The sequence below is a fragment of the Eutrigla gurnardus genome (assembly GCF_963514095.1).
Source record: "Eutrigla gurnardus genome assembly, chromosome: 14".
Lineage (NCBI taxonomy): Eukaryota > Metazoa > Chordata > Actinopteri > Perciformes > Triglidae > Eutrigla > Eutrigla gurnardus.
This window is the reverse complement of record NC_139937.1, coordinates 22,368,114-22,426,590: the sequence shown is the minus strand read 5'-3', so window position 1 is coordinate 22,426,590 and position 58,477 is coordinate 22,368,114. Positions and strand designations below refer to the sequence as shown.

The 58,477-nt window shown below is 43.0% G+C and overlaps 4 protein-coding genes across 6 annotated transcripts; 1 reads left to right on the top strand and 3 right to left on the bottom strand.

The window, feature by feature from the left end:
* Window positions 1–194: 194 nt before the first annotated feature.
* smarcc1a (SWI/SNF related BAF chromatin remodeling complex subunit C1a) lies at window positions 195–17,666 on the bottom strand. Of its 3 annotated transcripts, XM_084027536.1 has the most exons (29): window positions 17,431–17,666; window positions 15,068–15,187; window positions 14,858–14,943; window positions 14,608–14,689; window positions 14,317–14,409; window positions 14,121–14,190; window positions 13,730–13,799; window positions 13,493–13,568; window positions 13,211–13,336; window positions 11,885–12,003; window positions 10,833–10,963; window positions 10,280–10,339; window positions 10,102–10,139; window positions 9,559–9,680; window positions 9,361–9,432; window positions 9,153–9,266; window positions 8,816–8,969; window positions 8,529–8,636; window positions 8,286–8,345; window positions 7,803–8,061; window positions 7,240–7,401; window positions 5,267–5,322; window positions 3,941–4,094; window positions 3,225–3,403; window positions 2,710–2,844; window positions 1,332–1,656; window positions 885–1,010; window positions 348–456; window positions 195–299 (listed from the first exon to the last, which is right to left on the bottom strand). In XM_084027536.1, the coding sequence occupies exons 1-28, from the start codon at window positions 17,614–17,616 to the stop codon at window positions 368–370; spliced, it is 3,372 nt and encodes a 1,123-aa protein (XP_083883662.1). In that variant the 5' UTR covers window positions 17,617–17,666; the 3' UTR covers window positions 195–299; window positions 348–367. The 3 variants fall into 3 exon arrangements, with proteins under 3 accessions (XP_083883662.1, XP_083883661.1, XP_083883663.1); XM_084027535.1 differs by having other exon boundaries at window positions 195–456; XM_084027537.1 differs by having other exon boundaries at window positions 195–456; window positions 11,885–11,979.
* An 8,294-nt stretch (window positions 17,667–25,960) lies between these two features.
* Window positions 25,961–29,700, bottom strand: LOC311024804 (fucolectin-1). Its single transcript, XM_084027386.1, has 6 exons — window positions 29,643–29,700; window positions 29,493–29,560; window positions 28,696–28,981; window positions 27,784–27,938; window positions 27,367–27,649; window positions 25,961–26,816 (listed from the first exon to the last, which is right to left on the bottom strand). The coding sequence occupies exons 2-6, from the start codon at window positions 29,554–29,556 to the stop codon at window positions 26,666–26,668; spliced, it is 939 nt and encodes a 312-aa protein (XP_083883512.1). The 5' UTR covers window positions 29,557–29,560; window positions 29,643–29,700; the 3' UTR covers window positions 25,961–26,665.
* A 2,107-nt stretch (window positions 29,701–31,807) lies between these two features.
* On the top strand, window positions 31,808–35,771 carry LOC311024230 (uncharacterized protein). The gene is made up of 6 exons (XM_084026548.1): window positions 31,808–31,894; window positions 32,157–32,221; window positions 32,722–33,007; window positions 33,826–33,980; window positions 34,538–34,817; window positions 35,405–35,771. Exons 2-6 carry the CDS (start codon window positions 32,158–32,160, stop codon window positions 35,553–35,555), a joined length of 936 nt encoding a protein of 311 aa, XP_083882674.1. The 5' UTR covers window positions 31,808–31,894; window position 32,157; the 3' UTR covers window positions 35,556–35,771.
* A 1,526-nt stretch (window positions 35,772–37,297) lies between these two features.
* Window positions 37,298–58,080, bottom strand: dpy19l1l (dpy-19-like 1, like (H. sapiens)). Its single transcript, XM_084027970.1, has 22 exons — window positions 57,701–58,080; window positions 57,253–57,277; window positions 57,026–57,113; window positions 54,952–55,089; window positions 53,939–54,059; window positions 51,876–51,969; window positions 51,694–51,751; window positions 49,362–49,453; window positions 48,257–48,356; window positions 47,837–47,914; window positions 45,606–45,692; window positions 44,295–44,354; window positions 43,940–44,020; window positions 43,656–43,757; window positions 43,308–43,379; window positions 41,988–42,067; window positions 41,225–41,249; window positions 40,303–40,422; window positions 39,914–40,088; window positions 39,601–39,700; window positions 38,992–39,117; window positions 37,298–38,472 (listed from the first exon to the last, which is right to left on the bottom strand). Exons 1-22 carry the CDS (start codon window positions 57,918–57,920, stop codon window positions 38,301–38,303), a joined length of 2,214 nt encoding a protein of 737 aa, XP_083884096.1. The 5' UTR covers window positions 57,921–58,080; the 3' UTR covers window positions 37,298–38,300.
* Between the last annotated feature and the right edge of the window lie 397 nt (window positions 58,081–58,477).

The window sequence follows — 58,477 nt, the reverse complement described above, 5'->3', positions numbered from 1 at the left end:
AGAAATAACGGTGAGACAGACCGTTTCTAAATCTGTCTCTCTCCTCGTTTGGTTTTCTGTACAGAGTCATCGTCTCCATCCGGCCCAACACATCAGAAAACAGTGTTTATTACTAGACGACCCTCGCCGCTTCGCCCTGAGAGGAAGTCTGGATGTGTGTGTGTGTGTGTGTGTGTGTCCTGTGAAGAGTATGGTTGTTTTGAGAGTTGAGGGAACTATGGCGAGCCAGTAGCAAAGGCCTTCAAAGTGGGGGTTTCGGAGATAGAGTTAGGTTTTGTGTGTGTGTGTGTGTGTGTGTGTGTGTGTGTGTGTGTGTGTGTGTGTGTGTGTGTGTGTGTGTGTGTGTAAGAGAGAGAGAGAGTCGGTCTTAGTTGTCAGCCACTCGTCCACTGGCGGGCACCGCACCAACAGGAACTGGAGGTACCGATTCAGCCTGTGCAGCGGGAGGGCCGGGGTCTGCAAAGAGGAAAGATGACGTTTTTTTTTATAGAAGTGCTTTATGGAAAATACATTTTATTTTAGGTGCAAAACCCAACCGGCTTTCAGGAACCAACGTAAACTACAGACTTGTGTGTGATGTGACGTTAATAAGCAACAAACGTTTCGCTGCAGCTGACATTCACAGTTAATACCAGCTGTCAGCTCCAAAAATATTCAGCTTCCCAGAAACCTTTTTTAAATTGTTTCCCTGAAGTTGTTTGGGATGTAAATACAACGTCCTAAAAACACCCCCAGATTCAACAGAACCCTGGGTTTTTGGTGAATTAAATAAGTGTACACATCACTCCAATAAAAACCCTTCAAATCTGATGTACAACACGTCCAACTTTGGAAATAAGCACACACACTAATATTATGTGTGGCAGAGGGAGGTTTGTACTCACACATGCCGTTGGGAGCTCCAGGGTGGCGTGGAGGCATCATGGGAGCCATGCCGCCCGGAGGGGGGCCGCCAGAGGGCGGGCCGGTCATCATGCGTCCCTGCATCGGCTGACCCGATCCCATCGGTCCTGCAAAGACACAGCAGGGACGATTCAGACGCTCCATCATTCTTTAGAAGAATAAATAATATATCGCCACTTCCATCTTCACCTCCGTATTTCTTACATAACATGTTCTTATTTTTCCTCAGACATCTTTTCTCTATCTTTGGCGTAAGTGATGGAGGACCACAGTCTGTATATAAGAGGAGGGCGTCGTCACGGTGACGTCACCCGACGTCACCCGTCGCACCACCATTTTGCCCATCGTAACCAGTGAAGGAAGTGACCCTATTTGGACTGTGGAGGAGCGACGGGTGGATCTGATGAATACAAGCGGCTGCCTCTCACCTGTCTGTCCTGGGTGGTGAGGGCCCATGGGGTGGTGACCCATCGGGGGGTAACCGGAGTGCATGGCCGGCCCGGATGGAGGCCCTCCGTGGTGGGAACCGGGTCCTCCGTGGTGTGGTGGGGGCCCTCCAGGGTGCATGCCTGATGGAGGGGGCCCAGAGTGGGGTCCAGATCCAGGAGCTTGTCCCTGTGCCTGGGCGGCGGCGGCGGCCGCAGCGGCGGCTTGCTGCTCCATCTGCTGCCTCGCCTTCATCTCGGCGTATTTGAGCTGCTCCATGTGGAAGGCCTGGCGCTCGGTGAGCAGCTGCTGCCGCTGAAGCTCCAACTGCATGAAAGAGACCATGATGGTTGATTGATTGATGAAGACGATTAAAGCAGACATGAAATGTGCATATTTTGGCACCGATAGTAACCAAATATATTATAGTTAACTATGAACAGGCTTATGATTTACATATTTTGAGATTTTTGTTATTTATTCGTATTTGAAGGCCTTAAATGTTACAGTAGAGTAATTGTAAAATAGATGAAAAATAAATAATATTTTCCCTGCTGTGACCCCAATAATATTCTACCAGAGGACGAGAGCGCAGCACAAACCAGCCCGTTTGTTTTTTGGGTTTTTTTGCCCACGGCAACAGCAGGTTTGATTTCCCTCCAGTGTTCGGAAAGCTTATGTAAACCCCGAGTCCTTTTCATGCACTATTTACGGCCGAGATACTGGGCTACGATCCCGATGCCTCCACCGCGGAAACACAGCTTTACACTCTCCAGGGTCTCCGGGGATTGTCCAGCAGCAGGACACACACAGAAACACACACACACACACACAGAGAGCTGAGGGCTATTCTGTGGCACTGAGGCAGGTAACACTTGTCTATACAGCCACTTTACTCTGGAAAATGCTTTATGCTCAATTCAGCTCCTTCACAAAGAAGTGATTCTGTGTGTCCTCTTTGGTCTCTGGAAAATTTGGACCAAGCGGGAAGCAGCCTGTTCGGTCGCCAACACCGGCCAATGAACTCCAAATATTTACTGGCTACTTGTTTTCAATTTAGCAACCACAGAAGAAGGACAGAAGTAATGAACTCTTTGTTTTTAATGTAAAAATCACATTTTGCAAAGTCGCATCGTTCTGAATCAGAAGAGTCTTGCAGTCTTCCTTTTCAGAAATGTGTTGGGAAACCCCTTTAAAATATTAACGCCCTTCATTATTAATACCTGCAGCTGAGAGCCATTACTGAGTGTGTGGGATAAGTGAAAGGTTCATGCTGGAAGTAATGCAGTTGTGAAGGGTCAATGTCGGCAACTATCACCCACGTTTTAATCTTCAACACTCGAGCACGAAAGCTCCTTTTTATTTATTTTTTTGACTTACGGCCTCTTTCTCCCGGTCCATGATGGTCTCGAGCTCCTCGAAGTGCCTCAGCTTGATCTCCAGCTTCTTCATCTGGGTCTCCACCAGCAGAGCCACCAGGGACTTGATCTTCCTCTCCTCCACCGCCGCCAAGTGCTGAGGAGGATGAGGTCAGAGAGGATGAAGTCAGAGAGGAGGCAGACAAAGTGTCATAACAATTACGTTTAGCTCATTCGGTCATTTTAGGAACCAGAATTTACTCCGTTGTTGAACCCACTTCTACATTTTAAGAACGCCCTTCAACAATCCCCAGAAAATATTCAGCATTTCACTCACAGAAGTGCAGTTAAAAATAGAAGAGGACAGAACATTTAAAAAAAGCAGAATGAGAGGTTTCCAGTCAAGAAAAGGTCAAAGACAAAAACGTCTTCTCAATTCTCGTCTACTCGACACAACAGTCAAATAAAACTTCTCAGGATCAAAGCAGGAAAGTTTTAAAAATGACTACCAAGTCTGATCTCCCAAAGTGGTCTCACCTTGGCCTTGGTGGCAGCAGATGCCAGAGCGGCGGCGGCCGCCGTGGCGATGTTGCCCTCTCCGATGTCGTGCTCCAGCTTCTTCCTCTTTTCGTCTCCCTCCTCTGCAGCCATCTTCTCCTCCTTCTCCTTCTCCTGCTCCGAGGACGACGTCTCCATGGCCTCGTCCTTCTCTTTGTCTGTCGGGGACAGAAGTTTAACTCCCGCTTTAAACTCAGAAACTTTTCATTTCAGCCTCGACAGAACTAATAAAAGAACCGATAACTTCGGCAAAATAAAAGCTCACAATACATTTAACGTGGTGAGTTTTCATTATCAGAATAATCGAAAATATCTTCATGAGTGGCTTGAAAAAGCTGTCCAATAGAGCTTGGTTATAAAAATACGATATATAAAAGGTTTTTATCATGTATTTATGCAGGGAGACGTTGATTTATGATCATCTTATTGAAGATTTTCACTAAAAAAGGTTTTAGGCGTGTTTTTAGTGACATTTTATGGATGATCATCAATAATATCAGGAATCAGAATAATTTGGGAAGGATACCTCCCATGCCTAGTCGGAGATTATCAATACTTAATTTAGCACCAGTTTCCGTGTGATACTGGGTTTCAGTGCCCATCCCTCACTTTAATTAGGAGCTAACTGCTAATGAAATGAAAGCTATAACTCTTACTCAGATGGTCGTGTTTCATCATGAACGTCGGTTCGTTACCTGCTGGAGCCGTCTTGGCCTCGCCCGCCTCTTCGTTGTCCTCCTCACGCTCCGACGTCTCCGAGCCCTCCTTCTTCACTTTGTCTGTGGCCTCGGTCTTGTCGCTCTTCTCTGCAGACTCGCTGGGCTTCTCTGCCTCGTCCTTCAACTCCGCCTGAAGGATGAGGGTCGGACACACAACCATAAGTGATCTGCATCAGCAGCACAGGAAGTAAGGCCTTTGTTTAAAGTAGGGATGGGTCGTATGAGATTTTATCACGGATCAGGTTAAAAAAACACATACAATTGTTGATGTTGGGGAATTTCCATTATCGGGATAATCGTTGATATCGTTATGAGTGAATTGAAAAGCTGTCTAGGTTGTAAAAAGTAAAGTAAAAATGAAGGCCTAATTCTAATAAAGGAAGTATGTATTAAAAAACAAACAAACTCAATGTTGCCATTTTAAAAATATATTTATCATTTATTTATGCAGGGATATTTAATGTCATGTTTACTTTATTTTAAATTGTTTTATTATATACTTTTCACCAAAAAGTTCTCTCTATGATGCAATAAACAAATATTTGTTTCTTCATAAAATATGAGGTTAAGTGGTTCCAATATGTTTAATGGGCCACATTTTGATGATTATGGGGATAATATTGTGAATTACAATGATTCTGGTGAGGATAATCGTGACATCTCGTCCCCTGCCTAGTTTCAAGACTGATTTTAAGATCTGAACAAGCAGCATAACAGAAAAAAAACTAAACAGAAATGGGATAAATGCCAGGTAAACATGGCTGAAGCCATGGCTGGTAAATGCAGCGATGCTCAGGGAAAGTGTATAAATGGGCTCCAATGTGACCCGGTCCACTATTTGGGTGACAATCACGGTCATTTGGACACAAAGCATTGGTTAATGGATGCTAATGAGGAAGCTAACGAGCCCAGCAGAGCGGGGGCAAAGTGAACGGTAAAAATAAAGAGAAAAAAAAGAAAAGCCAATCCATTCAGCCAGCGGGCCTTTCCGAACTAAGGGACACAGAATGGAGATTTGTGGAAAATCACTTTAAAACACAAGTAGGAGAGAGGAAAGGAGTTAAAATAAGATAAGACATTGTTTTTATATTTGGGGCCAGTTTTTAAAGATTTATGTCGTCAGGCCGAGTGCAACAGACAGGGCAGGAAAGTGCTTAGAGACGGACTGATGCATTGTTGGTGTTGGTCTTCATGTGGGGTTGGTTGACAATAAGAGGTTCCTGTGATACAATTCATTCACAAATACACCACACATTTCTAAACACACAGATTTCCAGGATGCATGAAGAAACATGGTGTTACCTTATCAGCCTGCTGGGAGTCCGTGTCCGCCTCCATCTTCTCTCCCTCCTGGGTTTCTGCAAGAGGTAGTGAAGTGGAGAAATTATCATTAGGTCACAGATTTAAACTGAAACAAAGAAAAGTTGTTCACAGTGAATTTGCATCATCGTGATAATAATAAATATCGTCATGAGTGACTTTAAGTAGGAAAATATACAGGAAGTATCAATACATATTTTCTCCCCATTTAAAAACATTGAATTATTAATTAAATCAATTATGAATCCTTTACTTTTGATAATTTGTTTTTCACTGAAAAAAGATTGAAAATATAAATCTTGTTCAAAATGTGAGGTCATGGGATTCCAGTACGCTTTAGTGGCATTTTAGTTTGATGATGATTGGGATTATATCGTGATTGACAATTATTTTGGCGAGGAAAATCGTGACATGACATTCTCTCATTGTCCCATGATGCCTCAGTGCAACCGAGTATTCCCTGATGAACTGGTAATGCTGCCAAAAACACGAGCAAAACAGAGGAGGGTGAAATTGCGTTTCACACAAAGAAATTACAGAACAAAACGCCGCCACACTTATGCTGCAGCTGTCAGAGAACGAGGTGGTTTGCAATAAAGTGCATCCATAGATTGAGAGGCGAACGCCAAATATAAACTAGTGTTTGAGGGGGAGAAACTCAGGACAGGAAATTCAGGTCAAAGAGTTGTTTTTTTCTTCCAGTGAGCATTTGCACGCCGTCGCACATACGTGACCAGATGAACACATGTGTGATGGTGAGTGTTAAACCATGTCCGTGGTGCACTTGAGCGTGTGTTAAGTGTTTGAATATTGATTTATGTGTGTGTGTGTGTGTGTGTGTGTGTGTGTGTGTGTGTGTGTGTGTGTGTGTGTGTGTGTGTGTGTGTGTGTGTGTTGACTGCTTCAGGCCAGATGAGGCAGTGAACACATTTAAGCGTATTGATTGCAACTGTGGCCCAGTCAGGAGGGCATCAATTCAGGTAAAACAAATGATTGGTGACGTGTGTGTGTGTGGTGTGTGTGGTGTGTGTGTGTGTGTGTGTGTGTGTGGAGGAGAAAGGAAGAAGTGAGCAAAAGTGAAAACATTTCAAGAAATCACGAGCCAAATAAAGAGAAAGAGCACATGGTAGAGTGAGTGAGATGACCCAGTTTTCTCCTCGCCCTGCTCCCCCCTCCCCTGCCCCATCTGCCTCCCTGTGTTAATCCACTGGGTACCACTGTGCGCACACCACACACACCACCCCCTGCTGGTGAAAACGGGCATGTACGCCACCTTCAAATGTCAAAACCATCCGTCAGATATTCAAGCAAAAGACGGTCATTTTTATTCAAAGCTGGAGGAAAAAAATACACCGTCCACTCCTCTGTTCACATGAACATGTCCTCACACACACACACCAAAGATGCCCCTCCCTGCCCAATAGCTTGCAGATATAAAGCTACTGTCTGCCCCCTAGTGGCTAGTAGAGGTGTGGAAATCTCCCGACCAGGATGTGACGTGCCGTGGCCATGAACGATGCAGTGACACAGATCACAATCAGGAGCTTGGTTTTGTTTTACACCTCTGTGGGAGTCTTTACTGCCTTCTCTCCCCTTCTCTGATGATCTTTGTATCTCACCAAGGGGCAGAGCTTAAAAACAGTATGTGGGAGGAGCAGAGAGACAATCCGCTAACCAATGTTAGCTGCTCCGTTTGTCGTGAAATCAAGCGATTTAAACCAGGTGAGAGTAAAAGAGCAAATGTGTGAGGAAATATTTCATGCAGTTGTTATGATTGAGTTGTGTGTTGTGAGGTCACAGTGATCTTGATCTTAATATTGAAAGCTGAGGGTGCGATAGATTGAGATGCATCGAGATTGGTTGTGTATTTGAATACTTGACAGATGAATCATAATCAAATTGTGAGGCCGGTGAAGATTTAAATCAACGTCAGCCCGTCGTCACACTGAACTCACCGGTCTTTTCTGGTTCTTCGGGGGCGGTGCCAGCGATGCCGCTGCTCTCCAGGCCGAAGGCGGGGTCCACCTTTCCTGTGCTCCTGGCCGCCTCCTGCACCTTCTTCACGTGAGCCTCCACCAACTCAGCCGGCACCTCCTCGCGCACTCGGGAGAACTCCTCTGCAGACGGAGACAGGACATTTATTAATGTATAACTCAAAACCGACAAGTGTTGGCTTTGGGGCGTTACTGAAACCTTAAGTCTTACTTTCATGCTTTTGTAAGACCTCAACACTGTGTCTCTCTTTTTAAGAAGTTTAGTATTTATTACCAGTTCCACATATAGTTTTTATGTTACTTCAGTTTTCTCATTGCTTTGTTCCATCCATTATGAGTAAATCTATTAATCTGGGTGACAAGCTGTTGCATACATCCGTTAATTGAATTGTAGGATATTAACTTGTTTAGTTGCACAAAAAAGGAGAAGGAATTGAGCCTGTATTATTATTATTATTATTGTAAAACATGTTTTCATCAGTGAAACTTCTCAGCTCAAACTGATTTCTCGTCCCAGTTCTCACCTAAGGCTGCCCTGGCGGCAGCAGACGCCACCCTGGGGTCGACCACGGAGGCCAGGAAGGCCACGGTGCTCATGACAGGGTTTCCAGACTGGCTGAAGGGGATGGGCTGGTAGGCCAGAGGGCCCAGGGAGGCCTCGGTGCTCTCCATGTATGGATCTTCGATGGGCAGCCGCAAGAAGTGCAGGATGCACTCGTCCTGGGTGCGAGAACCGATGTGCTCGGACACTTTGTTCCAGTCGTCTTTGAACATCTCCAGAGCCTGGAAGAAGTGAAGGCAGTGAAGAAGTCAGTGATAATAGCTTGTCATAGTGGTACGCAAAAGCAACTGAAAAGTGGGGAAAGGGCTGTAAGGCGGGAGATGATGATGATGGGAGAGAGAAGGTGGATTGATGTACTAGCGACGGCAGGGAAATTCAAATGTAAAAAAGGTAAGAAGAGGAAGAATCAGTATGGCTGCATGAAAAACTGACATAAGAGACTCACCTCCAGCAGCAGTAGAGTCTCCTGCTCGGTCCAATCCCTGGTGGAGTTGACCGTTTTACCCTGATGGGAACCAAAACAACATGAAGATAGATGTTAGAAACATAAATTGGCAGAACAGCAAAACATTTTCCATCAAATGTAAGTAACTAAAAAAAAGTTTCCCTAAGAACCCTGACAAATCGCCAGCTCAAGAGAAATAAAATCACGATGTGGAAAACATTACGAAGCGAGTCGCGTGCCGACCTTGAGATTTTTCTTGTTGTAGAGGTCGGTGCGAAGGCCGAAGTTCTGCAGGTCGATCTTGTCTTTGTCTTTGCCGGCAAAGTTGGGCATCGGCTGTTGAGGAGGAATCTAGACAGAAACGAGCAACAATTTGATTAAGAGTAGAGGCACACAGTAGTTGAAGAAATAAACGGCAAAACAAGGCAAACAAATGATGATGCCATGCGAAATGTCAGTACAATGTTTACATAGTACTGCATTAGAGACGTCCCCATCCCTCACTCCGTCTTGTGTTGTTGCCTTCTTACCGGTGGGGGTCTGTGGTTCAGGGGCATGAGGCCAGATGGTGTGTCGGCCAGCACGGTGAAGTGGGGTGTTGGTGGGGGTCCCATGGGTAACGGGCGACTCTCAGAGTCCACCTGGTAGTTCACCAAACCCCACTGCTCCAGGAACGCATGAACCCTGGAGACAGACATTTAACATATTCAGATTATTTAATGGATAAAGTGAATGTTTTTAGTTTGCTGAAACTTCCTCTACGAGTCCTCAGTTGTCTTTGGAGAATCCACAGTGTCTTATAAGTCAAACTAATACAGACTTATTTAGTTGTTGCTGTATTCATGTTAAATGTAAACCCGTGGTCACCTCATGATGGCACAGACATCCCCGGTCAAGTTCCTGCGACAGGAGGTGGAGGTGAGGTACTCCTGAGGGTTTAGCCGATACGTGTCGATCATGAAGTTCCGGTAGGCCAGGTATCTGTGGAAGGATCGAGAGGAACCACAAAGATGTTTAAACACATCGTACAAGACTTACATACGTGGCGCATGTCTGTGTCTGTATATGAGCTCACATCTCTGGGGTTTTGGACTTGTTCTTTCCGTTAAAGAACTCGGGCAGCGCTCTTCTCTCAATCTCATGGATGCTAGCAGGGAAGGAAAACAAAAACGGTTTATAACAGAACATCTGGTGAATGTAACGAGTGCTCGTTACATTAAAAAATAAATTAAAAATCTGAATATCAAGTGACAGTTGTGTCGCAGTAACTGACCAGTTGTAGTCAAACCAGGCGCCGTAGCTGGGGATGATGATGTGGTGAGTCTGTTCAGTCACGTTGTCCTCGCTGGAGTCCATCAGTCGGTTGATTTCGGCCTTTCCCTGCTCCTCATCGTCCTGCAGAGAGACAAAGAGTCAGCTCAGATTGGTGAAGACGATGGGCTCGTCCGATTATGCTGCCTTTCTACTTTTCAAGAATATAATTTCATAATAAATAATTACTGTGAATGTTTTTGTGGTTCTTGTATTTTTATCTTGATCATGTATCGATCATCTCCAAAACAAATCCTAAAAGTTTCGTTTATTTGATGGTTTTCATTTCATTTGTAAGGTTCGTATATAAAATTCCTGCAGAGAGGGACAAAATGCTTAATGTGGGATGAGTCTGGGACCATTAGTCAGCGTCACTGAGCTCCAATAACATCTGGTGTTAACTCGTCATTTACGTGACATTTTTCAGTCTAAATAATTTGTCCAGTTCGTAGCTGCAGACCTCCTGAGAAACCAGACAGGAAGTCTGAGTCATTAATCGTCTTACCTTTCCACCAGACAGCACAGAGTCATCCTCCATGTCATCTGGAGAAAAACAACAGGTTTCGGTTGAGATAAATCACACTGGCCGGTGCTTTGAAAGTGATCTAAAAGGTTATTTTTCCCAATTGATTCATGAAACTTTCACACAACTGAAACCGATCGATTCAGTAATTGATACGCACCCAAGTCGGCCACGTTCCCTCCTTTCACCGGCGTATTCTCATTGTCTTTCTTTGAATTTGCTGTGTTGGGAAGAAAAGAGAGAAAGAAGATGAATGGTGAAGAGGGAAATTAAAGGGCACTAAAATAGATGGTGAGAAAGATGATCCGTGTTGGGTGAGGGGTATTTTTGTGAAAGTGGGACATCCCAGTCGGGATTTGGGTTAAAGAGAGCATTTCTAGTCAGGATTGTGCGTTTGGTTTTGAAGAGAATGTGTAAAGAGACGCTCCCTGGATCTTAACATCAGTAAGACCAAAGATCTGTGATGCAGGCGGCGCCGATCAGACCAGACATGCATTGATTGGCCGGGCCGGTTTCATATTTCATTTTTTGTTATTCACCATGAGTAAAGTGAGTAAATGTCCACATAAAGTTTTGAAAAATACTTTCGCATTATGTTCAACTTCTGATAGCAACTAACTCTGAATCAGATACACAAGAACAGCACAAGTCTGATTTTAACCAAATTGAGTTAAATTCATAAGGACGCGTCCAGCTCAGCCCCACCCTCATACCGTTCTTGGACACGCTTCCCTCCTCCATGCTGGCGCCGGCCGACGAGTCGTCCATGTCCTTGGTCAAGTCCTCCTCCATGTCCTCCTCCTCGCCTCTGTGGCCCCGTCGCTTCCAGTGAGGCCCCGAGTTCCTGACACCAAAGAGAAGGACACGAGTCAGTTAAATGTTACTGGAAAATCCTCATCAAAACTTTATGTGAGCTATTTAGAATAGCAGCTCAAACTCGCCAAATATCACAAAATCAAACCTGCAAAGGTGTTTCAGACAGATTCCTCAAACATCTTTAGCTGTACAGACCATAAAGCTGTCCGATCACATGACTATGGATGGGACGGTATAAGATTTTATCCTGGATTGGGATGAAAAAGCTGTCTAGTTTGCTATCATGGTAGAGAAGTGAAATATACAGGACGTACCATGTTATTAAACAACATACTTGCACCACGTTGACATTTTTTAAAGTGCATTTATCATGTATCCATGAAGGTAGACCGTATGATTTATGGTTATTTATGGTTTTAATATTTTTAATAAATAGACTGTTTGATAAAAATAAAGTGTCTTATATGTGCATTTCAAATTATTGGCATATAATTAGCAGTTATTTTGTCAGGATAATTAACATTTTCATACACCGGTAGTCCAATTGTCTACATATGACTCAAAGTCGGTGTGTTTTTGGACTTAACATTGTCAGCTCTCTGCTAGTGTTTTGTGTTGCATCATTTATTTCTGGTTCCAGTGCACAGGCGTCGTTGGTGACGTTTGAAAGGATACCTCTGGTGATATTCTACATTACAGAGCTGACCTGTTGAATATGGCAACTGTAGTTTATTTGGAGTCAGGTGTAAATACTCATTAGAACACAAATTGTGTCCTCATCCGCTGCTTAAAAGATTCTTCACCGTTTAGTCCAGTTTGAGTAACATTCACTAGCCCAGCTGTTAAGGGATATTACTGAGCCGTGCCATGTATTTAAGCTTTCTTTGCATTGACACCTTGAATGAATTGTTCCACCGTTGGACGTTATATGAGAAAATGGCCTCCTTACCCCTTCTTTCCTCCCTTCTTGCGGGACTCGGCGGGAGTGCTGGGCGGCGAGGGCGAGCGCCTCCTCTTCTTGCCGGCAGAGTTGGCCTTGCGCTCCTTGCGATCGGGTGTACGGGAAGACTGATCAGACAAACCCCGTGCAGCGCAGGGAGCGAGGGGATGGAGGATGAGAGAAAGAGCCGCAGAATGAGAGGATGGAACGGTTGCACACACAAGGAGGGGAAGCGGTGGGAGGACGACGGTAGGTGGGGGTGGTGGTGGAGGAGGAGACGACCAGGGTTCCTGTTTACTGTCCTCTATCGCAAAATCTCTTTGTGCATTATGGTGAAAGAGTTCCTCTGCTCTATCTGATCTTTAGCGGACATATCATCACACAGCTTTTTGTAACGCTCGACTGCATGTGATCCTATTGCAATCATGTGAAAGCTTTTGGCCTGTTGAAGCGGCTTGTGCATCTACGTAACAACAGTACACACCAGAAGTACATTTATCTGCTGCTTCCTGTAGAGCTAATCTCTTATCTCTTCGTGGTCTATGTCGGCCGTGAAGGCAGAACTGAGCTGTCTCCCAAATGACACTGTCAAATTGGCGTGAATACGTAATTTAAAAACACAATCACAAAATACAGTGGATGGATTTTGACCGTGTTGGAAGGGAATCAGGGGAACTGAAACTCCAGGAGGAGCGCAGGGAGACAGGAAATAAAAGTTAAAAGAGTGGGATGGATATATAATCAGAATGGCATCCCTTTTTGATTATATAATACATCATTTATATGGTTCGTAGTAGATTATTAGTGTATTTTCTTGCCACATCACTTGGAGAAAATAGGTAGGGCTGAACTACGTGTCCAGTGCAAACACGGGATTGGTTTACCAGCTTTTCTATTCATTTTTTTTTATATCCTGGATATTGTTCAAAATTATTTCTCCAAACATGGGACAGAAACCCTGAAATACATCAGCAGACAAAGAGTGAGGAAAGGTTTGGAAAGGATGGACCACAAACAGACAGAGGCCAGACAAAGACGAAGGAGAACGACGCACAACACACAGCTTCATGCAATAAAAAAAATAAAATAAAAATACACAAGCAGCCGCCACAGACTGGCATTCAGAATGTTCCATCACCAACTTTACATTCAGCACAGAATTCATGACCGGTATTTTGTTTTGTATTTTTCATGAACAGCCAAGTTGAAGGTTCAGTGTCGGTTGGTTGTGATAATGTGCGACACGGTAAGAAAAGCTGTTGTACTGATGATCGAGGGTGAGGAAACGTCCAGACCCAGGATTGAGACCGACAAACACGCAGCACAGAAACCTACCTCCTCCTCTTTGGGGAAGATCCTCTGGCGGGAGTTGATTGGCTTCTTGTTCTCGTCCACCTCGTAGTCTTCTTCATTCATCCACTCGTTGAAGGCATCGGTGTCTAAAACCCACTTGGCGTGGACCTGAATGGGAGAGTGTTTAATGCTTATCATTCATTAGAATCTAATCATCCCTTTACACTATTGCCATCCGACAACAAGACTACTATTACACTTTTTTTTAAAAAGGGGTTAAACTTGCTAAAAGTTGGTTCACTGCTTGTCCTCTCTACTGCTCACCTTCCACGGCCGGTCGCTGCTGGGCGGGTCCTCCACATCCCCGTCCACCTCACCGGCTGATACCCAGGTATCATAGCTAACAGGATAAAAAGACACAGCCATGGGTCACTGATAAGAACATCGATGAACTGACATGCTGTCTCCCAGACTACAACACAGACCTGAGAGAGATTTCAAAAATAAGAAGAAAGAGTATGAAGAGTGTGTGTGAGCCTCTTCGTCCTCATCTCTGCTCACCTGTCTGGGGAGAGACCCCAATGAACCAGCACCTGCTTGTCTTTCCTTATGACAGGACGAAGCCACTCTTCTGCAACACACACAAAAACTTGCTTACAATTTGCTGTTGTTAAGATCATAGGAAAGTATTCCACATTTTACTTTTAAATATATATTATAATTCCTATACCAATATGGCTCACTGCAGCTCATCGGCCATGGTTTTAATTTATGATAATAACCTTTGATTACAACTATTGTTTGCATTTCATGTTTAAATGATGTGATTAAATACTATAAATAGGTGACACGGTGTCCCATACTGATATCCCACAAAGGCAACGTCCATATCGTACATCCATCCACAATTCTAGTGGACTTAAAATGTGACGTTGAGACAATTCCAGCCTACCTTCTTCTTGTTGGGATGGAGAGGGGTAGATGTGGTGGGTGGCCTTTGACTTGTCATCAGTAATGGAGCCCTTGAGAGGAAAGGGGGAAAAAAATGATGAACCAAAGACACAAATTCAACAGAGTTCAGCATTAGAAAGAACCCATCTTCTATTTCATTCAATTAATTTAGTTTGATCCAGTAGGTCTGAGCTCACCTGGTGCCTTTTGATGATTTCTTTGAGCTTACTGGCTTGTTTCTGCTCGATGTCCGGTGACAGGTAGACGGTGGGTCGAGTCAAGCAGTTGTTCTAAAATCAAAGATTAAGTTAGAACGAGAAACAATATTTTCCATCCCCAAAGAGTATTCACTGCTCCATCTATCCATGCAGTTTGGCTTAACTCAAACAGTAAATGTCTGCATTTCATATCAACTAGTTTATGGTCTTTCTGAAAATGCTGGATGCTTGTAATAAATGTGCTTATGTGTGGAGAGTAGGTGTCGTTACCTGGACCAAGTTCTTCTCTACGTTTAAGAACATCTCCACGTTCCTGTCCATCCGCGAAGGATTCTGCAGGTCAAATCTACGCCTGGGAGATCAAACAGTAAGACGCACAATGAGATGTGGATGCAGCATTACAGCACAAACAAGGGCTTCAATGCAGACTTTTGTATGTTACTGGTTTACATGTCAGGAGGGCACGAGGGTTTAAGTTAGTGTCAGCCTTTTTATGGAAAGCTACAACAAGTCGACTCACCACCCCTGCTCGCTCTTAAATTTGTAGACCGACCCCAAGATGTGACAGAGAGCACCTCCTGCCTTGAAATCCAGGAAACACTTGGCCTGAAGATGGAAGAGGAAAGATGAGGGCATGCCGTCAGCACTCAGGATACAGTAGCAGCACAAATACCACGAAATGTATGTGGATATGCTGGAAAATACAAAATATGAAAGGTGTCGTGCTTACAGGTAGCTTGGTGAGAGCAGGGTTGTTGACCCTGCGTCCAAATGCGTCCTCCTGGAACTGCAGCAGCTGGACCACCAGGCCTGCCAAGGATTTACTGGAGGGGGAGTCGTTCTGGACATACTGAAACACATCGCATGAAAACATTCATTAACACGCACACATCTGCAAAACAGTTAAATTAACCACAATATTCAAAACGATGACATTATGACAAATGCCATCGACTTGTAACAAGAGCCCAAAAGGATGTCTGTAAACGGGTTGATTAAAAAAAAGGGAATTTACTACAAACACAAACAACCGATCCGTACGAATATTTGAGGGTGGATTTCCATTTAAAAATATCACACATTGTTGCCGTCATTCTAGCCAGTAAAGATGCACTGAATTTGAAAAGTCCACTGAAATGTGTAGGTTCAACTTGCTGCCCTCCATCAAGGAGGTCAAAGGTCACGGTCAAGAAGAACCAAGAGCTTGCAGAAAATGCAGAGTCCTTCTTTCATTAAGAACATTAAAGCATAGTGTTGCACAGTATCTTGCTGCTGTAACACCGTAAATTTCCCCACTGCGGGGCGAATAAAGGACTCTCTCTACCAACACTGGAAAAGTATTGCAATATCCAGCCATTAAAACCTCCAATTTATGAGTACTGATAGTATGACAGCGTTTAAGTGAGTTGTGTCGAGCTGGTGTATCTTCAGAACTCCAATCAAAAACGAAAACAAGGAAAATAACAAAGCGGCTCTTATTACCGACCAAATGTACTGAGAAAAAGAGACTTTGTATATTTTCAGAATCTGTCCAAGCATCTCCGGTAATACATTAAACACATTATCCGCCACAGAGCAGGTGTTGAAGTCTCGTTTTACGGTTTTTCTCCGTAACAAACACCGCTTCAACTCATCACAGAGCTTTCTACAGTTACTGTGGAATCTTCCTGGATTTAGCAGCTTCCCCTTGTCATCTTCTCTCGGACCTTCTTCAGAATTTCTTATAATTTAGTATCTCTCCAGTGCTGCAGTATTACTCTCGAATTGAACTTTTACTGATGTGCCGTCTGTTTTATAACAAAACATCTTATTAAAAACTGTAATTGAAGTAAGAAAGAAAGCACATACGTATCGGGGATACCTGATTACTGCATACAATGTACATTTTTACTACATTTAGACATTGCAATGAATAAAAAAATAAGTTCCATCGTATTAGATTTATGCTGGTTTTGTTTCAGTATCAACATATTTAGGCACGGTGTCAAATTAAGGTCAGCATCCGGGTATCGTAGCAACAAGGTAGATATTTGCTCTCACTGGTTCTGGCCATCTACCAAATCTCATGCATTCATGACTTTCTTTTCCCCGACCACAGATGCGTTTCCTCTCCTGCTGCAGCAGAGCCACAATGGTTGCAACAGAATAAAGCGATGAAACGTCTAACTGTGAGAAAATAGGACAAGTCAAGCTAAACAGAGGGTCATTCAAGACCTGGTCTATTTATAACGAGGACAATGTCAAGGAGACCCACTTCGAGTCTTGAAACGCATCCAACTCCCCTGTTTCGGGTACAGTGATATCACATAAACACACTAAGCACATCATGTTTAATTTCTCGCATCTCTTCCAACATGAGCGACCGAGGCGTGTCACTGGGGTTTGAATGAGAGCATGCAGAGACAGCAGGACCCTCTTTGTTTAGCTAACTTAGTGGGCGAGTGAAGCCTGCAGGCTGCTGTGTTGACAAAACTCAACACCGGCACAAAACCCAAACCGCGCTTGATAAACACAAACACACACACACGTGTGTTTGATGCATATTTTCGACAACTATGTAATCCAGCAGGGAATTAAAACGGCCGGTCAGTTTGTTATATTTTCTCAACTTGAGTTGGCTAGCACGGTTGTCCCGTGACTTAACATTAGGGTTAGCTTCTCGGGCCTATTTTTTTTTTTTACGAAAGTTCGTCCTGAAATGTGTATGCGAATTGAGAAAAGTTGCAAAGTATTAAATAAACAACTGCAGCAACATTAACTGCAGCTTCCGTCTGTCGTTGGTTTCGCCTTGAGTGTGTTATTATTAGCAACGGCACTGGAAGAGCAGTTAGCACGCTAACGGTTAGCTAGCCGATACGATAAGAAGCGGCGATCAAGTGAAGTGTATATTATGGGATGCTAACACGAACGCGCGCTAACTATGAATCATCCGTAAATCACAAAGCAAGAGAAAGCGTTTGCGTAATCTTCACCTAAACGCTAACGTTAGCTAGTTTTTGGTGCGCTAACGTTAGCTAGCCTAGCGGCGCTCTATTGTGCCAGCGGGACGCGGGCCGTCATACAAACCCAACGGGTTAGCGGCGGCTAGCTCACCTTCTTGTAGTGCTTTCCGATCCACTGCCGCACCGTTTCGAACTGGGATATCGTCTCCGAGCTCTCCCAGAACTTCGTGGACGGACCGCCGTCTTTCTTTCGTCCCACCGCGGTCCCGCCACCGACCGGGCCGGTCGCCGGTCCACCGGAGCCCGTTCCGCCTGCCGTTGTCGCCGCCGTCGCCATTGTGTTTGCGTTTTGTCCGCTGCGTTGTCTTTCTCTCTCCACGGCGTCTCTCACCATGCAAGTTTTCGAATGATATTGCGCAGCCGCAAACGCCTAGACGCCGAAGTCTCGCGATACTCTACGTTTAAGGGTTGTGGGAAATGTAGGCAGATCGCGTATTGTCATTTCAGACAGCGATAAAAGAAAAACAGATTTATGTAGATTTAGAATTCGATTTTTTTTTATTTCAAACATGTCAAAATTAATACAGAAAGTGTCATACAGAAAACAAAATATTACACAACTAGAAAGCATAGATTTATATGATATATGAATAATAATTATTTTATTTTTTTACATGTCCTAAAAGGAGTGGGAAGAAGTATACACTTATTGTATTAATGTGTTAATCGTTTACTTTACTGTTGCAGCGGATAAAGGTGGAGTTAATCGTATTTATTGTATATTGATGGGTAGGTTATTCTTTAACAATATCATTTAAATTATTTATTGGGTGATATATTTTTTGTATTCAATCCAATCCACTTTATTTATATAGCACCATTTTGACAAACACAAGGTTTTCCAAAGTGCTGCACAACAAGATAAAACACAATAATAACACAATAGAAGCACAATAAAAAGATGAAGTACACAATAGAACAATTGAAAGTAATAAAATAAAATGTATTGTATGTATTGATAATCTAAAGCCGCAAAGTTGCCTGACTTGAACCTCCAGCTGTGAAATAAATGTAGTGGAGTAAAAAGTACAGTTCCTTCTGAAATGTAGTAAAGTGGAAGCGTTAAGTAGCATAGAAATACTCAAGTAAAGTATGTGAGAAAATGTACTTAGTTACTTCCCACCACTGTTGTTAATTTTATCCTTTACTATTTATTTCTAATCATACATGCCTCGTTTGTTAACAGAAATTGATATTTTCGCCTTATTAAACATGTAATTACAGTTTCCATAGGGCTTAGCGGAGGTTCTCGCTCTCACAATTTAAAGCTTAATTAAAATTACGAGTAAAACACCTACGAAAAATCCATACAGAAATTTCCTTCATAATAAAACCGCTTAATGGCCGAATGTTTTAATGTGTATTTCAACTGTTTCATTTACAGACAATGTTTAACAGCGACCCAGTCAGACCGTAATGTTAATCATGTTCATTCAGCCATGTGTCTATAATTCATAAATGCACACAGAAATTCATAAATGCACAAAAAAGATTTACAAATGTATTTGGGGATTTGTATATACATGTGACTCAAAACACAAATACATTTTCAATGCACACACAAATATGTTTCATTTCATATGTAAGTAAAAAATATTCACATATAAAAAACAAGATTCATAAACATATTTCCAATGCACACACAAATCTAAAAAAAAATCACAAATACATGAATGTTAAAGTATTTGCAATCTTCATCAAATACGCATTTGGGGCTTGTTACATTCATATATGAACTGTTGGACCTGTATTTACAAAGTGCTTTTAATTTGTAAACCTCCCTGCATTTGTGTGTGAAACTTTTGAGACTCCCCTTACGTGACTCTGATCCACAAATGCGTTTTTTCTAAGAGGAGGTTGTCTGTAGCCAATCAGATGTCTCCCTCCTTTACAGCCAATCACGTGAGTGTCTCCCCCAAAAGTCTAAAACACAACTCCGCCCGCACCGGTTCATCTTCCCCAGAATGAGGGAATAAATTACTTCCATAAAATGCTTCTTTATAAAAGAAAAATAGATATTTATATAACTGTACACCTAATCTATACAGCATAAAGACAGGGAGCACAGGAAGAAGGGAAATTATCTCCAGAAATAAGGTCGATTCTGGCTCTAGCACCCATATCCCTCCAACGCAACGCACTCACGTGATTGGCTGTAAAGGAGGGAGACATCTGATTGGCTACAGACAACCTCCTCTTAGAAAAAATGCATTTGTGGATCAGAGTCACGTCAGGGGAGTCTCAAAAGTTTCACACACAAATGCAGGGAGGTTTACAAATTAAAAGCACTTTGTAAATACAGGTCCAACAGTTCATATATGAATGTAACAAGCCCCAAATGCGTATTTGATGAAGATTGCAAATACTTTAACATTCATGTATTTGTGATTTTTTTTTTGATTTGTGTGTGCATTGGAAATATGTTTATGAATCTTGTTTTTTATATGTGAATATTTTTTACTTACATATGAAATGAAACAGTAGTGGGTAGCACTCTCGCCTCACAGCAAGAGGGTCCTGGGTTCGATTCCCGGGTCAACCCAGGTTCCTTCTGTGTGGAGTTTGCATGTTCTCCCCGTGTAAGCGTGGGTTCTCTCCGGGTTCTCCGGCTTCCTCCCACAGTCCAAAGACATGCAGGTTGGGGCTAGGTTAATTGGTGACTCTAAATTGCCCGTAGGTGTGAATGTGAGTGTGAATGGTTGTCTGTCTCTACATGTCGGCCCTGTGATAGACTGGCGTCCTGTCCAGGGTGTACCCTGCCTTCGCCCAATGATAGCTGGGATCGGCTCCAGCCCCCCCGCGACCCTAAAAATACAGGATAAGCGGTAGACAATGGATGGATGGATGGATGAAATTAAACATATTTGTGTGTGCATTGAAAATGTATTTGTGTTTTGAGTCACATGTATATACAAATCCCCAAATACATTTGTAAATCTTTTTTGTGCATTTATGAATTTCTGTGTGCATTTATGAATTATGAGACTGTTCTAGCTCCATATGTGTCCATATAAACGTTTCCATCCATGTCAATCATCGTCATGTGCACAAATCAAACTCATTGTCAGTGCTTCTCCAGTTTTATTTTCTATTTAGACCTATTCTAATAATAGTAATAGTAGTACATTTTATTTCTGGGTGCCTTTCAAGACACTCAAAGACACCTTATATGTACACAGAAGAATAAAAACACTAGTGGAAGAACAAGTATGTACTAAATTCTCTTTTGTTTTCACTCGTGTTTGTCTTTTCAGCATCAATATTATCTTCCTGTGAATACAAAGTACACATGTTGTCTAATCAGGCCACATTTTTACGATCCGTCTGGTAGCAAATCAGCTTTAATATTCTCTAATATTACTGCTTTGTCTGTGTGTTTATCTGACCAGGAAGTACAAACAGATTTATTCAGGTATTAAACCGTCAGCAGCAAGTACACGTGGCCCGTGGCAATACTTTTGGTTATTCTGTCTGTATGTATATATATATATATAAATATATACAAATACAAAGCTTTGACAGACAAAATCTAAGAAGCTAAATAAAATAAAATAAAAAACATGAAAAGTAGATGGGATTGCCAAGTTGCCTGAGCAGCATCGCCGCTTGTTGTTGTGGAAGGCACTAGAACCAGTGGACCAGGCCGAATCTCGGCTACAATACAACAACTACAATAAGGCAAGGGGAAAACAGAGGCAGATCTGGTCCAGAAGGAAGGGAGAGCTGGGCTCGAGGAGTTGCGTGCAAGCCAGATGGTGGGAAAGAGGCAGTGGGTGGCGTGGACTAAATGGGAATAGGCAGTGGACATGGTCTGAGCTGTGGAAGGCAGAACTTTTCTGCATCAAATATCTCATCCAGTCCGTGTACAACGTTCTGCCCAGCCCATTTGAGATCTTCCTTTGGGGAATCACCATCATGTCGTTGTGCCAAGGAAGAGGAACTCTGGAGCACATCCTCAGCGCTTGTCCTAAAGCACTGGGGGATGGTCGTTACTGTTGGCGTCAAGACCAAGTGCTGAAGACAATCGCTGAGTCCATCTCTTGCCCTCGACCAAAGTAAGTGTCTACTACCATCTAGACAAAATATCAGATTTGTGAGAGCAGGACAACATCTAACAGCACACGACTGGCAAATGAAGGTGGACCTGGAAACCCAACTCCAATTCCCTAAAGACATTGTGGAGACCGCCCTCAGACTAGACATTGTTCTGGTCTCTGAAACATCTAAACAAGTGGTCATGTTGCAGCTTACGACACCCTGGGAAGATCAAATCCAGGAGGCCTACGAAAGGAAGAGGGAGACGTATGCAGAGCTGGTGGAGGAGTGCTGCAGACGGCTGGGTCGCCTGGGCGAGGGTGTCTGAAGTTGAAAGACCGAAAACACCTGATAACCCCAGGTACTAAAACTGATGATGTGTCCAAATTAATCTTAAGATGTATTCCACTATTAAAGTTATTGAACCTTGATCTGCTTAACAGCAGAAATTAGCCTTATCTACACAAAAGGACAAAGCCAAATTAATCTGTGGTAAAATATTAATAAACAATAGCATGCGCATTGATAAGATGTGCATATAAATATGCCTGTGTGGTCCAAATCAAATCATATTCAGCAACAAGACATAGGCAACGGATCTTCATCTTCTTCTGAGTTTTTTTTTTCTGAGTCCAGGTATGTGGTTGTAGTTGAGTTACGATGCTTTTATCCTACTGAGAACTGACAGTTAAGGTTAAATACATGGAGTTTCTGATTTTGCCATCATGTTATCTATCTTATTACAGTTAATCCATTTGTATGCAGGTTGTTCTCGAAGTTAGATATCCACACAATGTTGTATGTTTGGGACAGGCTGCATCCTCTAATTCTGAAAAGTGAAGCCAAAGCTGGAGCGCTTTAAAACTGCATTCTTGCTGCTGGCCACCAGGGGGCGACTCCTCTCTGGTTGTATAGAAGTCTATGAGAAAATGGTCCTACTTCTCTCTTGATGTTATCTCAGTAAACATTGTAAATATGAGTTTATGGTCTCAATCTCTAGTTTCAAGTCTTCTTCAATCCAGCATGATGTTCATATAGTACATTATGGTCCATTTTGAGTCCACCAGACCAGAAAGTTGGGGATGCTTTAGGGGGCGGGGCTACCTGCTGATTGACAGGTCGCTACCACGCTACCAATGCTAGTTAGCTACTAAGATGACTTTAACACTTAGCTGTAAAGTTGAACCTTGAATTATGATGCTAACTTTGTGAGCAGCCAATTCAAGATGGGGACTGCCAAACAACGCCATGATGACTACAGTCTACTTCTTATGTACAGTCTGGGATGAATTTCACACAGCATTAATGATGGCAATGTTTATTCTTTCAGTGTAATTCTCATATTGATTATTTTTTTGTCTCAACCAGAACAATGAGACACAGTTCAGTTCTGTCTTTGCTGCTCCTTCTGGAGACGTGTTCAGCTTACACCTATCGTAAGTATGACCTGTACAGAAGTATGTCAGACACAATAAACAACAAGTTGAGTGTCATCTGCATATCTGTAGTAGGAAAAGCCTTGTGAGTGAATGACAGAGCCAAGTGACTAGCTGTCAAGAAAAAAAGAGGAGGCCACCCAAGACTGAACCCTGAGGGACACCTGTCGTGAAGCTACGTGGTTCAGACACAGATGCTCAAGTGTTTGAGAAACAAATAGGAGAAGAGGAACATATTTCTTTTTGTTAGCTAGATTTGGTAATTTACAAAAATGTTTTCATCAATATCTTTATATGTAATTCAACTGTATTATCCTTCACAGCCAATGTTGCCTTGCGAGGAAAAGCGACCCAGTCAGACCGTATTGTGTACCCATTTGGAGCCGCCGACAGCGCTATTGATGGAAATCGTGAATCTAACTTCATGGCCGGATCCTGCACCAGCACCACTGAACAGACCAACCCCTGGTGGAGGGTGGACCTGCTGGAGTCTTACATCATCACCAGCATCTCCATCACCAACAGAGGAGACTGCTGTGCGGAAAGGTTCAACCCGGCACTGATTCTCATCGGCAACTCGATACAAGACTACGGAGATCAATATGCCTCGTGAGTGAATGTAACATAACGACTTTGTAAAAACAGGGTTCCCCTCAGGAAGTAGTTTAGCAGACGTAATCCACGCAAATTCTAAATAGATGGCAACCTTCTGAAGAGTGAAGCCGACACTAGTTAGCTACTAAGATGACTTTAACACTTAGCTGTAAAGTTGACCTTGAATTATGAAGCTAACTTTGTTAGCAGCTTCACACCACAGTTGACACTTAAAATGTCGTAGTCTACAAACCACTGGGTGACGTCGCCATGACTACGACCACTTCTTATTCACAGTCTATGACAAGGCAGCTCATCTATTTATCTGTAAATACCTAATTACCTGTAAATGCAGGTCCATTTACTCTCTCTCTCTCTCTCTCTCTCTCTCTCTCTCTCTCTATCTCTCTCTCTCTCTCGTGATCTGTTAGCCAGTAGACGATTAAATGATTAAACATGAAATACGACCTCTTCTCATTTTACAGCAGGTTAAGTGTTGCTATTATTTCTTGCTTCATATTTAAAGTGAAGTGCTGCAGTTATGAAACAAATGAATGCATTGCTCTCTCTCTCTCTCTCTCTCTCTCTCTCTCTCTCTCTCTCTCTCTCTCTCTCTCTCTCTCTCTCTCTCTCTCTCTCTCCAGATTTCCTTCCATCCCAGCAGGCCAGACTCGTAATATTACTTTCACATGGCAATTTTTTGAGGGCCGTTATGTGACTGTGCTCCTACCTGGTTTAAAAAGAATCCTCACCCTCTGTGAAGTGGAGGTCTACGGGTACCGGGCCCCAACTGGTGAGAACCGAATATGTCACTCAAGTCAGACAGAACGAGCCTCATCTCTGCAGCTTTGCAATGCTCTACTTATTTGAGTCAAATGTATCTGACATGTAATAGACTCACCAGCCAGCTGGTGTATCGTGACTATGAATAAACATCTTAAATATTTCCATAACTTCTCCATATTTCATTGCAGTTTACTTTTGCGAATGGAAAGAACAACAATGTACAAATAGTTGTAAATTCCAGTATCAAGACATATTCAGGGGCCGGTTTATTCTGGAGAGCATCCAGGAAACCTGATTATCGTCTGAGACATTTTTTTAAAACGTGTCCTCTCATGCAGCACTGAACCTGGCAATCGGAGGAAAAGCCACACAGTCGTCCACCAACTCTACAGGCCTGGCGTACAACGCCATTGATGGGAACCGCGCCACTGACTTGAACCAGGCTTCCTGTTCTCACACGAAACAAGAGTTTATCCCCTGGTGGCGTCTGGACCTCGGCAGAACCTACAGAGTGACTTCACTCAACATAACCAACTACATAGATCCAAACTTTCGACTCAGTAGAGCTGAGATCCGAGTCGGAGATTCTCTTGAAAACAATGGCAACGACAATCCAAGGTGCGTTTTACGTCCAGTAACTAAACGAATGTAACAAGATGTTTGTGAATATTAGATATCTGTCATTTGGTTTGATTGAAACAAATTTTAATATCTTAAAGGTTGAGTAGGTGATTCGATTCAGAAACCCTTTCTGTTATATAACTTGAAATCCTCGTAACATACCGATAGCAATGACTAAATGAAATGCTCTAACATAAAAAAAACTACTTTTTAAAATGTTGTCTGTGGCCATGGCAGGACTGTAAAAACCCCGTCCAATCAAAAAAGTCGGGCTGGAGAAAACAATTGGACATCCTGCCTGTCTGTCAATGCTTACTTCCTGATTGCACTCTGTCGAACGCATTCTGGGGGCGGGGCTTTGAACAGAGGTCTGAACAAAGGGACTTTTTCAGTTTTATCACAGAGACAGAGATGTTTATCAAATTATTTTTCAGTGTATCTATTTATCAACTGATTATTTGATGAGTGAGCAAACTTATTTGTACTTCCTCTCTAGGTGCTACAAGATCTCCCTCATCCCTCCAGGTGTCACTAAGAATATCGTATGTGTTTCTCGTGGGATAATCGGTCGCTACGTCAACATCAACATCCCCTTGCGCAGTACCCTGAGCCTGTGTGAGGTGGAGGTCTTTGGTTCCAGACTGGATTAGGTCTGAGGGAGTCTCACTCACCGGATGTGCAGTATCAGCCTGCCATTGGCCACATATTTGTCCTCCATCGCTGCATCCTCTGCCGACCGCCGTCCAACATGCTTCTAATTGGTTTAAAGAAATGCAAAGCAAGCGGAGGTTCAAGGCGCTTAACAGTCACATGTTAGACTGCGGATGTTCAGATGCATTGAAATAAGAAAAACAAAATGTCCTGAAAGAAAAAATGACCAGGACCTTTTCCTTCAACCCTAAAACTGAGAAGTTTAGATTTACAGTATGTGGTCTGTGCCATTCACCGACACTTCCGTTAAAAAATATTCTCTAAATTACAATGAATTTGACTTGCAAAAAAAGCACTTGTTCACTTGTAAACTTAGAGTCCGAAAATGAATCTGCAGCAATATTCCTAATTAAAGTTACATGTTTCACCTAAAAAAAATCCATACATAAAATTCTTTCATATTCAAACGGCTTAATGGCCGAATGTTTTAATGTGTATTTCAACTGTTTCATTTACAGACAATGTCTAAGAATGACTCGGTCAAACCGTTATGTTAATCATGTTCATTCAGCCATGTGTTCATATAAATGTTTCCATCCATGTCAATCATCGTCATGTGCACAAATCAAACTCATTGTCAGTGCTTCTCCAGTTTTATTTTCTATTTAGACTTATTCTAATAATATTAATAGTACATTTTATTTCTGGGTGCCTTTCAGGACAATAAAGGACACCTTATATGTACACAGAAGAATAAAAACACTAATGGAAGAACAAGTATGTATTAAATTCTCTTTTGTTTTCACACGTGTTTGTCTTTTCAGCATCAATATTATCTTCCTGTGAATACAAAGTACACATGTTGTCTAATCAGGCCACGTTTTTACGATCCGTCTGGCAGCAAATCAGCTTTAATATTCTCTAATATTACTGCTTTGTCTGTGTGTTTATCTGACCAGGAAGTACAAACAGATTTATTCAGGTATTGACCCGTCAGCAGCAAGTACACGTGGTACATTTTCAAAACCAAAAGGAAAACCCATAAAAAATGCATGTTGACATTCAACTCATGTTGTGATGTAAACCTGAAAATATATGTCTATTATAGTCCTATTATTTACTTCACATGCATAAATAAAAGGGTGTTTTTCATTATTATATATTATTATATCACACACACATACACTTGGGGCCTCCTCGGACCTAATCCAGTCTGGAGCCGTACACCTCCACCTCGCACAGCGTCAGGTACTCGCTCCTCCCGGGGATGACCACGTTGACGTAGCGGCCGTCCATCCCGCCACACTGGAAGCCGCTGGTGAAACCTCCGGGGATGCTGGAGATCACAGCACACCTGGCAGAAGAAAGGATTGAACACATTTAAATCATCATTTAAATGAAGTATAAGTGACTGTGTGAGGAAGCACCGACTCCATCAATGTTAATTAAGAAACACCAACTTTGGAGTATATTAAAGCCACAACCTGTAAGTTTGAGAGCAGCCCAACAGCAGCCCCTTTTATGAGGTGATGAGTAGGCGGGTGCTCAGATTTGATTGGTTGAAGGACGTGTGATGAAAATGACAGCTGATTCAGATGAAACACTGAATGAACATCTGCTTGATTTGCTTTGAATAGATAGAATCCACGATTACACTCTGAAGAAGTGAGAGTGCGCCCAATCAGGAAGTAAGCATTGACAGACAGGCAGGCCATCCAATCATTTTCTCCCGACCCGACTGTTTTGATTGGGCGGAGGTTTTTACAGTCCTGCCACGGCCACAGATGACATTTTTAAAAATGTTTAAATGTTTAATGTTGACTAATATAATAGAAAGTGTTTCTGAATAGAATCATCTACTCAACCTTCAATAACCAGCTGTTAGTCTTGGCCGTAAAGTTTACCTGGGATTGTCGTTGCCGTTGTTATCAAGAGAATCTCCGATGCGGATCTCGGCTCCGTTGAGTCGGTGTGGCAACGAATCCACAACGTTGGTGACGTTGACAGAAAACACTTTGTGGGTTTTGCCCAGGTCCAGTCGCCACCAGGGGTTAAAGTCGGCGTTCGTGTGAGTGCAGGAACCCTGCCCCCAGAGGGCGTTGCGGTTCCCGTCGATGGCGTTGTTTGCGACGCCTACCGTGTACAGCGACGACTGCGTGGCTTTTCCTCGGATCGCCAAGTTTTCTCCTGAAAAACATTGGCGAAAAATCAGCACCGATAATTCATTTTTTATCGAGGCTCCCTGGACCACAAAAGAAACAGAGATGCGACTTTGCAAAGAAGAGATCCATCAGTAGCAGGAAGTGAAGTTCGGTTCTCACCATTTGGGGCCCGGTACCCGTGGACCTCCACTTCACAGAGGGTGAGGACTCTACTCAAACCAGGTAGAACCACAGTCACATGACGGCCCTCCACAAGCCTGGTCATAGTAATTTTGAGAGTCCTGCCTGCTGGGATGTGAGGAACTACAGCAGCCCTAAAAGAGAGAGAGAGAGGGAGGGAGAGAGAGAGAGAGAGAGAGAGGGGAGGGAGAGAGAGAAACACGATTAAAAGGGGAAAAGTGCATCCATTTGTTTCATAACTGCAGAACTTCACTTTAAATATGAAGCAAGAAATAATAGCAACACTTAACCTGCTGGAAAAAGAGAAGAGGCCGTATTTCATGTTTAATCATTTAGTCGCCTTCTGGCTAACAGATCACAAGATGAGCTGCCTCGGGATCTGGGTGGATCACGTCTGCTCAACACTATCAAGTCCAGAACCTCCCAAACGGCTGCTCGTCCCCTGAAGCGTCTCACACCCGACTCACAAACCTCACGGACTTTGATGTTCCTGCCCTTTAATCTTCACCGTAGCTTCCAGGTTCCATTACTCCTCAACATCAGTCACCGCTGATCCTGATCAGGACTCATCGTGGACTGTGGGAGGAAGCCGGAGAACCTGGAGAGAACATGCAAACTCCGCACAGAAGGAATCCAGACCCGGACTCGAACCCCAGTAACCACCACACAGTGCGAACTAGGGCACAGTGCTAACCACAAACAAACAAAACGTGATAGGTCGCCCCCTGATGGCCGGTAGAGAGAATGCAAGTTAAAGGCACATCAGCTTCGGCTTCACTTTTCAGAACCAGAGGTTGCTGCCTAGTCAGGATTGCACAGATTCCGTCTGCTTAACAATTTTCCTGAGGGGAAACCCTGTTGTTACGAAGTTCCTACGTTACGTTCACTCACACCGGGTTTGCGGCTCCGTTGTCTCGTAACGAGTTTCCGATGTGAATCTCTGCCCCGTCGAGTCGTTCTGCACAGCAGTCTCCTCGGTTGGTGATGGAGACGGAGGTGACGATGTAGGACCCCAGCAGGTCCACCCTCCACCAGGGGTTGGTCTGTTTAGTGGTGCTGGTGCAGGATCCGGCCATGTAGTTGGATTCAGTGTTCCCGTCGATAGCGTTGGAGGCGAATCCGTACAAGTCCGCAAGACGCTCTGACTGCGTCGCTTTTCCACGCAAGGCCACGTTCTCTGTGAACGGCACAGTTGGAATACACGTTAAAATATTTGATAGGAAACCTGTTGGAAATTACCGAACCTGCTATTGCCTTTTCTCTTTTTGTTTGGCCACTTGGGGGCAGCAGAAACATTGGATCTCGAGAGGCTTGAACAAAGGGTCTTTTTCGGTTCAGCAATGCGTTCAAAGTCAAAATCTCTGTGGTTTTTCCAAATGGCCTACTTTGCCTTTAAAGGAAAACATTGTGGTCGGGCTAAAAATAAGTATGGAAACAACGTAACATGAAACATCACCAACGTAACTTTAAAGTAACTCGACCAGACCTTGTGACAGGAACGTCGGTCTCCTGATTGGAGGATTGAGAATGCTGCTTTTTTGTTTTTCTGCTCACAATTAGTTACAAATCGCTGTCATTAATACACCATGAGCTGGGAGATTTTTATTTTCCAGCGTCAATCACAACATCTTTCTGCACCGTGAAGCAACAACGAGTAAAACTATAAATATGTGTCTGATCGTACTTACGATAGTTCCGAGCCGAGCTCGTCCCCAGAAGGAGCAGAAAGAGCAGAACTGAGCCGTGTTTCATTGTTCTGGTCGAGACAAAACAGACAAAACAATCGAATCACACGAACACACTCGTCATTAATTCTGTATGAAAGTCATCCGACAAACGGCGTCTGTTTGATACCCAGAAGAAGACAAAGAGCCGTCGTTGGTGAAAATCCGATCTGATTTGGACCACACAGCTGATTTGTTGGCACATCTTATCACTGAACATGATGTAGTTTATTAATGATTCACCACAGATGACTTGTTTGTCCTCGTGTGTTGATCAGTAACTTTTCATGATGTTGAAGTATTAAACAAACTTGAGCTTCACTAATTGATGCAGAATACAACATTTGCATAGTTAACGTTAAAGAGATCCTATTAGGATTTTCTTCTTCTTTTCTTTATTGTGTTTATAGTTTGTTGTTGTTGTAAAATGTCTCCAGAGAGTCCAAAGTCCAGGTACAAAGTGAGTCACTCTCCCCTACAGACGCCTCCATTCAAACCTTTTCTTCCGTAAAAGTGATGATGTCACCAAGTATCTTATACGTCAGTGTCACGTACAGTTCGGGGCTCCAGAGTGCGACCATTTTGGTCAACCAAAAAACCTGTGAGGTGCAATAAAACAAAAACATTTTCTCCACAAGTATAAATACCACATTCTAAGCCAATCAGAGGCAGAGTAGGGGCGGGCCCTCGTCTCTGATTAGCTCTGGTATTATTCTTTGCTGAATGTTGGTGGTAAAAGTGTTGTGGACCGGGCAGTCGTCGCTTTAAGAACCGGTTGTTTGAGCCGGTTCGCCGTGGGGGTTAACAAAAAAACGTATATCTTTATCTTTCAACGCACCAGTGTGACCGATGTAAAAAGTTATCAGCAGTTTGACATAACTCGGGGTCTTGTGCGGCTAACCCAGTTAAACCAGCTAATGTGCTCAAGCTAACATCAGCTGGTGCTCTGACAAATTTTATGGGTAAAAGTCCAGAATTAACCTCGCAGTGTTCATAGATGGAGAGGTTCAAGTGAGAGTTGCATTGTTTTTGTGTTTTCAGAGGGGAAAACAGAGAAGTTGTGAAATGTTGAAATGCTGACTCCTTTAAGTGAGAGTGACATTAAATAGAGAAGTTTGGGCGGATGGGAAAATTGCACAAAAAAATGTGATTGTGCGACTCAGCATCTTCAGCGTTAACAGATGCTGTTGTTCCGAGAGAGAAACGGCTGACAGCGGCTGTTTCTCCACCAACTGGGTTAAGCAGCACCAAAAAACGTCTTATTGGGCATCAATTATTAATAAACAGACCGGTATCTCAGCTGAACTCACATCCCATAATCCTCTGCTGTCATCACTCGCCACCCACGCTGTAGTGAGTTCTCTATGTTATAAGTCTACCCTCTATCGTGGACTCAAAGGAAGCATTATAGACCATCATGCATTGCTCTGAAGAAAGAAATACTCTATAGTCCTCTACGTAGTCCTCTATATAGTCCTCTACACAGTCCTCTACATAGTCCTCTTTATAGTCCTCTACAAAGTCCTCTTTATAGTCCTCTACAAAGCCCTCTATATAGTCCTCTATGTAGTCCTCTATATAGTCCTCTACACAGTCCTCTACATAGTCCTCTTTATAGTCCTCTACAAAGTCCTCTTTATAGTCCTCTACAAAGCCCTCTATATAGTCCTCTACGTAGTCCTCTATATAGTCCTCTACACAGTCCTCTACATAGTCCTCTTTATAGTCCTCTACAAAGTCCTCTATATAGTCCTCTACACAGTCCTCTACATAGTCCTCTTTATAGTCCTCTACAAAGTCCTCTTTATAGTCCTCTACAAAGCCCTCTATATAGTCCTCTACGTAGTCCTCTATATAGTCCTCTACACAGTCCTCTACATAGTCCTCTTTATAGTCCTCTACAAAGTCATCTACATAGTCCTCTACATAGTCCTCTACATAGTCCTCTACGTAGTACGTAGTCCTCTACATGGTCCCCTACGTGGTCCAGGGCCAGACAGGGACTTGGGAGTGAACATTTTTGTTTTTTTAATACAGTTTAATACTGTATAAAGTAGCATAACATGGGAATAATCACAATGCATCAATCAAAGCGACTATTCTCTAACTAATGTTATCATATCTGTGTGTATCTTTGTGTATCTTCTTGACCTGTACTTGATTCCCGAGTAGAGGGAAGTGAAACCACGAGCATCATGGGATTAAACCAGGGAGATGTTATTGGATACGTGGCACATGATTTGATTCCTGACGGCTGATTGGATGAGAGTCGACCGAGACGTCAATAAAAAATCAAGTTTTTCGGCGGTTTGGAAGGTTTTTCTGTTCCTCATCGACTCGTCACACAAGCCGCCTTTTTCCTCCAGGTAAAACTTTCTGTTTGTATCAGATCGATTTCTGAGTAACCTGCTCTCATAAACCTGTACATATATATATATATATATATATATATATATATATATGGCTTTCTGCAGAATAGGGAATTAAATTACTATGTATTTGCACTCTTTGCTACTCTGCGTTACGACTGCTGCACCACAGTTTCCCTCTGTATGAATCCTGTTCCATCTAATCGAACATGTTGTTGTTTTATTTTAAACACCATCTATAAATGATTTTCTCAACCAGAATGATGAAGCTCAGTGTTTTCCTCCTTCTGCTGCTCCTCCAGGAGACAAGCTCAGCCAAGTATGGTGAGTAAAACCTGAGCCTTTCTATATATATAGTATATATGCTAACAAAGTGGTAGCGACCTGTCAATCAGCAGGTAAGCCCCGCCCCCTAAAGCATCCCCTGCTTTCTGGTTATTTGGACTCTAAATTAACCATAATGTACTAAATGAACATCATGCTGGATTGAAGAAGACTTGAAACTAGAGATTGAGACCATAAACTCATGTTTACAATGTTTACTGAGATAATACATCAAGAGAGAAGTAGGACCATTTTCTCATAGACTTCTATACAACCAGAGAGGAGTCGCCCCCTGGTGGCCAGCAGAGAGAAAGAAAGTTTCAGGCACTTCAGCATGGGCTTCACTTTTTCTTTCTTATTCAGGACCTGAATAAGAATCTTGATTCTCCTGGTATTTTACTTTGGTTTGAAGTTACACCTCGTGTAAAGTAAGTGTATATGATGTTTAATGATCAAACACAGCCTGTATCGTCGGTGTGACTCACTCTCTGTGCTCACAGAAAACGTGGCCCTGCGGGGGAAGGCAACCCAGAAGAATCGCTACGACCACGCGTTCGGCTCCGCCTACTGCGCAATCGATGGGAACCGTGGAAATGTCTTCATGCACGGATCGTGCACCCACAGTAAAGATGTGTCACACCCCTGGTGGAAGGTGGACCTGCTGGAGACCTACATCATCGACTCCATCTCCATCACCAACAGAGGAGACTGCTGTGCAGATCGACTGGACGGGGCTGAGATTCACATCGGCAACTCTAATGAAGACGACAGAGATTCAAACCCACTGTAAGAAAATATCCGGCAAAAATACCCTTTTTTTGTGAAAGGTTGGCTCAACATCTTGCATTGTTTTCACCCCCGCCGTGTTCAATGCTCGTAGGAACTCGCTGGAGAGTGGTTCAAGTCTGGGTTGTCTGGATCCCTCTGTGTGTGTTGTAATCCGAGTTTTCAAACTCTCTTTGTTGGCAAAAAAAAGCGAGTATCTTTAAATGGTTTTTTTTTTTTTAAATACTCTTTTGAACAATTAAGTATCAGTGTAGTTTATATTTCCTTGAACGGGGGCAGCTGTGGCCCAGAGGTAGAGCGAGTCGTCCTCCAATCAGAAGATTGGTGGTTCGAATCCCGGCTCCTCCAGTCTGCACGCCGAAGTGTCCTTGGGCAAGATACTGAACCCCCGATTGCCCCCGATGCTGCGCCATTGGTGTATGAATGAGTTAGATCCTGATGTGCGGGCGGCCATCAATGTATGAATGTGTGTGTGAACGGGTAAATGTGACTGAATGTAGTGTGAAGCGCCTTGAGTAGCGAGTTAGCTAGAAAAGCACTATAAATGCAGGTCCATTTACCATATGAATGCTAGAATTCAATTCAATTCATCTCTCTCTCTCTCTCTCGTGGTCTGTTAGCCAGTAGGCGACTAAACGATAAAACATGAAATATGACCTCTTCTCTTTTTCCAGCAGGTTAAGTGTTGCTATTATTTCTTGCTTTATTTAAAGTGAAGTTCTGCAGTTATGAAACAAATGGATGCACTTTTCCCCTTTTAAGTGTTAATATCTCTCTCTCTCTCTCTCTCTCTCTCTCTCTCTCTCTCTCTCTCTCAGGGCTGCAACGATCCAGAGAATTGCTTTGGGTAAAACCTACACTCACACGTTCACCAGTCGTGTGGAGGGCCGTTATGTGACTGTGGTTCTACCGGGTTCAAGTAGAATCCTCACACTCTGCGAAGTGGAGGTCTACGGGTACCGGGCCCCAACGGGTGAGAATCAGAGCAAACATTCGGTCTTAGCCGAACCAACTGCTATGACAACAAGTGAAAGCTACCGCGAGCATCTTAGCCCAACTGCCCGATCAATAAAAACCCATGTAAGATGACAATTTAGCCTCATGTAAATAAAATCATCAACATCATCACCCTAAGGACCTTAACGAGGCGTTGTCACACGTTGGGATGATTCATTAGACTAATAAATGCGTACATTCATGGGAAGTTAGCTAGCATAGATGCCGATTGGTCGCATCGTATTAAACAAAATTGTGAGTTTATAAATTCACAAATTTATAGACTCCCCCCCTCTACAGTGGCCCTGATACGCCGTCGTACACGTGGGTCTGATATTTGCAATTATAAAGCAAATAACGCCCCTTTCTCAAATTGGGCCTTTAATAAAGGCTGAATGTTTGTCCCAGTCTGCCGCTGGTCATGTGATTAAAGTAAAATTGCAAGAAAATACAAATGTGTGAATAAAAAAAAAACAAAATATGATTGCTATGCTATGATTTGCTGTAAAGTTGTTGCAACGCTCTTTTTTGCAGGCGAGAATCTGGCGTTGTACGGAAAAGCCTCGCAGTCGTCACTGTACATGTTCGGCGCTGCGTACAACGCCATCGACGGGAACCCTAGCCCCAAGTGGGAGGACGGCTCCTGCACTCACACCAACAACAACGTTGGCCCCTGGTGGCGACTGGACCTGGGCAAAACACACAAAGTGTTTTCCGTTAAGATAACCAACCGAGAGGACGAGCACGACCGGCTCAACGGAGCCGAGATCCTCATCGGAGATTCGCTCGTAAACTTCGGCAACAACAACACCAGGTAGCTCGCAAACGTGATTTTTTTGGTTTGTATTGGTATTATTTTTGTATTTCAACACATTAGCTTTTTAACATTTATAGCCACACAAGCTGACAGACAGAAATATGTTGACGTTAAAGGTTGAGTAGGTCATTTGAAAAGAAACACAGAGATTTTCACTTTAAACGCATCACAAAACTGCAAAAGCCCCGCCCCCTTCACTCAAACCTCTGTTCAAAGCCCCGCCCCCAGAACGCCAAACGTGTGCTCGAGATCAGCAGTGAACAATAAGGAAGTAAGAATCGACAGACAGGAAGCTGTCCAATCACTTTCTCCAGCCCGACTCTTTTGATTGGACGGGGTTTTTACAGTCATGCCACGAGCACAGATGACATTTTTTTTTTATGTTTTACGTCAGAGTATTTCATTTAGTTATTGCTATCGGTATGTTTTTTTGTCGTGTATGAATTGTGGCATGAAGTGTTCGTCTTTGCATCGACAATTGTGTGTGAAATATTTGCTTTGCTTTTCGCTGATTTACGGCTTTGATTCCTTTTTTGTGGACTCTCAGACCGACCCCGTCATTTTTTCCCGATTCCTTCCTCCAGATGCGCTGTGATCACAAGCATCCCATCAAGTGGCGTCGGCGAGTTCCAGTGCAACGGGTTGGACGGTCGCTACGTCAACGTCTTCATCCCGGGAAGAGAGGAGTTCCTGAGTCTCTGCGAGGTGGAGGTGTACGGCTCTCGTCTGGATTAGGGCGCGAAAAAAAGTTCACAATCAACGACTGTAATCAAAAATCGGTTTCTTTTGTGGGATTTTTTTTTTTTTGGGCACGACTAAATATGACGTTAAATCTCTACTGCTGTTCTTGTCTTTTTAATACCAAACTTGTTGTTGTACTGTCACGCTTCCTGCTGCACGATTAAAATGTTTATCATCAAATTAAATAATTAAAAAAAAATGCTTATTATTGATCTGCATTTAAAGTTCTATCAGCCACAACCAGGTGATGCATGTAGCTGTACTTGTGGAGGCACTTAAAGCATAACTGTGCTATTATATTTGTAATTGAAGATATCAAATATACAGATTTGAGTTTCCCCCAAGTTGTGCTGAATTTTACAAATTCCATTCAGCTTTTTTTTTAAACATATTTAATATTATTGGAAAGTGAAAGCTTTCCAAGAGACAGGAAATGCAGGTGAGCCGGGCTGGAATTTAATATTTGCCAGATAAATTAGCAGAATTTCTTCCATAGTCTTTAGACATTTTATATCTGCAGTACACATTTGAGCCACATGAGAGAGCCTGAATGCTTCTTATTGTAGCTTAGGTCCACTGAAAGGCTAGTGAATTCTGATTTTACGGACGAGGAAAAACCTGCTAACGCCACCTAAATAAATCACAGATGAGAGGAAATGAAAAGACAAGAGTTTTGATTCATCAAAATGCGTCTCTTCTAAATGACCAACTTACCTGTTAAATATAAAAGGTGATGCAGAAACAGTCAGGAATGTTCATTTACGCACAGATTCACAACTAACATGCTTTTCCTACTAGGATGTGGTGAAATGTCTGCTGTGAAAGGAAAGAAGGAAAAATATAATAACAATCTTGATTTGTAGTTCCAAACAAACATATATTTAGGGCAAAAAAAAGCAATTCTGCTGATGGCAAATCTTTTTATTTTTTAAAATACAGACAAAATAGACAAATATTATAAAAGACATCTGAAACAAGTACTGCAACAGGAAATAACTATTTAATGCGTTTTGGGTAAGTGCGACGGAAGCCCCGCCCCTTACAAACCTCAAACTGATGTTCCTTCATTTAATTCTGGCGACCAATCGATGAATTCAGCTCCACCGAGGCGTTTTGTACCGGAATTATTTAGACCCGTTTCAATTTCATCCACAAAAAAAAAATAATTTAAGCTGACGGAGCATTTTTTAGACCATTGAATATTTGATAATTTGTTTGTTTCTCATACGAGTCGTTCAGTTTTGGAGAAATACACTTATGCGCTTTCTTTTTTCCAAAAGTGAGGCGAGTAGATCAATACCACGCATGTATCCGTTTAATGTGAAGCTATGGCCAGCGAGCGGCTAGCATAGCTTAGCATAAAGACTGGGAACAAGGGGAAACAGCTAGCATAGCTGTCAATGGTTCATTAAATAACAGGATATTTCTCATTTGTCTAATTTGAAAAGCTCAAGCTAGAAAGCTTGCAGTTTCCTACTGTGCTAAGCTTTAGCTACGCTAGGCTAACTGCTTGCTTACCATAAAGACCTGATATGAATCTGCTCGTCTAAACTCTCAAGAATAACAAAAATGAAGGAGACGCCGACATCAAATCCACCGCTACGAATCGCTTCGATTGGCTGTTACATCACTAAAAAACACCTTTTTATCTGCTACAGTACCCCAAATATACGCAGCTTTAATAACACGACTTCCTTTGGCAAATAAAGAAAACACTAAGAACCTTTTGCCGTACATTGATTTTTCTTTTTTTTTCTTCTTTTTTTACAAACCATTTGGGTTATTTACAAAAGAGTTTGTTACAGGGCACGATGACAGGAAGTCCACTTGTTTTCATATTATGGGACATTTTTTTCGGAACAATGGCACGCTGCCAATTTCACCGAATATGTCGTAAAAAATATTTTTTAAAAGCTTCCAAATACATTTCACCCTGCGGTTCCAAACACTCTTAAAACACTGTTTGCCTCTAAAGAAAAACGTCTTAAAGGAACAGTTCACTCAAAAACAATATCAAGTGTTAGAAATAACAACACAATAATAAATGCCATTTCCACGGGGCCACAGATGGACACACTTGTATAATAAAGTGTTTTTAATAAACTTGTGTGTTTGCTTTCTGTTTTCCAGCTTCTTTTTTTTCTGTAACGATGTTGCTATGAGATCTTTGAATTCTTGATATGATTTATATCGTTTTTTTGGGTGAACTATTCCTTCACCTTGAAGTTGCATAAAAATACTCAGGCAAATAAATTATAAAAAAATAGTACACTACTGTAGAATGTTTTCAGAGATCAACACTGTGCGTAACAATAGAAAGAAATCAGATTTTGCCAAGTTTGCAAAGAAGTATTGCTTCACAGTATGAGGACGTCTGCCAGACAAAAACAAGCGGCGGTAGAAGTCAATAAAAGATGAATTCTATACAGCCGGGAACATCACTGAAGTGTGAACAGCATCTCTTGGAGAACTAAAGGATTCTCTAGAACAGAACCAACGCAACAAACTAAATGAAGACACCTTTTTTTTTTGGCTTTCGTGATGGGGAAACGCTGCTGGACGACACGGACGCAGCAAAAAGGATGATTGGCAGAAACACTGAGAACCGTCAGCGCATCAAGACTCAAGAAAAAAAAAAAAAACACTCCGGTACCGGTGGAAGGGTTTCAGGGGAGAAAAAGCAGCAACGGCAGTGAACTGATCAGACAAAGAAGTGGTGGAAACGTCCGGCCCGCGGCGCTATCTGAGCTCGCTGGAAGCTTTGGGCACTTTGAGGACTTTGTAAATGTCGTTGGAGAAGACGGTGGTGAAGTGGGGCCGCGAGCTCCGAGACATGTGGGTGCAGAGGGGAGTTTTACCCACATTCTCAGGGTCCTCCACGTCCCAGATCTCTGGCATGCTGCACCCGGGCCTGGGCGGGAGAGGGAGGGAGGGAGAGGAGGGGAGGGAGAGAGATGGAGGGGGAGGGAAAGAGAGGGAGAGAGGAGGAGAGAGAGGGAGAAAGAAAAAGAGAGGAGGAGAGAGAGGGAGAGAGAGAAAAAACAGATTAAAAGGGGAAAATAGCGTTTGAACTGATGAACCTCGCTCACGTTGGACGTCGGAGGAGCACAAAGACGATGATTTTCTTCCAAGTAATCGGTGATCACACCGAAAGCTTGCAATCATCAGCGATAGTTTCTCGGCGAGTGATTATGACAAGAAAATACACCAAGTATCTACTACACACGATTGTAAACTCATTCTGATAAATGATAATATTTATATACACCCACATTCCCCCGATTCCCCTCCAACGTGATCGAATTTCAAATTCCATCCACTCTAAAGTCATGACTGTTTGTCAATGCAAGTTAATGTCGTTACACAAGAACCCGCCGTGATTGGCTCTCCATAAAAAGCAGATCAAGTTCTGTGATTGGCGTGGAGGTACCTGGTCCGCCTGGTGCACCAGGAGTCCTCCAGGACGAAGAAGTCCACTCCCAGCTTCATCAGGTTCCCCTTCACGGTTTCTCCAGACATGCGGCTGTACATGGAGTAGACCAGCTTGGTTCGCTCCCTGTCGGGACACGACGCAGCAGCGTTACACGGCAAGAAGGCGACCGGACGGTGGAGGAATTTAATCGGAAATATGGTCACGCGTGACTTAAAGAGAAAAAGCCGTCCAGTTTTCGGCGTGGTAGAAACGTGAAAACTAGAGCCTGTTTTAAAAAGATATTATTCATATTTATTTATGCAGGGATACCTTATGATTCATGATCATGTTATTAAAGATAATTATATTGTCATCAAATCTCTCTTTTATATACATAAATATTTTGTAAAAGAACCCCAGAATATTGTATTTGTTCTAAAATATTATGATATTAGATTTTTTTTTTTAAATCTTAAACTCTCTTGTTATGTGAAGCTTCTAACAGCGTTCTGACAAACACTCTGTCCTGTAACGTGCTGGTCTGGACTTGAGGGTAAAGGGTTAGATGAAGGGAAGTAGAATGAATGTTTCCTCCAACAAAGAAAACCCGGTTTTCTCTGAACTGACCTCAGACCAGCGTCTTCGTAGTGGGGGTGGTTGACGATGGGCCGGCCTGTGGAGAGCTTCACGCTGGCCATGGTGGGCATGGCTCCAGCAAACACCGAATCTGCATCGAACACACACACACCAAAAACCACATCCAGTTAAAGTAAAAGCAGAACCGTTGTTTGAGGCTGCAGTAGTTGCAGTTGTGTACATTTAATAATATTATATTACAGTTATGATTGATGACATACTACGCTGGTTAAACTTTGACCTTCAGATTCACCCTGGCGCTCGGTGGGAAGAGCAACGACACAAACGTCACCAGCTGACTCACCGGGACGAGTGTTTCCCTGGATCCAGTCCAGCAGCTCCTCCTGGGGAAGGTTGCTGAACTCCCCGATGATCCCCCACTGGGACTGCAGGTTGGCCACTCCCTGCACGGCCATGACGGCCATGACGGCAAACACCATGACCTGGTGTTTAAACCTCTCCCCGATCCAGCTGAACAACTGGACACACGGCCACCAGGGGGAGACAGAGAGCAGAGTGTGGATATATATCACATGGAATTTAGTGGAGAAGATTAAATGAAAAACCTCGACCATAAAATGCTCGTTGTCACTCTGTGTGACCTTGAATTCCTGAGTTGAAGTAAATTGTTGAGACCCTTCCATCTTCCATTCAAGGACACGTACAGGTACTTATTTTTAAATGTGGACAGACCTGTTTGGAGCAGATGAGCGAGGCCATGATGCACATGTGTGGCGTCAGGAAGAGCTTCAGACGCATGATGAGGACGGCCAGGGCGGCGAACGCCACCAGCTGCAGGCTGTGGTAGACCAGCTGCAGGGAAAGACGAGTACATCTTAAACCACCTTCAAACAGCTTGATTATTGACTAGAACAAAGAAAATCACATTCTGGATAAACTTTCCGTTGGAAGAACGAACAGAACGCTCATTCTGCAGGTTGGGATTAATGCAATATGGATTTTCAATTTGATTTGAAAAAGTTTTAGGTTGCATTAGATTTGCTCAAACTGGATCCTTCTTAAAATGCGACACCAACCGAGGCGAGACGCCGCTCTGCTGCCAGCGGAGCTACGATCTCTTCAAAAAAGAAGCTCCCCGTCGAACGTGATCTCCAGAAAGCTTCATCTGCTGGACCGACTGTATAATGACATTTGCACAACGCTTTGATGTTTTCCAGAAGATCCCCGTGAGGAGCGAGAGCACCCGTGGGTCTCCGCAGTGTTTTACTCGCCGAGCAGAAACATTAAAGCAATTATCTTTGGAAACTTCCACGGGACGCGGCGGACGAACATCAGAACGGTTTCCTGCCCTGCGAGGGAAGTTACATATTATATAAAATGAGATGAAGCGGCCAACAAAAAGGCAGCAGCAGCAGCAGCAGTGAGGGGGGAGTTTCATAACGGGACGGGAGACGCTTTCATTTCCTGGTAATGAGAAACGGGGATGAAATCCATTTAGGGGAACAGAGAACCGGAGCAGACGGTGCTGCACAGGAGGAATCTAATAAAAAAAAAAAAACAGCCTCCGAGCTCACACTGAGGTGTTATCACATTAACGTGTGAGCATATACGCAATAATAACAACACAAAGCATGTGAAAGTTGTTTTTTCTCACCTCTCCTTTTGCAGCTATTTCAGACCTGCAACACAGAACACAAACACAAACTCAGCTGACCGCGTCCAAATAATAATAATAATGTGTTATTTAGTGAGATTTTGCTCATTAAAAGCGTTTGTAGGAGCCATTTATTTGTTGTTAGTATTTAGTTGGTGGTTTTATTAATTAGAGTGTCTATTCTAGAAGTTTGCTTATTCAGATTTGATCTTCGATAGTATTGTCTTTGCTAATTATTTGTTTAGTTCATTATTTTTCTTGTTTCGCATATTTAGTTTTAGTATTTTCTTTTGAAATTTGGTTAAACTGTGGACATCTGAGATTATGGTATCGGGTCACCCAAGGACGCCCCGGGTCACCTCAGGACGCCTCGGGTCACCTCAAGACACCTTGGGTCACCTCAGGACACCTTGGGTCACCTCAAGACGCCTCGGGTCACCTCAGGACGCCTCGGGTCACCTCAGGACACCTTGGGTCACCTCAAGACGCCTCGGGTCACCTCAGGATGCCTCGGGTCACCTTGGGACACCTCAGGTCACCTCAGGACGCCTCGAGAAGCCTCAGGACACCTTGGGACACCTCAGGTCACCTCAGGACGCCTCGAGAAGCCTCAGGACGCCTCGGGTCACCTCAGGACACCTCAGGTCACCTCAGGTCACCTCAGGACGCCTCGAGAAGCCTCAGGACGCCTCGGGTCACCTCAGGACGCCTCGGGTCGCCTTGGGTCACCTCAGGACGCCTCAAGATTCCTCGGGATGCTCACCCTGCAGCTTCATCAGCTCCATCAGGCTTCACAGACGTTTTGCCTCCATCCCTCAGGAACCGGACTACATCCTGCACCGTCTGCAAAAAAACAACCGACAAACCGATGAGAAGAAAAAAAAAAAAGCAAAAGGGATTCCTTCAAATGTCGTGTTTACAACAAATGATGCACCGCAGGAGAAGCTCTTCCTAAGAGCGCGCTCGTGTACGACACGCCACGCTTCGTCAAATCGACTTATGTATTCTTAGCTTAGCGTGGGCAGGCGTAATGAGATTAGTCTACATAAAGAGCAGTTCCTCAAATATCTCCTTTTTTTCAGGAATCTGTATAAATCTCGCCTTTCTCAAGGCTTAAATATACGCATGGAAATGTTCGCTATGCTTCCCATACACAGCAAAAACAACAGTAGAACCTGATTTGTTTTGTGTTTTAGGGAGAGAAATCCTCCTCTTATATGCAGCCGTTGTCCTCCGGGGGGATACATGTACGTGAAGCAATCAGAGCAGATCGACAGGCAGCTTGGTCTTCCTGCCGCCGTGATGTCACGACTCACTGGCTGCTGTCATTGTTCTGAAAGGTGAGACGGGAACGCTTCCTGCTGCACATCTCTGTAGATTCTCTAATAGACGCTTCATTTCCACAGAACTGTTCATTTGTGTTGCGTTTTATTTACTTTTTTGTGGGTTTTTTTTGCAGCTTGTGATGACAGTGGTGGGAAAAAAAACTAGGAAGTGGATCTGGAGTTAATTTATCTCAGCTAAAGAATCTACTGATCACACAGATCCTCTGTGTTCTGATTCTTTGTGGTGCGGATGTATAAGCTACTCATTTAAAAGTTGCTGTATTTATTATGACAGTGGATGAAGGTCGGCTCGCCACCAGGAGAAATGGTGAATCCGAACAAACCCTCAAAGCTGATCGAGGCATCGTCAGACCAGAAACCCTGTGTTCTGTAAAATCACTGCTTTTTGCAATGGAGTCTGGTGTCTTTGAAGAGAGAATAGACGGAGGTACGAGCTTCAGTCAGAAAGTCTGACAGCGAGGGGAAAGAGGTGAAAATACTGTAAATAAAGTGGACACTTAGAGAGATAATGTGTGAAAGAATCAGGTTCCTCTGCCTCCTTTTAGTCTCCCAAAGAAGCGAAAGAAAACAACCAATCAGAGCGGAGGAGTCTCTAACGCAGATGCCAATCAGCTCCTGTATTCAGATTTGTCAAACTAATATGAAGTTTCTCACCTCAAATGTTTCCCACAGCCCTATTTTTGGTGTCAGATTTGTTCGACTGCTGTGAAACCAAAGTGTTTGTCAAGGAGACTTACCCTCCCGGTGATGAGAGCAACCACCAGCATGTTGATGGGCAGCAGCAATGTTCTGAGGTACCGAATGGGGGTCTGACGGAGAGAGAGACAGGCACAGTGAGGTCAGACATGCTGTACTCTTTATCACAAACACTAACATGGAACCAGGCCACTGTGTGAGGCTCAGAGCGTAATCCAGAAAACAGATTCTGCTGGCAGGATTTCCTGCAACCTGTCTCACCTCCTCTCCTCCCTCTGCAGTGAGAAAACACCGGCTACGTTGATACAAAACAGCAGGCGGAGATAAATGATTCTCACAGCAAACAAAATGTCCAAAGGATGGAGACATGCAGAGAGACAGATGTTTACCTCCATCTCCATGAAGTCAAATTCTGCAGCACAAGTGTACATCAGGGTGTGGAAGTCCTTGTAGCTCGTGAACTTGGACTTGATGAGTCCGCTGATGTGAGCCTGAAAAAGAACATGTTAGACATATTACAGAGAAGTTTTCTATCTATCTTCCTTTCTCTTTCTACAAACATGGAAACTCGTTGTAGTCGCTTCTTTCATATTAAAAATATAAAATGTACTCATATATACATAAATCAAACTGAATATTAACAGTTGTTCCAGGTAAAGTTGCTGCTGCTTACATCATCCGAAGCACACAGGATGGTGGACAGCATGAATTTGAGTAGAACTGTGGATCCGACCCAGGCCAAACCCTGCATCACCTGAGGAGGGAGGACAGGTAGATACAGGAGACTGGAAGCAGCCAGGTAGGTTGTTTTACCTCCAACTCACTCAAGGTTAAGGCTGCACAATGATTGTTGTTTATTTGGAGGTGCTAGTTCCAATAGATTAAAATCAACAGAGAAAGGGCTCTATTGGACCATACTCAATTCAAGCATTTAGATACGAAACGACGGCCTTTTAGCCACATTTCTTTACTTCTTGCGGTAAAAATGATTTGCAGCCAACATGAAAGGAGAAGTAACTTCTACACACCCAGATGACGACGCCGGGTTGGAAGACTTGAGAAAACCGATCCCTCAATGCAATGATTGCCTGAAAAAAAGAACAAAAAAACACAAAAACATTTCACTCTGCAACGTCATTTATTCAAACTAATGTATCTGTTAGTTTAGACCAGCTGATGAAATTGAGGTTTATACATGCAGTATGACTGTACATGCAGTATGACTGTAGATGCAGTATGACTGTAGATGCAGTATGACTGTACATGCAGTATGACTACATGCAGGATGACTGTATATGCAGTACGACTGTAGATGCAGTACGATTGTACGTGTAGTATGATTGTATATGCAGTATGACTGTACATGCAGTATATGCAGTACGATTGTACATGCAGTATGACTGTACATGCAGTATGACTGTAGATGCAGTATGACTGTAGATGCAGTATGACTGTACATGCAGTATGACTACATGCAGGATGACTGTATATGCAGTACGACTGTAGATGCAGTACGATTGTACGTGTAGTATGATTGTATATGCAGTATGACTGTACATGCAGTATATGCAGTACGATTGTACATGCAGTATGACTGTACATGCAGTATGACTGTACATGAAGTACAATTGTACATGCAGTATGACTGTACATGCAGTATGACTGTACATGAAGTACATGCAGTATGATTGTACATGCAGTATGACTGTATATGCAGTATGACTGTACTTGCAGTACATGCAGTACGATGAACATGCAGTATGATTGTACATGCAGTACGACTGTACATACAGTATGACTGTACATGCAGTATGACTGTACATGCAGTACAATTGTACATGCAGTATGATTGTACATACAGTATGACTGTACATACAGTATGACTGTACATGCAGTACAATTGTACATGCAGTATGATTGTACATGCAGTATATGCAGTACGATGTACATGCAGTATGATTGTACATGCAGAATGACTGAACATGCAGTATGATTGTACATGCAGTATGATTGTACATGCAGTATGACTGTACATGCAGTACAATTGTACATGCAGTATGACTGTACATACAGAATTAAAGTACATACAGTATGACTGTACATGCAGTACAATTGTACATGCAGTAAGATTGTACATGCAGTACAATTGTACATGCAGTAAGATTGTACATGCAGAATGACTGAACATGCAGTATGATTGTACATGCAGTACGACAGTACATACAGTATGACTGTACATGCAGTACGATTGTGCATGCAGTACGATTGTACATGCAGTATGACTGTACATGCAGTATGACTGTACATAGGTAATGCCGGAGTCTAAAGATCAAGCTCACCCAGATGGAGACGAGCGAGGAGGCGTAGAAGGAGGTGAGCAACATGGAGTTTCCGAACATCAGGACGAAGCAGACGGCGAGCGTTATCTGCAGAATGAGAGCAGGTAAGAGAGGAGGCGGCATTCAGCCTCATGTGCATTCAGGGTCTAATCCAGGAAATGGGATTCCCGGGAATACACATCCATAATATTTCACATTTCCAGAGAAATATAATAACAGGGTTACATTCTGGCATACAGCAAATAGCCTAACATAAAATATATGTGTATCACTGCATAAATACGGGGTTCTTTAGGACCTGCAGCGTTGATGCAACATTAGACAACGATAACTTCCCTCATCTATTGAAGCCTCCACAATCCTAACAAGGCAGACAACATGAGCCCTGCCACCAGCTTCATGTGGAAATACTCAAAACATTTAACAATGGAGATCTCTGTCCAACAGAATTAGAAAAAAATAACAACTCTGTCTCTATACAGCAGTATGTGTTGTGGAATAGATCGTATTTAGTGTCAATGACTCAAAACTCTCTTGAGATTTAAGCCAGTACACTAAACTTTAATGTGCAGCCACAAGCAGAATATAATCCCGTTGAACCAACGACTGAAACTTAATCCCACAGTGAAGAGTGAAATAATGCAGCACTCGTTGTGTTGTGTAGACGGAAGTAAAATGTGATGTTTTCTGACGGGAAGCTGGTGCTCAGAAACACTCCTGCTTTTGTCCACACGGAGCGCCAAAATCAACATGAAATAAATGTTTCTCGTGGTAGCTTTAAAGGAAAATCAAATACATTTTTTTTACAATCTATAATATGCAATATGCTGATTAATGTTCTTTTCATCTACAAATCAATGAATCAACTTTCAGTATTGATTCAGAACCAAAAAAATACAATTTATTTATCAGATTTAAATACCAATATTCCTAATTCCATTTTGTTGCGTCATTTTAAATGGAATTATTTGGGTTTTTTAGATTAATTCAAATGTGTCACCTTGAGATCTGAGAAATTGCAAGGCAAGATTTCCAATTTATTATCATCATTATTTGTAAGACTTTTTAAAGATTATATCAGGGCTTTTATTTGATGTGATGGTGGAGAGAGATGAAATGTGTGCATCCTAACCAATCAGCTGTCGGGTCGCCGAGACCCTCAATTAATCCTAAACAATAATTAGTACGGATTAGTTGAGGATGAAAATATCTGTTAGATGCCCTAACTAACAACGCTGTAGGTCACAGCGGACACACACACTTGTAGTTGTGTGTCTGTACCTCACACACTCACACTCTCTCACACACACAAGCTCTGTAAATTATGCAGAGGCATATTCCTTCCTCTGACACAAATCTCCACCATCTCAACACAAAGAGCTTCTCCTTATCGGAGGAGCACACGGCCGGACTAAGAGCCCGGCATGCTGAGGGGATTAGGGGGAGGAATGTGGAGGAGAGGGATGAACGGCCGGAACAACACCAACATCTTTACACAAATACAACGCGTGTCCTTGGCGGGGTTTTGGGCCACGTGGGTCCTCTCGGTCTCATGATAAAAAAAGGTCGTCGTGGACCAGCGGCGACACCGATGACGACCCTCACACACATCGTGATTAGGGGTGGGTAAAAATATCGATACGGCAATATATCACGATACTTTGCTGCCCAATACAACATCGATTTTTTCAACTCGACGCGTTGTGAACGCAGTACTTTATCCTTTTTTATTTTATTTTCAATATTTATTCCAGTGAATTTCATGGGAATTAATAAAACGGAGAAGCTGTTTTGAATGAAATAGTTTTGACTCAATTTGTCCTCTAATCAATATCATCTGATGTACATATACAGGTACTTGTGTTTTCATCTTTATTTATATCACAATATTGTAATATCGTGATATTCTGATATCGTGATACGTATCGTATCGTAACCAAAGTATCATGATACGTATCGTATCGTGAGGTTCTTGCCAATACTCACCCCTAATTGTGATACGTCAAAGTACGGAGTGACGTCTTAGTGAAACACCTAAAACCTCCACCCAGGTTCACATTTTGGTTCTTTTCTCTTCCTTCTGTTATTTTTTCTGTCTCAGCTGCACACTTTGGTGCTTTGCATCATTCCTGTTTGCTTTTCTTTTGTTGTATGTATGTCAGCAGCTACGGATGGATGGATGGATAGATAGATACTTTATCGATCCCGAGGGAAACTCAAGACTACGGTACCATGTGAGTGACCAGGATGGACTGCATCTTGGCGGCGCCGAGGTAACCCAGGATGTAAGAAGCAAACAGAGACGCCACCTAGAAAAGAAAAAAAAGAAAAGAATAGACAACCAGTTATTAAATCCTGCATATTATATCGTCTCTGGAAGAATCCGTCTTCTTCTTTTGAACATCGTCCCACTGTTTGTTATGAGAGGGGTCATGAAATGAGAATGCACATGGTGCATTATTGGAATTTCACAATCTGTGTTCTTTCAGTGCTCTCCTCTTGGTTTCTTTCCCACCCTGGCAAACTTCTACATCCTGGCCAGAGTCCTCTCTGCTCTCTCCAAGTCTCTCAATTTTCTCCCCTAATCTCTCCGTCCCTTCTGCTTCCCCGACCCCCCTCCCCACCTCCAATGTCTCTCTCTCCGGGTTTACCTGAGTGAGCAGCACGAACTGGGCGAACTGCCAAGGCAGCATAAAGCACAAATTAGAGATGCCCAGGGCGACCATGGCCGTCCTGCTGGGGCTCCGTGTCCTGGAGGGACGCGAGAGAGAGAAATGTAGTTTAGAGAGTGTTGGTGTGGAGGAAGATAAGAGAAGATGTATTAAGACGACTGAGAAAACACACACACACAGATATATATATACACACAAACACACACATTCAATTTCATCCGATTGTACGACAAAGCCCGGGTTATGGACCGAGCCGGCTGCAGAAATGAGGCCGGCTTTTAAAGCTGCTGACTGAACTCAGGGAACACGAGGCGGCGTCTGCTTTGTTGATGTGCAATTACAAGTTTACTAGTCTGTGTGACAGGTACATGAACTCACCACGCCGCCTGCTGCTTCACTGCACCACTAAGCAGGCAACAGAAGCAAACTTTGCTTCACAACCAGCAATTAGCACAGTCTGTAGCAGAGCAGCACCCTTACTGGATCTGGATCCATGTGGATTCTGGTGTTAAAGCTGCTAACAGAGTTAGTTTCTAGAATTTTCAACTTTACAGCTAAGTGTTAAAGTCATCTTAGTAGCTAACTAGCATTGGTAGCGACCTGTCAATCAGCAGGTAAGCCCCGCCCCCTAAAGCATCCCCTGCTTTCTGGTCTGGTGGACTCTAAATGGACCATAATGTACTAAATGAACATCATGCTGGATTGAAGAAGACTTGAAACTAGAGATTGAGACCATAAACTCATGTTTACAATGTTTACTGAGATAATACATCAAGAGAGAAGTAGGACCATTTTCTCATAGACTTCTATACAACCAGAGAGGAGTCGCCCCCTGGTGGTCAGCAGAGAGAAGTAGGACCATTTTCTCATAGACTTCTATACAACCAGAGAGGAGTCGCCCCCTGGTGGCCAGCAGAGAGAATGACAGTTTAAGGCACTTCAGATATTGGCTTCACTTTTCAGAACCAGAGGAATAAGAAGACAGGTTGAGATTTTTTTTTTTTTTTTTTTTAAACGTGAAGAAATAAAATGACTTCTATTGTTCTAAAATGGAGAATTTGCAAACAGCGTAAAGTGAGTTTACCGTAGGATGTAGGTGAGAAGGAGCATCTGCAAGACTAGGAAAGGGTAGGCAAAGCTCTCCCTTAGGGGCGGAGTCCACATCACACGAGTGCTCTGATAACATCCATGAAGACACACACACACACACACACACACACACACACACACACACACACACACACACACACACACACACACACACACACACACACACACACACACACACACACACACACACACACACACACACACACACACACACACACACGTAAACAGCAGATCAAAACACCACAGGTGAAGGAATCACTTAGCAAAGATATTTCCAAAGAATTCAAGCATCACAAGCATGTTCTTGCTCTGCAGCTTAAAAATAATTGCAGTAATTAAATCCTATAATTATATATTGTGAGTGAACCGTCAGCCGTGTGCATGATTGCAGGCATTCAATGTCTGGCAGATATATCTAATGCTCGATATTGCAGGTGATGCACGTCCTCGCTGTGCTCTTAATCCATGCGGGTCAGTCGTGGTCTGGGACCCCGTAGGGGTCGGATACACCGGCTGTTTACTGTGTACGTTTGAGCCCAGAACAGAAACTTGAGTTTTGATTTGGTTGCAACAAATGCCCCTGAATGCATCTGTGGCTTCTTGGAAAGGGAGGGGTTAGTGGAGCGGATGCAATCTGCAACCTCACCACTAGATGCCACTAAAAGCGACAGATGTGGTAGCAGACTGTTGGTTTTCGCCGGGTTAAAAATAACAAATGGCACCGATCGGCTTTTATTTATGAGGGACTTGATGACGGGACAGAATTACATCCAGCTGTTGTGGGGTTTGTTTGCTCTCCAAATCCAACCAAAGATCGCCCGTGACTCTGTTACGCCGCCGTACAACAACAAGCAACGACTCCGTCAGATTGATGAGTCTCCTCTGCCTTTTAGATGTCAACAATATAACCTCATATATTTAACAGATGTGAACATGGACCGTCAGTATTTCCATTAAGTAGCTCATGAAAAACGTTTCACCACATTTAGTTGCATGCAGCTGTTATTTCAACGCGCCAGATGCCCATTTAATAACATAACTGCCTATCTTCTGCCGCTCAGTAGCTTTACTGCGTCTACTGAGCATCTGTGGCACACAAATTGATTTCAGAATGAATTAACTTTTATCTGATCTCATTTTCAAGTTACCGCCTGACTGGCCAGCTGTGTCATTTAGGCAAAGTGTCAGACTTGACTCTGTATCTCAGGATGGGGGGGGGGGGGGGGGGGGAATCAATCCGATAGCATCCAATCAAGTCACAGGAGAGAACCGTGAAGAAGCAAAGTTCAAGTCAAATTCAAGCACTTTTCAAGAATTTCAAGGTGCATTTCCATGCTTTTCCAGCACCTTCCAGCTGTGGTAAACTACATCTTTGTATCAATCCAATGGTCAGGATTCAGTCTACTTATTATGTCACTTGTTCGTCACATTAAATGAGATGTTATTGTCCTCTAAACAACCAACATGATGTTTGGAGACAGCTTTTTACAGAAGGACCACAAATGAAAGGAAAACTAATTCCACTAACAGATCCACAGAAATATAATCACCAACTATTTTCATCATCTGTTCATCATCAAAAGTCATTTTTCATAAAGAAATGTCAGAAAATGCTGTTTTCAGTCCCTCAGATATGGAGATCTTCTTTTCTCTGTTCTATCATATGTCATCACATACAACACACATTTCAAGCACTTTTCAAACCTTGTGAACACCAAACTAAATTCAGGCATTTTCAAGGATTTCCAGCACCCGTACCAACCCTCAACGTTACTTTACGGAGTGCAAACTGAAAAAAATGACACTAAAGATTATTTCATGTCCAGAAACTATGAGGTGGTCCACATCAACAAACCAAAGAAGAAAGCAAGCCGGGATGCAAATGGTGAAAAGCACAATATGACTTGTTTACGATGTGAAACTCCAGAGTTTAGGAGTTTGGAGTTACACTTCATAACACTGGGCTACATCAGCTACTTCCTTCCAGGAGAAAAAATAAAATCAGACCATCCAGAAATCTATCGCTGCACTCGGGGGGGAGAGAACAGACTGGAAAGAGGAGAGGCAAATAGAAAATAGAAGAATAGCTATTTGTTCTGGAGGGAACTGGAGAGGAGGAGGTGGGAGGAGGAGAGACACGGCTCCGACTGCCAGCTGAAACCAACTCTAAGCTCCTTTGAGGGGCTGAAATGAATCCCTCTGCTTCTCCAAGTGCTTTTTCATTTCGGGTTTTACACATTTCAGAATCGTTCAACCCAGAGAGACTCACAGCACAAATGTGAGAGGATGAGAGGAAGTTCACTCACCTCGCCGTGATTGTAGAAAAAGCACATGGCGGTGACGATGCCGCCCAGTCGGCTGCCGCTGGACAGGAAGGAAGCGGAGACGCGGGATGAGAGAGGGCAGATTCAGACTCACAGAACAAGAGGGCGTTCTCTCTCGGTCTGACAGCCGAGCGATGGCGTTGGATCGGGGCGAGGCGAGTTACCTGAGGTAGGCGCCGTAGATGAAGAACAGGCTCATCATCACGCCGTTCAGCAGGAAGACGAAGGCCACGTAGAAATAGGCCGGGTCGCCCATCCCTGCAACACAAACACACATACTCTGGTAATTCAATATGTGAAAAAAACACACATGCTATGTGTGGATATTTCTGTGTGAATCAAATTAAAGTGCTGCATTTTTTGTCACTTTGGTGCAACATTACCAAATTTTCTGTGATTTGAGTTTATATATGCTCGTCATCATTAATTTAGAATTATGCAACATGATTTCATCACAATACGATTCCACTGAGAGGTTATAAATGAAACTGAATCACCATCTGTCAAGTGCCAAAGTTAAAAAGGTTTTTTCTATTGTTTATGACTCCAAAGTTTGACTAAATCCGAAAGAATCACCCTTCTAACCGATACAGAGGAGACGAACACACTTTATTCAGGTTTCTGTCTCGAAGTGACCTTCACGAGTCTCCTCCAAACGGAGATTTGGCTGGAAGTAAAAATAGCCCCGGCAGCAGGTAGCGTCTCTGCAGAGCTCCTGGCCCTGGCTGATAACTTCATGGTGCTCTGCTCTACTAGCAGGATGCTAAATACTCCAACCAATCCCCCTGCTGGGAGCTTTCTGGGGGGGCACATTTCATTCTCAGCCATCCCATTTGTGATTTCACACAAATAAATAAAATAAAAAAAGTTGGATCTTAATGTCTCCGGTTGGACTGCTCTCTCTTTCCACATTTCACTTATCTTTCCAATTAAAAAAGGTAAACAAACTGAAAGAACTGTAAGGAAACTCAGGTTGTTTTTGCACTGAAAAGAAACCAAGACTTCCACAGCTCAGGTCTGAATAACATTATATATTATATTATATTATTACGAGGGGAACTTCCAGAACAACTTTTATTATATTTATTTATATTTTATTGACTTTCCACTGTGTTTTGACCTTATCTTAACTCTAAAACTCATGGCTTCTCCTGCTGCTGAGGTGGATGTTGTATTTGTGTATATCCTGCTGTCAAAAGCAATCGTAAACTGTTGTTTTTAAAGGTGTTTTATGAATTAAGTTATTATTTTTACTAACTTCCCTTTTGACCAGCTAGCATGTTGACCTGATCACGCTGAATAATAACCTCACCCCCTTCAGTTAGCAGCCACCCAAAAACGATTATAGCTGACAGGAAACGCTCCCACTTGCTGACTGCTCGCTCTTATGCAAGGCGGCTTGCGTCAGGTTTGTGTAAACAGCGTGAAAGCAGGCCGTGTACATGGACCGGGGGGGTCTATATACACGGCCTGAAACACAGAGATTGCAGCTCCGCAAAAGGAAAGTCGACAGCAGCTTGTTTACCGTCAGCAGATTTACTCTTCAAGGAGAAGCTTCTGTGAACAAATATCAGAAAACGATTTGTGTAGAACGTTAAAAAGCACTTTGTTTCCCCTCAGGGCTCCTTTAATAATAATAATAATAATAATAATAATGTTCCTCTTGCCATTTGAATCCATAATGTTACACCTTTGTTTGAGATGAGTTTGTGCTTCGCTTCGTTAATCTCTCATCTCTCGTTTTAATGACAACGGTGCTGAAATAATTAGTCAATTAACTGATTAGTCAGCAGAAGGCCAAAACTAAGGTTACCTTGCATGGCTACTGGATTAATAATAATAATAATAATAATAATAATAATAAATAATCATTAACTGCCTGTCCTTGTGGTTAATTCTTATGCTTTATCTGTGCCTGTAAACACCTGAGGACTGGAGGGAAAGCACTGATTCACCTATAATCTGTTGAGCACTTTTGTAGAAAAAAAAAAGAAGCAATTTAATTAGTTTCCATCAACAGTAAAAAAAGAAAAAGAAAAGTAAATTAATAGAAAATCAGACTGCGTAGGTCCTTTGTTCAATTCCTTCTAAAGAATTTATATATTTTCTCTTCACAACTCCTCATGAGGCCGCTTCGACTTCATCTGCCCACGACCGAAGAAGATCAGAGTCTGTGTGTGTGTGTGTGTGTGTGTGTGTGTGTCTGTGTGTGCGTGTGTGTGCGTACCTTCACAGCTGTCCACAGGACTGAGTCCCTCCCCCCTGTTGATGGACCAGCACATCTTGGTGGGAATGCCAAAGTATCCCATTACACCGGTGTACATCCGGTACCAGCTGGCCAGGACCACCTGGGGGGGGCGAGACAGACCTGAATCAGAAGTCCTGTTTATCAAACAACACGTCTGAAAGGCCTTTGTGTCTCCGAGTTCACACACACGGGACTCACGCTGTCGTCCACGGCAACCACCAGTGTGTTGATCTCTGCTGCACACTTTTGTTTAAACGAGGAATAAGAACAGCTAACGAGCGTGTGACACCAGTTAGAAACTAAAGTCTGGTATTATCTCAGAAAGTCGCCTTGCCGGCACCACATCTCTTAAAATGTCACAATATTGCACAAAATCCACATTCAGACCTTCGGCTCGAGTTATGATAAAATGTCGTGATGGATTTATTTATTTATTCCTGCAAAGCTGAAGAATTTCTACCTGACAAAAATGTCAACCCACTCATCTCTTCGTTTTACATCCAGCTTTTCTTTAAGAAAAAAAAATCTAGTACCTAATACAGGAATAAAGAATTATTTCCAGTGAGATTTTTTTACTTTTAAAGAATAATATTATTATGTTTTCAACCATTTCAACGTCTTTCTACTTCCAACAATTGCCAACAAATATCGAGGCGCAGCGAGAAAACGCCACCAGAAACATCTCTAAATGCACAGCAGGGAGCAGATTAAAGGCATTAGTTAATTGATGTCGAACATCCCTTTAATCCTAATTGACCTTTCACCCCTTATTCTTTATATTCAGATGCATATTAGCCGCCATTCAGGTTGCAGCTGCTTCAACATATAACAAGAAAACATAACATCAATATGTATAATAAGCAAGAAACCAATAGTTTCTTTGTGTTTTACTTGTGCAGGTTCATCGGACAGAAGAGTCCTTTTGTGAGTCTGCTCCCGAGATAATTAATGCTAATAAATGACATATCGTTTTTCTGTTAAATCAGCATTACCTCTGGATAGAGATTGAATCTCTTGAGTGTGTTAATAACCAGCGGGTACTCCGTCAGCCGATCGTTCATGACCGTGTGCAGACCATCCAGGAAGGAGGGCGCGTCAATGATGGTCTTGTAGTAGGAATAGTACAGACCCTGGAACCCAGAGACACAGGAGTTAATATATTAATAAGCATACAGGGTGAGGAAAGAGAGAGACTGCAGACGAGCACTAAATATAACTCCACAACAGACAACAGCGAGTCATTCTGGCTCAGCAGACGGCGAGAGATCACAGCCGGTTTGGAGGCTCGCCGCGGGAGAGCGAGGGAAGGAAGGCGACTGAGATCGCCACCTTCGCCGACGTTTACAGTTACAGCGACGGCGGTGCAGAAAACGTATGCTGCATCAAACGACACGATTGGTGATCGTGAAGGATGGAAATCAGGAATGCACCTGCGTTTTTGCATATTACAGTCTGTTTTTACACCCCGTCTTCAAGCACATATTTATTATTTGGCTTGTTAACGCTCTGGCAGAGTTGCTCGGCTCTGCTGGCTTTGCTTTTTGTGGTTTAACGTTAAGTTTGTTTTTGCTTTGATGGTCTTGATTGTACACAGGGCTCCCACTCAAATGTCAGATTCTCTGACTAAAAGGCTGAATCACCATGACCTATAATGAAGAGTAAAAACAAACCGCCTTTGTGTTGAGCAACAAAAAACAGCAACAGTATCTGAAACCCATTCATTTGTGAGCTTTAAAGTGCGTTCATTGTGTTACTTGTTGATGAAGAGCGGTAAACTGGCACTGAAGAAGCAAGTAACCATAACAACCACTCTACTACATAGGAGGAAACCTGTGAAATAACCCGGGAAAGAAAAATACAGCATGGGGAAATATGACGTTCTTATAAACTAAAAACATTCCCTGATATTCCAGAAATTCCCGACCCGTGGGAATCCTGTGTACGGCACTCATCTGTTTGTTTTTAAATATGTGCTATAGATGAATTACATGTGGATATTGGTAGAATCACAAATATCAGGTTTGACCATCGAGTTCAACTTTGTTTTTTTCCCTTCGTGCAGATGAAGTCAGCTCGGTCACGTCACTCTGCCCCTGATTGTTTTTCTCCCTCATTTCACTTCAGCTGAAGCCTGTAAAACTGACAGAGTCAAGCTGTTTTTCCCCGTTGTGATCGCCGGGCCTCGTCTGGCCGACTCACTCAGAGTTCACCTTCATTCAACTTTGCCCAAGTTCACTCGGCTGCCAAGCAGAAACACAGTGTTCACAAAGAAGCACAGCGCTTGTTCAGACAACAACTGCAGCATGAACATGACACCAGTCTGCCTGTTATCTTTCTAATAATCAATCGATTGTTAAGCCCATAAAATGTGGAGAAAGATAGGTGACATAATGTTCCAAAGACCAAGTCTGGAGTCAAAAAAACAAAACAAAATATAAAATCCTCAATCAAGAGAAGCAAATAAAGAAACTGATCATCAAAATTGTTGCATATTCATTTTCTGCCACTTGCCTAATAGATTAATGTTTCCTCACAGCGTGATCGACTATTCTTTTGGATTAAATGTACGTCACGTTGCGGCTCATCACAAAGCTATAATTTGCTGAAATGATTAAAACGATATGCATATAAATGGAAAGATGGGTCGACAAATGGATATTGCTCATCCTCCGACACACGATGAATAAACTGATTACGGCGCAGCTGCTGCTGTAGATTATATTTGGCTGTATTCTTTGCTCTATAAGACAGTTACAATGTGAGTGGCAGGTTTGCAAAAAGTTTCCTTTCTTTCTTTGTTTTAGATGATTGTAGATTCAATTTTTATTTTTGGGGGACATTTGAGGACGTTGACAGGGTTCTGGGAATGTAGTTTTTCTTTTGGAGGGGAGTTATTATGAAATTGTGTACACAAAGTGATTAGTCGATAAATCTAAAATAACAATAACAACTGTTGCAGCCCTGCAGTATCATGGTCTTAGCCTGTTTTTTCATGTGCATTTACTGTAAAACAATACAAAAAACAGTGCTTCCCCACAATAAATAAAATCAAATATATATATTTACCATTTCTGTCCTGAAAGCCATCTCCTTCTCCAGGTTTGACAAGTGTGAAAAGTGTCTGTCGTTCTCGAACAGCTGTGAGAGGTGATGCCTTTAATGACGGTGAGGAGAAACGAGTGATGGGCGAGCAAAAACACACACAGCAACAACAACAACAAAAAAAGGGAGAGAGATGTGACGAGGAAAAATCTAACAACAACAACAACAACAACGCTGCTGGAGCAACTTACCAGTGGAGATATCCGGCCAGAGCAGCTGTGTGGAGCAGAGAGAAGCAACTTTAACCTGCTGCTCAAATAATAAATACATACATAAATAAAAAACAGCCTTAAAAACACGGGGAGAGGTTCAAGCACCGGGGGGGGGGGGGGAGAAATCACACGTTAGCTTTCAACTTTGCCCCCAAAAAACCTGTTAACACGCGTAACGTGTCACCCAAGCAAAATAATATAGGAGTATTTTTTTTTTTTAAACGAATAGCGACAACGGTTAGCTCCGTGAGCTAGCATTTAGGGGAGCTAACGTTAGCCAACTAATCAGAGACGGAGATAACTTAATTTAGCGGAGCGGCTAATGCTACACACACTCACACAGTGATAGCAACCGTTAGCTTAGCTTAGGGGTTCCACTACCGGAGGGGGGGTGGGGGGGCTAGCAGGCTAACGCTTCCCAACTTACCCAGGAGAAGAGTGGTTCCCAGCTTCGCGGCGGCGGAGGGAGTTAGCCCGAGCTTGTGGCTGATGCCCGACAGCCCGTTCGGGTGAGAGCCGCCGAACGCTTTGCCCTCCCTGCCCGCACGCCGAACGCTACTTTTGGGCGAAACAAGCGGGCTCTTGTCTCGGTCAGTCTGGGTCGCCGCCGGACTCTTCCCGGTCTGTTTTCTGTTTTTAGCCACCATGATTTCCCTCCAGGAGCCGAGGTCAGGCAAGAAAGGCGCAGTTGAAGCGAGGAGGGGGGAGAGGAGAGGAGAAAAAAAACCCGAGGGGTGTGAGCTAAGCAGCCCCAACACACTCGCTCGGATCTGGTCCTCGGATCTGCCCCTTTTTTTACTACCTGAGTGATGCTTTTTCTCGCTGGTACCTCCTCGCTTCACATACTCGTTAAGAATCCTTGGGACGCTGCGCCCCCTGGCGGACGTATGGCGCAACTGCGGGGGGTGGGGAGCTTCTCGTGGTAACCATGACAACGCCAAGTAGCGGGTACCATGCAGTTTGTCACCCCGTTGAATAAACAACACACACAACTAACTCTTTACTATTATCTGTATTCAGTGACGGTAGCTCCTCTTATTTATTTATGTTACTTTTATATATTTATGTATGTTTTATTTTTTTGTCCTTGTGCTGCCGCAACATGATTTTTTTTCCAGCTGGAGACTCAATAAATCAATATCTTAATGTTTAGTCTTGTACTTGAGTATTTCATTTTTATTGGTTACATCAAGCTTCTGCTCTG

Excerpts from the sequence above, each read along its gene's own strand:
- smarcc1a (XM_084027535.1), bottom strand. The coding sequence starts at position 17,616 with ATGGCGACGGCGGCGACAACGGCAGGCGGAACGGGCTCCGGTGGACCG. Across the intron at positions 2,845-3,224 it reads CTGCTGCCACCAAGGCCAAG|CACTTGGCGGCGGTGGAGGA; the intron begins GTGAGACCACTT and ends CATCCTCCTCAG. Across the intron at positions 457-884 it reads TGGAGCTCCCAACGGCATGT|ACCCCGGCCCTCCCGCTGCA; the intron begins GTGAGTACAAAC and ends TCCTCTTTGCAG.
- LOC311024804 (XM_084027386.1), bottom strand. The coding sequence starts at position 29,556 with ATGAAACACGGCTCAGTTCTGCTCTTTCTGCTCCTTCTGGGGACGAGC. Across the intron at positions 27,939-28,695 it reads AACGGAGCCGCAAACCCGGT|GGCTGCTGTAGTTCCTCACA; the intron begins GTGAGTGAACGT and ends TCTCTCTTTTAG. Across the intron at positions 27,650-27,783 it reads CGGGTACCGGGCCCCAAATG|GAGAAAACTTGGCGATCCGA; the intron begins GTGAGAACCGAA and ends AATGTTTTTCAG.
- LOC311024230 (XM_084026548.1), top strand. The coding sequence starts at position 32,158 with ATGATGAAGCTCAGTGTTTTCCTCCTTCTGCTGCTCCTCCAGGAGACA. Across the intron at positions 33,008-33,825 it reads GACAGAGATTCAAACCCACT|GGCTGCAACGATCCAGAGAA; the intron begins GTAAGAAAATAT and ends TCTCTCTCTCAG. Across the intron at positions 34,818-35,404 it reads TTCGGCAACAACAACACCAG|ATGCGCTGTGATCACAAGCA; the intron begins GTAGCTCGCAAA and ends TCCTTCCTCCAG.
- dpy19l1l (XM_084027970.1), bottom strand. The coding sequence starts at position 57,920 with ATGGTGGCTAAAAACAGAAAACAGACCGGGAAGAGTCCGGCGGCGACC. Across the intron at positions 43,380-43,655 it reads TTGACTTCATGGAGATGGAG|ACCCCCATTCGGTACCTCAG; the intron begins GTAAACATCTGT and ends TCTCTCCGTCAG. Across the intron at positions 39,118-39,600 it reads TACGAAGACGCTGGTCTGAG|GGAGCGAACCAAGCTGGTCT; the intron begins GTCAGTTCAGAG and ends GTGTCCCGACAG.